Source organism: Apus apus, chromosome 2 (assembly GCF_020740795.1).
Source record: "Apus apus isolate bApuApu2 chromosome 2, bApuApu2.pri.cur, whole genome shotgun sequence".
Lineage (NCBI taxonomy): Eukaryota > Metazoa > Chordata > Aves > Apodiformes > Apodidae > Apus > Apus apus.
In genome coordinates, this window is record NC_067283.1 from 142215548 (window position 1) to 142287636 (window position 72089).

Genomic DNA, 72089 nt, shown 5'->3' on the forward strand with positions numbered 1-72089 from the left:
AGTAAAAATGTACAGCAATCTAACTGGGTTAGATTTGCAGAACTTTGCTCAAACTCTTTCTCTAGCTTAAATTATTGAAGGGTCATTAATCTCCAGGCCAGGGCCCTGGGTGATGGAGGTCAGTAACCAGCCTGACTTCTTTGAGCACTGCAGTGGCAATGCCAGGATTAGTGCAATCTGTTTCCACAACTTGAGCCCATGGTCCAGAGAAGATCAGCGTGCTGATCCACAAGAGCTGTGTTGGTGCCTCACTGCAAACACCTTCCCACAATCTGTCACTTATCTAAATTGCAGCAAGAAGATGGTGAAAATCAGATTTCTTTTACTGTGGAAACTAGGAATGGAAGTCAATAATTTGCTCAGCAAAGCATCTTCTTTCTTGGAGAACTCTTGCAGTGATCTTTTTTTTTCCCAAATCCAATATAGTTTAATCAATTACTTATTCAGTTGTGCCATATTTTCTGCCTGACATTTTTGACGAGTCAAAATAATTCTTAGTGTGATGTTTTTCCCTGAAAATGGTACAGGCTATTTTACACCTAGTCCTGCTTTCAGACCTAACACAGAGCCCTCTTCTTCCCACATTTTAGAGAAAGCATACCACACACACATGAAGAAAAAAAAAAAAAAGACTTTTCCATTAATTCTAGCACCTTTGCTGCTCTCTGTCTTGCCTCTCTGAAGTAGGAAGTAGGATTGATCCTCTCCTGCCCAGGATGCATAACGAGCTCATTCCTCCTGCATCTCCACTCAGCAAAGACACGACAGGTCAGTGTCATTCTGTTGTTAATCCACTGAACTAACAACTGAAACCTGGGAGGCTTTTTAGCCAATTATAAATGAACAAGTTATTAATGATTAAAGTTACTCAAGCATGACTTCATATTCCTTGCTTCAACCCCACTCCCTTTTGAACAGTATCATCATCAGACAAAAAAAGCCAAAACAACCAACCAAAAAAAGAAACAACACCAAAAAAACCCCCTGATATTGAAATGTTCTTGTACTCACAGACTTTGGCAGCAATTCAGCAAAAAATCTAATGCTTTCTGACTCTCTGTTATGTAGACATTGAATTGTTTTTAGAGCCACCTGGTACCTGACAAATGAACCTCACCTGAGACAAATCCAGAGCTTTCCCTTGTTATTTTCCAGCCTGCTGTCACTGACAAAGAGAAAATGAAATTCGTATCTTAAAAGGGGAATAAGCACACCAAGGTCAAGGGGTTTACATTGCATTTCTCACCTAAGTAATGTTATTGCTCTTCACTGAACTGCTCTAGATGCCTTCTGACAGTGATTAGATCAGCCCTAAGTCATCGGTCATTCCCAGTATGATGTGACCTGAGTGATGCTCTCCTAACCCTTGAGCATGCTATGCTGACCAGGAAGACACACCATCAGGGGCCTGGTGTTTTGCTAATCTCCTCAAAACATTTCATGTTTTTTCAGAGCTCACTAAGCTTGAACAGCTTCACAGTCATTGTTTGAGCACATGGTCTTATTTCATGGTGAATTAAATTCTAAGTTTTTCTAGCAGAAGGAGAGCAGCAATCGTATATGATCTTCCTGCAGCTATTCCAGGCATGTAATAGCTGCAATGCACTAGAAAGAAGCGGTCTTGATCAATGTGAGAGGAGTTTTAAGATACGTTACCTAAGTTACAAGGTTTGTCTGCAGACTCCCCAGGTAATCAAGGGAAAAGAGTATCCTGAGAGCAATTCATAGCAGGAACCTAAACTGGGCTAAATTTAGGATGTCCATCCTTCTCACCCTTCCCTCCTATGGGCAGCCCAGTTTCCCAGACTAACTCTGACTTGAACATCCCGCTGTCAGCATTTACTTCTTGAGCATAACTCACTGCAGTTTTTTTCTCACCGTTGTCCGTAACTCTGGGCAGGTGACAGGGCTTTATTATATTTTTCCTGAGGGTTCTGTGCTGTTGTGACTGAAAATATTATGTAAAGCAATCTACGGACAGAGAAATCACTTCCAACCAGCAGGCCAGTCAAAGATCCCATTCCCATCATTACTCAAGTGAGAGGGTGGGCATGAGTAGTACACATTTTCTTATTGCTTGTTTCTTGTTGTTGGGTCAGCAAAGATTTTCACAATATCCTCCCACAAATTGGAGGGAGCAATGGTGCTGATGTTTCATTTGTATTGCAGAAATAAAAATCTACACCAAGTATAAAGCATTTATATTGGTTTTTACCTGTGGCACATCAAAGCTGGCCAAGCTAAGCAAAACAGAACAGAACTGTGGGGAAGCATCTGCCATTTCCCCTTTATTCTGATGTGTCCCATAAGCAAATTTAATAAGTAGCTTCTGCAAAAGGTTGTTTGAAATAAGGCATTTTAATGAAATGTCATAGAAAGTGGTAGAAGCAATTTTTTATGCACAGATCTCTTTTGTTCTATTATGCATTGATGAGGGAATTTGCATGATCATTAGGGGATGACTGAAGTTTGGAATCTTTTTAATGAATATTACATTCCCATCTATTAATGGGAGGAATGACAGTAAATTCTTCTTGTTGCAAATTTCTGCCATCTGTGTAACTTTTCCCTAGAGGATTACTAGGAACTGAGTCAAAGAAGGCACCTAAATAGTGCAAAGGAAGGATTTTCAGCAGAGTACAAAGTAAGACCTGACCAGGTTTTCAGATAACCGGTATCTTCTCGCTTTGGCAGTTTTCTTCATTTTTTTCTTTGTTCTTTTTCTTTCTCATTGTTCTTTTTCATTCTGCAAATTGACCTATAATCCATAAAGTTCAACAGAGCTGTTTTCATGCTCTTTTTGTTTCTGCCTTTCTGAAATATCATCAAACATATAGACTTCTTCTATAATATTCACTGAAGCATATTTGAAAGAAAAGTTGGCATGGATAAGTAGCTTTAAAAAATCCAGTCAGTTCTGCAATAGTTTTCTACTGCTTAGGCTCTACAATTTTCCAATATTATTATACTTTAATTAAAGTAGTATCAGATGGACTCCTTGTCTAGTTTTCAACAGCACGGTTAAAGCTTCAACCTGAATTTCCTGTATATGAAGGAAACTCAAGTTTGTTTTGTAACTGAAGTATGTATTTTAAAAAGATCACAGATCTTGATTAGGAAGGGTCTGAGCAACAAGTATTTAATAATAGTATGTTTTAACTAGAACTGTTAAACTAGAACTAGAACTGTTAACTGTTCCATTCCCTTTAATGATTTTGAAACCTGAAAACAGTGTAATTTCTTATCAGAATGTTTCTGAAAGCAACTTGTAACTCAGGAGGTATGATTTGATCAAATCCAACATAATCCAGAGAAGGCCCACGAAGATGATTCAAGGGCTGGAGCACCTCTCCCATGAAGACAGGATGAGAGAACTGGGGCTGTTCAGATTGCAGAAGAGAAGGCTCTGGGGAGACTTTGTGGTTGCCTTCCAGTACTTGAAGGGGGCCTATAGGAAATCTGGGAAGGGTTTTTTTTACAAGGACATGGGGTGATAGGACAAGGAGGAATGGTTTCAAACTGAAAGAGAGGAGTTTTAGATTAGGTATTAGGAGGAGATTCTTTAGTGTGAGGGTGGTAAGACACTGGGACAGGTTGCCCAGGGAAGTTGTGGAAGCCCCATCCCTGGAAGTGTTCAAGGCCAGGCTGGGTGGGAATTTGAGCAAACTAAGCTAATAGGAGGTGTCCTTGCCCATGCAGGGGTTGGAACTAGATGATCTCTAAGGTCCCTTCCAATCTAAACTGTTCCATGATTCTATGATAATCAAATGGGCTTAATTTACATTTTTCTTGTTACACTAGTCTCTTCTTTCACTAGTCTTTCGTTACAGTCCTCTTTCTCTTTTTATTGAGAAACTATAGACACAATGAGACCTTTTTTTGCAAAGGAAGGGTAATGAGAAACGTACTCTTCATGACAATAGGGCAACATGTTAGTAAGTTGAACCACGAAGGCATTGAATGGCATATTTGTACTGACAATTAGTCTTTGGCTGAAAATGGAGTATTTGGAATACTAGGTGATTTTTGATAGAAACCATTAACATTTCCACAGAGAAAACTTTTTTGCTTGCAAAGTAATTTATTTAGAAAACAAATGGAATTGCTCTATTTTCAATTATTTTAACTGGCAGTTTAATTAATTCTTCAATTTATTTTCAAACTTCAGCCTCCAGCCATTTGATATTGTTGCTCAGGAATGACCTGTTTTTTCTTTAGAAATCTTGCTATTGTCTAGGATCTTTCTCTTACAGATACTTTTAACCATTCTGCAATTTTCTTGGGCTTTCAAAGGCTAAATAAGTTCCCCTCCTTTGGTTTTCTCTTTCCAGGTCACAAATCCTTCCTCTGGTTTTCCTCTAAATTCTTTTTAAATTTCAGAATTCCTATAAACTCTTTACCATGTACTTGTTTTAAGCTTACCTTTCCCTTTCAAGCATACTCCTAACACACTCTTTTTTCTAATGTCATTGTGCAGGTTCAAGAAGACAGGAATCCATCTGACTACTTACTTAAAATGGCTCACCACCCCCTCATGCCAGAAGCAGTTCTCCTCAGGTCTGATGTCAAAACTGCACTAAGCGTGTCGATCCCTTGGGCCTCTGAAAACTACTGAAGTTTCAAGTCCTTGTTATTGAAAGGATCAAAGCAAAGGAGGACCATGAAACAGGTTCACCAGGTCCCCATCAATATGTACAACAGAGGGCAGACAGTGTTCCTCAGACAACAAAAGAGCTCCACAATGTGCATGAAGTTTGCATCAGCCATGCCATGGCCAAGACACCTGTGAACATCATCTGAAAATGTGTTGCACACTCCTACACAACATGTTTTTCATCTCTTTGGCTCTTCTCCATCTCTGGAGATGGAAGTGAATGCAGTGAGTTTGGCATGACCTTGTTTTTCCTGATTCATGGAGCAACCATGGCTCCCACTGCAGACTTGCTACTTAGCAGAGCTAGAATGCTTTAAGTACACATTGCATAAATGTACCCATTAGCTCACCAATACTTTAAAGAGAAACATGCTTGCATGGGAGGCTCAGAGGAGAGAGGCCATTTCTTCTGGAAATTCATTCATACACCAAGACAGAAGACTGCTGAGATACTGGTTTCAATGTTCCTACCACAGAAACCTCCTGAGAAGAAAGAATGGGGAGACCTTTTCTTCAGCTTTCTCTCCACACCTGTTCAGCACAAGGTGTGGGAGAACAGGTGACCAGGACCTCTTCCTTCAGGTTCTGACTGATCTTGGGAAAGAAATTAAAAAGAAAGTTAAGTTTAGGAAATAGTTGCTGTCTTCTTTCTTTTTCTGATAGAGAAAGCTAAGGCCATGATTTCTGACTTGGGGCAAGACGACCTCAACAACCCATGTCAATGGAAAGCTGGTTGACTGCCATGTCCCAGGTCTGGTGGAGAAAAGAGCCTGGGTAAAGTCTGTAACTATAGCCAGGTTATAAATTGGCACTCCACTGTCTTTGGGGAGTTACTGAGATTTACAACAGAGCTCAGAAGAAGAAATCAATCTAAAGGTGAGAAGGTGATGCTGTTAAAGCAGTAAGAACGATACAGCAATTCAACAAATCCAGAGCATTTCCGTGTCTATCTGAACCATGACCCAGCAGAGGTTAAGTACTGAATTGTACTGCCAAAATGTTTATTATTCAGAGTAAGTATCTATCTTGCCACTTCCAGGAATCTCAGACATGTCTGTCTTCTATTTCCATGTTCGTATTTTATGGAAACCATTGAAGATAACAAAATATTTTTTTCACTGAACTATCTGAATCATACATAGCCATCAAAATGAATGAATTGTTTTTCAGAGATGTTAATTATCTCTCAGTTCCTATGGTAAAAGGAAGCCCATGGTTGTTTGGAATTTGAATAGTCATTTCCTGTTTTTATTCATCTTGCTCCAGTAGACCTGTAGTTACTAAGAATATGTGGGTTATTAGCTGGTAATTATTATGCCAATGGTATTGTGATAAAGGTGGTCTGGAAATCTGTTTTCCCACTTAGTGGCTCATTTAATTTAAAAATAAATAAATTAATAAGACTGTTTAAAAAAAACCTGTGACATTGATATTTTATCTAATCCCTGCTGTAACAGAAACAGTCGATATCCTCTCTTTGCATGAGCAGATCAAACTGCATTTTGCCACTCTTAATTCTCCAGTTCTGTGACTGGATTTCTTTAGCTACTTAAGCTTAACAGTAGTGCTTTCCACATGGAAAGATTTAGTATCCATAAAGATGCTTCTCATAATCTGGTGCTACAGGGGGAGTCCTTAGCTCCGTCTGAGAAGCATGTGATTCTTGTAGACTTCTTCATTGATTAAAGGTAACTCAGATTCAAAAATCCTTTGTATGCAGCAGAGGCATTCAGCTCAATACTGAGACACCTAAATTAAGGTGTCTAAACATAAGGGCTTGATTGAGGTGCCTAGTCCTTTTCAAGATGCCCTTGTAAATTTGTTGAGATGCATATATGGCCTTCAGCTGCAAGTCCAGAAGACCACACATCTCCTGTAGGTCCAGTGTTGTATCTGCCAGCTCTGTATAGGTATTTTAGGTCATCTCAAATGAAACTGGACACCTGTGTTTACTAATTGAATAGAACCCTAATTCCTATTAGACTGAGGGACAGAGAGAGAGTCAGTAGAGAGGTGTAGCACTCACCAGGTTGACAGCTGAGTGGCCCTAACCTCCAATGCAGATACTGACTATAGGAGCAGTGTGGGCACCAAGCTTACATATGTACATTTACTTGCAAACACACAATTTTAAGTGTCTTTATGGCAAACTGAGACTTACCCATGAAGTCTTTGCTATAACAAAGGATGAATTCAGAAATGGAAGGCAGAATATGTGAAAAAGAGAAAGCCTCTGTGTGTGTTCCTTTGCCAGGAACTCAACAACTGATACAAATACCAGCTGGTAGTATTGTCCCTGGGAGTGTTTCAGTGGATGTTATAACAGAAGTGACTGTGAAAGGGCAAATTTCTCTTTTTGCATTCTATTGTCAGAGATTAAACAATGCCCCTTCTATGGAAGACTTATGTCAGTGAGCAGCTGTAGGCCAGGAATTATTACTGTTTTGCTCAGACCTGTCCTGTTCTTTTATTAACACAATTGGCTTAAGCACCAATCACTGCATTAAAAATAATCTGAACTTGATTGTGCCCTTCTGTTTCAATCATGAATATCTACCATATGCTTGAGAGAAAGGGACAATATTGAATGGCAGAATATTTGAAATGCTTCCAAAATTTAACTTCCAGTTTCTCACACTATTAAAAAAAATTCTTTCCTGCTGCTCAGTGCAATTTGCACAAGGTGCTTAAAAGAAAACAACCTTGAATTGTCTCATGACACTAACTTCCATTATGATAAATCTCAAGGTGAGAGCAAATGGGAAGATATGAGCCTCTCTTACAACCATGTTTCCAAATGACCTTATAGTAAGAGCTGTTCTTTATAGTCCCTGCTGTACAAAATATACCAAATTTTATTGGCAGTATCACTCTGACAGATGCCACTACTGTCCTTGTTTAAACCAGCATTAAAACATTAAATATAACTTGAAAAACACCACTGTTATCAGAATTTGCATTTAATGATGTAAATAAATAAATAAATAAATAAACCCAGAAACTAAAAATGAAACCGGAATTTGCTAAAATAAAAAGTCTACATTAAAGGTGTGTTGTGTAGGATGCTGCATTCCAGAGACTAATCCAAATAGGTGTAAAATTGAACAGATTACAAAACAGAGAGAAGTGCTGTGCATGCCAAAACTCCACTTCTTTCTTAATCGCTCACTGAGTTTAACTTGTTTAATGTCTGCTTTTAGCACTGTTCTTTAGAAATGGAGATAACGATTTAGAAACATTTTTCCAAGCCAGTACCATACCAGTAACATGAAATATCACTAAATATCTTCTTCCTAAGGCTTCTGGTCCTGAAAACAGAAAACACACTCTTCCTTTTAAGAGCAGAAAATTGTGTCCTATCTGACCAGTCATCTTTGCATTTTTTCCATATAATTGGTACAAATTATTCTGTGGCCTAGAAGAAGAACACAAAATGTTCCGTGGTACATGGAGCCAGCCAAGGATTAGTCTGGATGCCTCAGATTCTTGCTTTCCTTTCAGCATTCACTCCTATAATAGCCCGAGTGAGCTATGTGGTGATGTGTTGGGTCATCCAAAAGCTTAATTATAGCTTTCCAAGTCATCATCCTGCAATCAGGACCTCCAGTATGGCCAATTGCAGCAGCAGCAAGACTGTGGGCAAGTAATGAGAAGCTGTGGAAATTTCTGTAGTGCTGCTACTGAGAAAGTTTCTTCTGTGAAAGATAAAAGCCTTCTAGAAATCACCAATTCAGTGACTGGAATAGGAATGGCTTTAGCTATCACAGACCAAATTCTTGCCTTATCTGATCTGATGGAGAAGTCAGTGGAGCTGTGCAGTATAACAGGACCCATGTCTGAATCTAATGAAATTGAGTCCCATTTTATGCTTGTCTCATTTATAATGCTATTATTAACATTGTATTCCAACAGTGAACATTATAAGAGTAGAGAAGTGTATAAGACTTGAGTAACATGTTTTTAGCACATTTAGTATTGACATGCTTACTCATTATGAATACAAACACACTAAGGGAATCGACCTGTCTGGTCACTCAGGAAAGTGTTTCAGAGTCTTTCTATTGTTGCTTTATAGAACATGAAAAATGTCTGAAATAGCAATTTTTGCAGGATGGTAAAAGTGTTGACTGCACAAGTCCAATTACTGTAATTCTGAAACATCTTGTTTTAAAATTGTCCTTATTTTGCAATCTCTTGAGGCAGCAAGTCCCATTTTTTACTCTTCATACATTTCAGTATCAGAATTAAAAGCCTACAATGAACTTGTATATTGTTTGTGCTCTGACACTTTTTATTTTCATTTGCTATGTTTCACAGATCATTGTCACTCATTTCAATTTATCTCAGATACCTGGGCATTTTTTACAGCTATGTACATCGGGTTCTTCCATACCTTAACAATTTTTTCCTTAGTAATTCTAACTACTCTGTCCTCCACCATCTCATGAGGTATTCAGTAGATTGGGACTGAAGTAGAATCAAGAAAGTTATACCAGAGCTTCACTCTTACCAAGAAATATTTCTCCTGGTACTGCACTAAAGACCCATACATAAACACGTCTAAGGCAATATGAGATGGAAAGCAACTGCTTGCATCAATAAGTCATTAACAGCAATTAGGACAAAATAAAATTGACATCTTGCTATTTCAGATGATGATAGAAGTATAATTGCAAAAACCATAAGAATGTAAAAGATATTGGAAATCCATACTCAGTGAACTAATGTAGGCAGCATGTGCACAAGCTATAAAAATCACTACAATTTGGTAAGCCTTTTTGAGCAACACAGCTCTGAAAGTAAAAAACAGGCAAATGGAGTGTGAAAATAGTGTACAAGTTAATAGCTGATAGATTACTTCTTTTCCCAAGTTCCTTTACTAGGTCTCAGTAGTCAGCAGCAGAGTATAAACACAGCCTGTTTCCTTTTTCACTGGTGTTACTGCACTGATGTCAAGTGATAACATTTTGTTAGTAAGAGTAAAATTTGGTCTATAACAAGAAATCAAGGCACAGAGGAAATGCCATTTGGTAAAATATGGCAAATAACAGACAGTGGTGTTGACACAGCTCACGAATGTAACCAGCTGGGAGTTGCAGGAGATAGGTCAGGCTGTCTACTCCAGCATAGCATAGTTCTAATAATCTCTACACTGAATTTGGGTCCCACCCTACCAGGAGTCACTTGCAGTAATTCAGGATGATTTAGATAGACAGCCATGCGTACATGAATCTCCTGCACAAATCCTGAGTGCATGAAGTGGCCAAAATCCTCCTTAAATCTGGAAATCTGGTTGCTATCCAGGGGGATCATTTCCCCTCTGAAAATCTGGTAACTGGGGAAAACAGATTGGCTTTTTTTTTTTCCTGCTATGTAAATATAAACACTGGTATTTTTGCACTGATTAAAATCTAGCAGTTTTATATGTGTAGAAAAGACACCGAATCTGGCATCCAAAATACACTGAAAATTCACAAAAATGACTGCTAATGAATATAAATAAGGAAGTCTAACATTTTAGTCTCTGTGTCTATTTAGTATCAAGTATTTCTGCTGTGACCACCCCTGATGGGTTGAAAGAAAGATGCCTGTGTGGCTGGAGGCACATTATTACCTTCAAGTGCTTTCATGCAGGTCATTAACCCATTTCTCTTCCCATCCTTATTGGAACTATAAGCATCTCTCCTCCACGCATTGTGGCTGTAGTGCTAAACAAGTCCTACACACTGAATTTTTTATTAATAGCATCACATGAGGCCTAAAGCACTTTAGAGTTAATGTGAGGTACAAACAGTGGTGCAGCAAAAAGAGGGATGTGTTTCAGTTCAAGCAGCCTATGTATCTCTGCTCTGATTTGGAGGACACTGAAATAGCTGGAATGAGTATAGTAATTTCCAGTGGGCTTTGGAGCTCTCTTCTGGTTGTGCCTGTGAAGTTCTGAGTGTGCAGCAGGGTAGCTTTTTGTGAGGGTCTTTGTGTTTATGGCTATAAACATAATCCTTCATTCATGTGCTGTGATGCTGAAAGCTGTAGAAATCCCTTAGGCTCATATGAAGAGTAAAGTTGTTCAGTGAAAAGGAGACCTTTTTCCCCCCCTTAAAATACTGCAAAAATGCATTCTTCCAATTTATTTAAAAACAGCCTCTCAGAAGCCAATGGATATTTATATTGATGGATTAGCAGCTTGAGTATGGGAACTTCATGATTTCCAATCATTTTTTCTCCTACAATGCTATCAGGTTCCTTTTATCTCAAAATGTTTTCCAGAGAAGACCAGTGCCATGTTTCTGCTTTTATTGCTGGAGAAACTGAAATCCTCAGACCTTCATCCCTGTCGGTTTTCGGTGGCCCTACTATACTTAAGTTTGAAAAGTTCTTAGCTGTACACCCTTGCCTCACTGCACTTCTCAGTGGGTGCATATGAAATAAATTCCTTTAGGTGTTTTATCTCTTCAGAAGAGCTGTCCTAGGTGACATGATACCTGTCCTCAAACACTTAGTAGGTTCATACTGCAGTGGAAGGGAATTGCATCGTTGTTTGTAAGTGAAAAATTAATTCCAGGAAAGTAATAGCTATTGTTTAGCTTGCTGTCTAACTAGGAAAAAATTATTATGAGCTATGGGATATTTTATGTCCAGAGCATTACTTTATCTTTGATTATCTGAATTTTCCTCAGTGTGGATCTCTTTCCTTCATTTAGGACTTCCACTCTGTGTCTAGACAAGAACTGGAAAAGTGGAGTGATCATGGACCTGAAAATATATTGTTACATCCTTGGAGTAACATACAGGGGGTGGAAGCTAGGGCAGGTATCCTGAGAGGATTACAGAGAGGTTGTTCAAGCAGCCAGGGATCAGGTTAGGAGAGCCAAATCCCTGCTAGAATTAAATCTTGCCAGGGATGTTAAGAACAATAAGAAAAGTTTCTTTAGGTATGTTGAGAAGAAAAGGACATCCAAGGAGTGTGTAGGCCCTCACCTGAACGAAATGGGCAAGGTAGCAACACCGGATATTGAGAAGACTGAGGTCCTCAATGAATTCTTTGCTTCAGTTTTCTCTGGCAAGTGCTCCAAACTCAACACAAAGGCCACAGAAGGTGAAAGCACTGGGAGAATGAATTACCCCCCAGTGTAGGTGTTGAGCAGGTTTGTGACCATCTAAAGAACCTGAAGGTGCATGATTCACCCATGGGTCCTGAGGGAGCTGGCAAATGAAATTGCTAAGCCTCTGTCCATCGTATTTGAGAGGTCATGGCAGTCTGGTGAGGTTCTCTGTGATTGGAAAATGGGGAACATAGCTCCTATTTTTAAAAAGGGGAAAAAAGAAGACCCAGGGAACTACAGGCCGGTCAGTCTCACCTCTGTGCCTGGCAAGATCATGGAGCACATCCTCCTGGAAAGCCTGCTAAGGCACATGGAAAATAAAGAGGTGATTGGTGACAGCCAACATGGCTTCACTAAGGGCAAGTCATGCCTGACCAATCTGGTGGCCTTCTACAACAAGACTACAGTGATGGTGGCAGAGCAACTCATGTCATCTACCTGGATTTGTGCAAGGTGTTTGACACTGTCCCACGTGACATCCTGGTCTCCAAACTGACAAGGCATGGATTTGACAGATGGAGCACTCGATGGATAAGAGATTGGCTGGATGGCTGCACCCAGAGAGTTGTGGTCAATGGCTCAATGTCCAAATGGAGGCAGGTGATGAGTGGTGTCCCTCAGGGGTCAGTATTGGGACCTGTGCTGTTTAACATCTTTGTTGGAGATGTGGACAGTGAGTTTGAGTGTATCCTCAGCAAGTTTTCTGATGATACCAAGCTGAGTGGTGTGGTTGACACCCTAGAGGGAAGGGATGCCATCCAGAGGGACCTTAACAGGCTGGAGAGGTGAGCCAGTGCCAACCTCATGAAGTTCAACAAGGCCAAGTACAGGGTCCTGCACCTGGGTAAGCACAACCCCAGGCACAAATATAGGCTGGGGGAAGAATGGCTGGAGAGCAGTCCTGAGGAGAACTTGGGAGTGATAGTAGATGAGAAGCTCAACATGAGCCACCAGTGTGTGCTGGAGCCCAGAGAGCCAGTTGTGTCCTGGCTGCATCAAAACACATGTAGCCAGCAGGGCCAGGGAGGGGATTCTGCCCCTCTACTCTGCTCTGGTGAGACCCCACCTGGAGTGCTGTGTACAGTTCTGGTGCCCTCAGCACAAGAAAGATTCAGACCTGTTGGAGAGGGTCCAGAGAAGGGCCACCAAGACGATCAAAGGGCTTGAGCACCTCTGCTATGAAGACAGGCTAAGAGAGTTGAGACTCTTCAGTCCGGAGAAGAGAAGGCTTCGGGGAGACCTTAGAGCACCTTCCAGTACTTGACAGGGGCCTACAGGAAAGCTGGGGAGGGGCTTTTCATCAGAGAAGATAGTGATAGGACAAGGGTTAATGGTTTTAAACTGAGAGGGGAGATTTAGGTTAGATATTGGGAAGAAAGTCTTCAATCTAAGGGTGGTGAGGAGCTGGAATGAGTTGCCCAGGGAGGTTGTTGATGCCCCATCCCTGGAGGTTTTTAAGGCCAGGTTGGATGAGATTTTGTGCAACCTGGTCTAGTGGTAGGGTTCCCTGGTCATGGCAGGGTTGTAGGAACTTGATGATCTTTAAAGTGTTAAATGTGTTGAAAAGCTGGCCACCCAAGGGACTCACCCAGGAAGTTCCTGCTACAGAACTGACCAACCTGAACTATTTGTGAATAGTGGAAACTTCTTCTTACAGATGCAGAAATAAGACATAGCACAGCCTTTTGTACAGTCAGGACAGTTAGATCATAGGCTCACAAAACAGTATGGGCTGGAAGGGACCTTGAAGAACATCTAGTTCCAACCCCCCTGCATAGGCATGGACACCTCCCACTAGAACAGGCTGCTCATAGACACTGGCCTTAGACACTTCCAGAGAGGAGGCATCCACAACTTCTCTGGGCTGCCTGTGCCAGTATCTCACCGCTCTCACAGTAAAAAAAAATATCTTCCTAATATCTAATCTGAATCTACTCTCTTTCAGCTTAAAATTGTTCTCCCTTGACCTTTCACCACATGCAGTTTTAAAAAGTCCCTCTTCAGCTTTCCTGGAGGTCCCCTTCAGATACTGGAACACTTCTACAAGGTCTCTCTGGAGGCTTCCCTTTTCTTTTTTTGTGAATAATTTGATACTATCAATAGAAATAGAACATGCTTGTGCTGGAGTTGTCATGAAGGATCACAGCCCAGCTGGATCATCACAAGTGAGTAGCAGTTTGGGGCATCTCACCAGATTCAGCTGAAGATGTTGATGCAAGGACCCTCACGACAGAGACTCCCACCACCATATGGACAGTAACCAATCACGATATTAGAGGAATTAGAGCATTACCTGGTGGAAAGAATCCCCAAATCTATTTATTTTTAACAAGTGCTCTGTTGTGAATGTCTGTGCAACAAGCATACTGGTTGTGTAATGCTTCTGGTGTACTGAGAGAACACGCATAGCAGCAACCCCTGACACACTCAACACAAAGAAAAGAGAAACATGACTCCACCTCCATTGGAACAGCTCTCCTTTTGTGTAGAAAGCAAGTAGAGTCTGTGTATTACTACAGAACCTCCTGCTTTGGACTCAAGCTCTTGTGCTAATGTGCTAGTATTTTATTATTTTACTGAAAGTGGGATGTCTTTACTGAAGGTCTTCTGCCATCTTATGGGCATTGTGTGGTGATTAGACAGTCTCCTGACAGGAATGATCAGATCTTTTAATGGATAATGAAACATCATCCTTCATATGAAGAACCCTTCACAGGTCCTTCATATCCCAGGAGTCTGTTGCAACTTTGAGTAAGACTTCCTGCAATCTCCTCTGCTGTCTTGCTCGGAACTAAGAGCTAGGAACTCATGGCATCTTTTATAGGGTGCATTTTAAGAAGCAATCCATGTCTGTTTTACACATTTCCCAAAACCCTTGATGACAGAGGTTTTGTGCCCTTGGTTATTTGTTACATCGATTAACTGTTCTTCTAACTAGACAGTTTTATTGCTCAGCTTTCTCTTTTGCTGCAAATTATCCCAATCCACTGTTTGTCCTTCTTGTGTTTCATCCCTCTGAACAATCTCTGAAATGTCACCTTTCTTTTGCCTTCCCACTGGTCTGCTAAGCTAAGTCAAACCATTTTATTTCAGTCATGCCCTACAAAAACTATTTACTAAGTGCCATTTTTCTTAACATCAAGCAGAGGGTCTTCATCTCTGTGGATATGTAACATCCAGATCAGGACATGACGCTTCTCATCAGGCTTCAGCAGTCCTGATCAGAGGAGAACTACTGTCCATTTTCCAGGACAAAACCTGCCTTTCTGCCAACAGCATGACATCAGTCATATCATGTTTAGATTGTGATTCCCTACAGCTATCTTTGCTGCTGTGCTGCTTCACAGTTCTTTTTCTTTTTTTGATTTCTTCCTCTTTCCAACTGTAGAACTTTTTGCACTTGTCTATGCTGTGCTTCATCTTCCCAACTTCAGATGGTTTCTCCAATGTACTGTTTCAAATTCTAACTCTCAAGTGTTTTCAGCCCCCCCTTTGTTCATTATTTTCCCATTTGAGGACCTTCCTGCTTTTCCTTTATCCAGGTTGTTAACGGGGATATTGAACAGTACACCTAATTGTGTGGGACATGGTCGGTTCTGAGCTATTGAAAATTGAATGCTATCTTGAAGCAATTTTTGCACTCACCTTTATAGTGTTTTAAGTCACTCAATTCATGCTTATTTCATAAACTTCATTAAAAAAAACAGAGCTACACAGCCTAGGCAGTCAAAATAAAATAGTGATTGTGAGGAACTGGACTGCCAAAGTATCTACTTAGTCAGATTTTCAGCAATAAAACATTAATCAAGCTTCTTCTACAAATCTCCCCAAATCTTTGGCAAAAGCTCCAGTTTCAGAGATGGAAAATCTATGGAAAAATAGATACTCATACTTTACTTACGAGATTTTGTGCCCCAAAAGCCATTAAGGTTATGTTTTGAGCTCTCCAGAATGTCTTTTACTTTTTATTTATTTTCATAAGATACACTAGAAATGAGAATCTCTCTGGGCACCACTGTAATAGAAATAGCTGCTATCCACACACTTGAGTGAATAGTTCAAGAAAGTTTGGCTCAGTAACATCTGTGACTCTGGCTACTGTTGAAGTTATTGCTGGCTTAGGTTACTAAATTTTTTAACTTCTTGATAAGTCATTTGAAACGTAAGCTTCCCAGACTATTTCAGTTTATTACTCTTTTTAAGTGAACTGATCTAAATTAGAATCTTCTGAGATCAATAGCTCATTTTTATCACAGAACATTCAAGCTGTACCATATAAATCAGATAAATCATCTTCCACTGCACTTGAAAGTTTTAAACTGCAAATCTTCAGTGTAAAACTACCGTAGTTTTGGTGCTAGGAAAATGATAAATTACGACTGTTTCTACCTACCAATGGCTCTTCCTGAGTAAATGCTATGTTCCAGCACAGCAATTGTTTTAATTGCAGATGTTTCCTCAGACTGTATGACATATTTCTCTCTCTTAAAGCATGCTGTTTACTTCTACACTGCAACCAGTATCTCCTCACTTGGGTGACACAGGTGCTGTTCAGCTTATTTACACTGTGACAAACACTGAATAACGTATGTGACTCCTTGTACAATCCAGAGCTAAAGGCATGAGTACATTCAAAGCGGAGGTTAAAATCACTGACGTGGCCTGTTCTAGTCAGTGTATGAATCACAGGATTAAGGAAAATTCATGTTGAAAGGGACCTCAGGGGGTCTCTAGCCCAACCTTCTGCTCAAAGCAGGGTCAGGTCTGAAGGCAGAGAGGTTGCTTGGGGTTGTAACCCATCAGGGTTTGAAATGCTTCAAGGATGGAAATGATCCAACCTCACTGGGCAACCTGCTTATGTTTCAAATGTCTTACCAAGGAGTTAAAAAAATAAGCAACCTAAGCCAGCAATAACTTTAACAGTAGCTGCACTGTCCTCATGGGGAAAAAAGATTTTTCTTATATGAAGCCTGAATTTATATTTTTTCATTTTATGCTCATTGTCACTCATCCTCCCACTAGGCAGAGCTATGGAGAGACTGGGTCCATCTCTCCATGACCAACTTGTGGGCACTGGGGGCTGCTGTTAGGTCTTCCCTCCAAGCTGCCTGTTCTCCAGGCTGAACCAGCCCAGCTCCCTCAGCCCCTTCTCACAGGGTAAGTGCTCCTCCCTGAGCATCTTGGTGGCCTTCAGCTGAACTTGCTCCCTTTGATTGATGCCTTCCTTTTGACATTTTGCCTTTCAAAGATGATTGCTTTTTGATTTTGATACTGCTACAGTTCACATATTAAGCCATTATATGCTGTCAGCTGACCAAGAACTGCCACAGAAAAAGTCATTTCAGGGATTTCGGAGGCAGATGACGTGACATTGTATAGAACCACTTGAAATTTTCTTCAGCAACATTTATTTTCTTAAAGAAAAATAACCTCACAACTATATTTTTATAGCAATGTTTAATTTTTTTCTCTCTTCTGCTTCTTTCATCAGTTCTTAAATACATAGGAGAAATAGTTCTCCTTCATTTTTCCTAATTCATGATACTTAAATAATGGATTTTTAATGACAGTATAATTCTCTTGAAAAAAATACACCTGGTGCATACCTAGTAGAAAAGATGACAGATCCCGTGGGTTTCAGGGCAGAGGATGCCCATTGTAGATAGGGACCCTGCAGAGACAGCAAGCAGGAATATGTGCTCACTATGGGGCAGGTTTCAATTAATCCAGTCTTGAAGCCTTGACCTAAGTCCTTTCCACGTGCGAAATGTGAGAGGCAAAGTTTCAGAAAAATAGCAGATACAAACCAATATTTCCCCATGTTCTTGTGTACAGGTGTTAATAAAAATCCTCAGGACTTTTTCCAGGACATAATCTATTATCCCAGTCAAAGTGTGGCTCCAGAAAGCATTTATACTCATAACTTCCAAAGTTTTTCACTGTTCTATCTCTGCTTCTGCCAGACTTGCAGCCATGTATTATCATGTTACAGCATCACCTTAGCAATTATAGGAAATGCAGGTATGTATCCATACTTGTGAGTTCAATGCTAAATCAATTGCAGATTGTATTCTTTAATGCACTGTAATTAATTAAGTCAAGGTTTCATTGTGCTCTGTCCTTCACCAGCATTATTCAGGATTTTAATTATTGCAGAGGCATAGGGAATATGTTTATTAATTTTTCAGATGACCTCCATCTGGAAAGGGCTACCTGGAGGAATAAAAAATAGGATTAGAACTCAGAATACTTTTGACAAATTGAATAAATTGAATAAATCATTAAACTAATTAAAATAAAAAACAAACAAACAAACAAAAGAATATTCAATTCAAGTGCAAGGCTTTTATACACAGGTAGTGATAAAAATCTCCTCAAACTTGCACTAGCCAATGTCAGCTAAGCACCAGTATAACAAAAGATTTGGCTGCTGGGGGAGGGCACGTAGTAAATCACAAGGTGAACCAAAGTCAGAAATGTTATGTAGTTTCCAAAGAAATATTTATTGCCATGAGATATATAAGCAGGATTTTGTCTATGCGACACAGAGAGGAAATCTTCCTTTTTTCAGAGCTGGCCCAGCCCCAGCTGGAGCAAGTGCGTGGCCACCACGGCTCAGAAGCGATGAAGCTGCTGGTGAGTGTCCAGGGGAGAATGGTCCAAAACCACAGCCCGAGGGAACTGGAGCCATTTGCTAGAAGGAAAAGAACAGAGAGGCACGACTGTGGCTTCTAAGACATAAAAGGTAGCTGTAGAGAGGGAAGGAATTAATTCTCTGTTATGAAATAATGGCTTGAATTACACTGAGGTTTAAGTTAGGCATTAGGAAAAGCTTTCTAATAGCAAGAGTAATTAAGCATAGAAATAGACTGCATGAGGAATATCCATTATTGGAGGCTTTTCAAGGAGGCTAGAAAAGTGTGTGCAAGCTGTATAGGAATAGGCAGTCCAGCCATGGGGCTGAAAACAGGAAGAGCTGTTCTGATTTTGCTGCTAGCAAGCGGAGAGGACTTCTGTTTTCTAAATGCAAATCTCTTGGCTGTGATATGCTGTTGTCTGTGTAGCATGAGCACACAAATGACCGGGAGCAAGTACTTAATTTACTGATGTGTGCAAACCCCAATAGAAGGCCTGTTTTTACAGATGGCAACTCAAAGTGTTAGGAACACATGGAGTAGGGCATCAAAACAAACCCTCTGATTCACCTCTTGGTATGAGGTTAGCCCTGATGCTCTGCAGGAGCTGGGGTCCAGCTGATGCTGCAATGTACTAGTGTTTGTATGCAGGAAAAAAGCATAACAGGAGAGTGCGAACAATCTTTGTAATAATCAGCCTGCTCTTACTTAGATATTTCCCTGGTAGTTTTTGCTTAGATGAAAGTTTTAATTGGTGTTTGAAAACTCTAGACAGTGGGGGAGTGAGGAGTGAGGAAGGAGGCTGGAGAAGCTTGTTTATAGTGGGAACACTAACTCGTATTTTATCAAGTCAGCTCATATATTGGTGTCCTTAAGATATCAACAAAACCCAGACACTTTAAAAAGAGTAAACTAGATCCAAATTTATTAACAGACTTTTAATATTAGATAAAGCAAGAGCCAGATTCTTTAAATGCCATATTAAATGCAAACTTATCAGTATTTATCAGCTTAATGCTACCTCTGGTATCATCAGGTAGCTCAGGGACTTGATTACAGTCATCATGACAATGCTATAATAAAAGATTATGAATAGCTTGTTGCTGACTTGGGAGCAATCTGGAAATCTCATATCATAAAACCAGCATTCAGTCTCTTTAACTTTATTATATTAAAAAAGTTATAAAAACTCACTGTGTAATTTTTACTGTGCTTGGTACACAAGAGAGCTATTATTTAACTCCTCATTTAATTTCCAGATGCTGTATATGCACCATATAAAAGGTATCCAGAGAACTCAGGCAGGAAACAGGCTTATGGCAGGCAGCTCAGAGGTATGCTGCTGTGGAAAATGCCATTAAAGTTACAGCTTATCTAGTGTGTTTTGCTTCTCTAAACTAAAAGCCTTTCAGCTATTTCCATAGGTTGAGCTTCAGGCTGCAAGGCTGATGTCCCTTCATCCTGGCTGGGGAGTCACGTGGGCACAGCCTGGGGATCATATATGTACATACATATGCACCTCTGAGGTGCTGGACCTGGGATCCCATGGTCCTGTCTGCCTTGAAGCACAGGCAGTGTGACCCGTTTGGATCCTTTACACGGTGCATCCCTCTATGCCCTAATACACTGCAAGTGGGGCAGTCTTCAAAGTCACAGCTCTGGACTCACACTGGATTTTCCAGTTTTTCTTTAGCTCAAAACCAGAGAGAAAATATGTGGCTGCAGAGGAAAATCTTACTCAGGTAATTTGCAGGAGACAAAAGCAGTGTGGCCTGCATTTCCCCAAGGAGCTTTAGACATGCCATCCCTGTGCCGTGCCAGGGTGTGCTGGGGTGGCTGGGGAGCCCTGCACCACGTACTCAGAAACTAGAAAGGGAGGAAACACAACCTGTCAACTTTTCCAAAGTTTCATCATTCTTGAACATTTGAATTGTGAGCTTCTCTTTCTTTTTTTCTCCCAGTAATATTACATGTTATTGAAAAATAAAAGTTTAGAGGTCCTGCAGGAAAGAAAAAGTGCTTGAGCAACAGCCTGTGGGTGAGAAGGACGTGAGCTCTGTTTAAACACCCCCTGCACTTCTGCAGGCTTGAGAAGCCCTGGTTGCTGGGAAGCCTTTATGCAGGATGTTCCTGCAAATGCTTTTACCCGGTTGCTCTGTCCTTTTCCTAATTCAAACTGCAATTATGGGGATGATAAAATGGAAAATAAATATATATGCAGTAGCTGAGAAAAAACAATTAGTTTCGCACGAATGAGAAATAATGTAGAACTCCTTGTGCCTTTAACAAACCAGCTCTCAATATAGATTGTAATGTATCTTCATGACCCAAATATACTTAGGAAGAGCATGACAACAAAATGTATGTTGGAAGTGTAATAAAGGAACTAATGCAGTAAAGTTACTATATTTTATTAGCAGAAGAAAACAATTTACATGATACCCAGGTAGTAACTTAGGAACCAAATGTCATAGCTGTCTCTTTTGCTGCCAAAATATGTGTACTCTCTTCCTAACAGTCTCTTTCCCCAAGGAAAAATAAATGTATCTAAGAAATACTTGTTAGCAATGCAATTACAGGCTTAATTCCCCAACCAAATTCAGACATCATAAAAACAAAAACAAGCAGAAGGTCTTTGCAATAGTAATGGAAAAGAGACAGAAAAACACCGAGTGCTCAGAGGAAGATAATAATATATTTTTATAACAAAAGCTGACACACTCTTTGACAATAACATTTGAGAAACCATTAGCATTTGTTTTTCAACTGTATTCTTTTTCTTTTAAGCTACAGCCTAGAATGAAAAAGTTGTTCTAAGGGTGAACTCCATGCTACTACTCCTGAGCTGGACCTCTGAGACACTCAGACACCGAAGTAGTTTGCCAGACTCAGAAAAGCAAAGTAGCTATATCAAAATAAAGTTTCTTGGCATTACTTATTTCTGAATGTCTGGTCCCTCTAAGGAACTTAATGAGAGCTGGGTTACTTGGACAACTTTAATTCAACCGTGAAGGCTGAGAAACTGGGAAGCTGATTCAGAACACTTTCAAAATATTTGCCCTAAGAAAATAAGATAAAATTTAAAGGTTAAATAAATATGATTAAAAAGGACAAAAAGTGCTAAGCCTTACTTTTCCTGTGACCATATAGATTAGACCTATATTCATAACACACCCTGGAGGAATAAAACCTTTGAGATACATGGCAGGAGCCATATGAAGTTTGAGGCTGTGCAAGGCTTATGTGTGCAGTGTCCTTCAAGGACTCCCAGGCTATGATCTAGATTCATCCTACATCTCTTCACGTGCCTACCAGTGTGTTCCCTGCCCAGCCTGGGCACCCTGAGCCCTCTCTCTATCCATAGGAACATCTTGACATCCTCCAGAAATGCCTGTCTTGGGAGGGGCTGTCTCATGCCATTGGCTTCACCAGGAAGTTAAGAAATATTCCAAGCTTGGACAATTCCCTGTGTGGGAAGTAGGTGACTGATACTCCTAACTTGAGGCTCCACCTTCCATAGAAGAATTCCCACTTAACTTCATAGAATAAAATAATCATAGAATCATTAAGGTTGGAAGGGACCTTAAAGATCATCAAGTTCCTACAACCCTGCCATAAGCAGGGAACTCCACCACTAGATCAGGTTGCACAAAAACTCTTCCAACCTGGCTTTAAAAACCTCCAGGGATGGGGCATCAACAACCTCCCTGGGCAACCCATTCCAGTTCCTTACCACCTTTATAGTGAATAATTTCTTCCCAATATCTAACCCAAATCTCCCCTCTCTCAGTTTAAAACCATTAACCCTTGTCCTATCACTATCTTCTCTGATGAAAAGCCCCTCTCCAGCTTTCCTGTAGGCCCCTTTCAAGTACTGGAAGGTGCTCTAAGGTCTCCCTGGAGCCTTCTCTTCTCCAGACTGAAGAGTCTCAACTCTCTCAGTCTGTCTTCATAGCAGAGGTGCTCCAGCCCTTTGATCATCTTGGTGGCCCTTCTCTGGACCCTCTCCAACAGGTCTGTATCTTTCTTGTGCTGAGGGCACCAGAACTGTGCACAGTATTCCAGGTGGGGTCTCACCAGAACAGAGTAGAGGGGCAGAATCCCCTCCCTGACCATCCTGGCCACACTTCTTTTGATGCAGCCCAGGATGCAGTTGGCTCTCTGGGCTCCAGCACACACTGGAGGCTCATGTTGAGCTTCTCATCTACTATCACTCGCAAGTTCTTCTCCTCAGGGCTGCTCTCCATCCCTTCCCTCTAGGGTGTCAACCACACCACTCAGCTTGGTATCATCAGAAAACTTGCTGAGGATACATTCAAACTCACTGTCCATGTCTTTAAGAAAGATGTTCAGCAGCACTGGTCCCAGTACTGACCCCTGAGGGACACCACTCTTCATTTGCCTCCATTTGGACATTGAGCCATTGACCACAACTCTCTGGGTGCAGCCATCCAGCCAATCTCTTATCCATCGAGTGCTCCATCTGTCAAATCCATGCCTTGTCAGTTTGGAGACCAGGATGTCACGTGGGACAGTGTCAAACACCTTGCACAAATCCAGGTAGATGACATGAGTTGCTCTGCCGCCATCACTGTAGCCTTGTTGTAGAAGGTCACCAGATTGGTCAGGCATGACTTGCCCTTAGTGAAGCCATGTTGGCTGTCATCAATCACCTCTTTATTTTCTTCTTTATTTTTAATTTTATAGCAACATAGACTTCTACTATTGAATGTAATGGTGTACACCACAAAATGGCACCATGCTATGTTTCTGCTAGATCCCCACACCTGAAGCAAACACAAATTTCTTTGACAAGGACCTGAAAAGTAAAAAGTCTTTTTATCCCAACTACTCTGTGTAATTTGAAATACCCATCTAAGATACTGCAGAGGGCTTTTATCCCTCAGTAGAGACATAGTGAGTGGCTATCAAAAGTCTCACATCTTTTGAAATATTGGTGCCAAACCTAAGATAAAAATATTGAAGTTTAAAAATTCAGTATGTGAAAATACCGAACATTAACATTCTTTTAATTATTTTTAAATTGGCTTTAAATCAGGGTAGATATTTTCTTTTTGAAAGGCACTTATAAAAGGTTACTGCATTACTAGTTTCACAACAACAGAGAAGTGCTTTTCCTCTCAATTTGTCTTGCCTCCAGTCTTGAATCCCAAAATGACAGATGGCTGGAGAGGATCCAGTCAAAGGCACTGGAGCTTCTTTGGGTGAAAAAGCATGTTCTTGCTCTATATGCAAAAAGTGTAACCATCAAGCCCCAGAAATCACACATGCCTGGATCCCTAGGTTTCAGGCAGCGCAGTACAGAGCTACTCAAGCTGATGTTGGAGAAATGTGGAGAAGAACTTTGCAGATGATCTCTAGGGTGGTTCATGCCTGGTAAAATTGACTGATTTTACTGGCATTTTCAATTAATAGATGCACTGAATTTTACTCTGTACATTTGAGCTGTCAGTATCTACTCCTATAATGACAGGATGAGAATTTTTATTTTTTCATTTTTAAAGTGTGGCTGATTAAAGTTGAAACGGGATCAAGGATATGCTTTTTTTACTGATGGAGATTTTGGATAATAATGATGAGAGGCTTTCACTTATGAAAGCCAGTGTGATGCCTCACACATCTGCCTGGGATGCAAATTTTGAGAAATGTCCTTGACTAAGGTCATTAGAACTGGCATGATTGGATATGTGACATTTTTAATGTAGACTCAGAAGCAAACTGCATTATTATTGAAAGCCAAAGATGAATTTATTGAGATGATGTCCTGGTTTCAGCTGGGATAGATAGTCTGAATAATTTCTCTGAAGCAGAAATTCCACAGACAGCTGCTGTCTCTTTCTTAATGAGTTTCAGAGTCTGTATAAAGAGGAAACCCAAGTCTTTGTGGAAGCCTCTGAAGAGATTTCTTTCTATCCTGCCTCACAGCCTGTCTCCTGAGAAGCACAACCATCAGCACTGACAACAATAAACACAAACAAAGGTCTAGATTAAATGCTGGAAATGATCTATGGCTTTGTTTGCTGGCACGCACCTGAGGCTCAAACCTCTTTTGCAAAATGGTGGAAACTCATCTAGCGCATTAACAAATATTACATGCTTCCAGTGATTTGAAACAGAAACAGGCTTTATCTGTAATCTTATGAGGTGGATTTTAAATCTTCCTTGATTTGGGGTTGCTTAAACCTGATACTTTGGCTTAGCACCTTAGGAAGTCTGAGATCCATTGTAAATCAGGTCTCAGGTTTATTTTTCAGGTCTGTGGCAGGATGCTGATGTGTTGTGATTTCTAAAGGAAAGATGAGTTGAGAAGCACACAGGGACACTGCAATGACAGTCGTATTTATGGGATGGAGAGCCAACAGAAGCCCTTGTTGGCTATGAACTACAAGCCTGTGTCAGGTTCCAGGGCACACAGCTGGAAAGGCTGCCTTCCTTGTCCTTTCTTCTTCCCTCTCGGTGGCAGAATAAAATTGCTACTTAATGGCATTTTTGTGGCGACAAGTAATGGGGTACTTCTGTTTTGTACGTTTTTTGCAAATGCCCTGGGTCTATGCTATTAATACTTGAACCTGAGTCTCTTCTTAGTCAGCCTCACCAGCCATCCACATTAGGTGTCAGGCCCCAGTAAGTAAGTGGCTGTAACTTTAAAAAAACATGAAAGAGCAACTATTTAATGTCCAGAAGATTCTAGGAAGTCCCAGGAAAGAGTCAGAAAACCAATCTCTTCCACCAAAGGGCCTTATAAGGGTGTGTAGGTGGGTATAAAACCTGGAAAAAGGTTATTGAGAAAAGGCCATTAGAGGAACAGAGGCAACAATGCATTATGGAAAAATTATGTGGAAAAATCATGTATTTCTGCCACTTGCTGGTGACTGCTCATAAATGTGTTTGAGATACCATCAGCTCCTTGGCTCACAGGCTCGAGGGAAGTGTTTGCACAGCTGACATGTAGGTGGCAATATGTGGATTTCTGATGGCATAAAACCAATATTTTGCATTTATATAATTCACAAATATGCTGCCTGCCCTCATGAGTCTCTGACCAGGTACATGTTCTGCAAGCTGGGGGAAGGGAGGGGAGATCCCAGCTCATCATATACACTTTAGGCTACTCATGGTAATAAAAGATGCAGAATTTAAATGCAGAACCCAGCATCTGCTCACTCTCTATTTCTAATCTCTGCTGTGAAGGCAGTGCAGGGGTAAGGCTCTCAGTCGTGGTCTGTTTCTGACGAGTATATGATAAAACACAAACAGCACCAGCACAAAATTGCCCATTAGCACCGAAGAGGGTGTTTGAGGCCAGGCTGGGACAGAGGTGAGGCTGGAGGTTTTCTCCCCTCCAGGGACTGTGGCTGTTGACAGAACTAACAAACAGAATAAAGCAGAAACAACAACCCACAGTCCTTCCTGGCGAAATGAAGATTTCAATAACCTGTGTTGCAAACGGCAATAATAAGCAGTGTCTTCTGTTTCGAACTGTTAGGAGCAAACGTGCCAGGGGTAGAAATAAGTCTTCAGAGCGATCGCTTAGATTAAAGAGGCTTGCGCCAAGCCAGGGAGAGGGGCCGAGCAAGCAGAAAGGCAAACAGTGGTTTGACTGTTTCCAGGCAAATCAGGCCATTTTAATCACCTTCCTCCTCGCTTTCAGAGCGCCTGCGCGTGTCAGTGTGTGCACGGCTGCATTTGACCCCAGCCAGAGGGAGGGCACGCACCCACTGCCTGCCCAGGGACCGTATCCTGGCATCGAATGTGGGGGAAGAAAGGGAAAAAAAAAGAGAGGGAGGCCCCAAAACCCCCAATCTGACATGCTCAGCAAGTTGCTGTTTGGCATGTTAGTGACGCCACCAGCCCTAGGAAAGCAGCTTTCTCCCCCAGTGGGTTTATTGAGAAGATTATTGAAACCTTTTCATTTAAAAATATTTGGCAGAGACTTCTGCATAAGTCGGGAGGACATTTCTGCCCACATCCGCTTCCAACAGAGAAGGGAGAGTTTAAGGGAGGAAAAACCCAAGCAAAACCCCACCGACTTTCCTCATGGCTGCCAAAAAGGGTCTTGAAAGAGCTTGTCTTGTGGGTGAGAGGGACACCAAGAAGTACTCCTTGACCCTAGCCAGGTAATACAACTCTCTTTCCTTCTACTACCATTGCTTTGTCTTTGAGAGCAATACGAGATCACTGATCTGTCGGCAGGCTGCTGGAGTCAAAGTACAGTGTGTACTGGGAACATCTTTCACTACTTTCAGAATGTTTTGTTTGATTTTTTTTCCCTTTCCAAACTTTCTTATTAAATGTTTGATGCATTTACTAGACAGCAGGCTGAGATGTCTGCATCTTTGATGGATTGAACCAATCTACTGTTGAAGCAAGTGTTTCCTGCTATATATTTTATAATCCTAGTAGATTTATTGTAGGATGCAAAACCTCATGGATTATGCTGCAATAAATTTGCCTTGTGAGTGAAAGGGATACCAACAAATACTCCTTGGCCCTAGACAGGTAACACAACTCTGTTTCCTTCACTGCCATTGCTATGCCTTTGAGAGCAATATGAGACCACTGATCTGCCGACAGGCTGCTGGAGTCAAAGCATGGGGAGTTTCACACTGCGTTCAGGGAACGTCTTTTGTTACTTTCAAAAAGTTTTGTTTGCTTTTTTTTCCCTTTCCAAACTTTCTTTTTAAATGTTTTTTACTAGATGTATTTACTAGGCAGCAGCCTGATACGTCTGCATCTGTGATGGATTGAACCAATCTACTGTTGAAGCAAGTGTCTCCTGCTATGTATTTTATAAGCTTAAGCAGATTTATTGTAGGATACAAAACCTCATGGATTATGCTGCAATTTTAGACTGAATTATAATAGTGCTATTGACACAATGTTTGATTCAAGGCTCCTTCATGCTTGAATGTCTAAATAATCTATTTGGTGTGAAAAGAATACTATGCTGTTAAAGACTTGATCCTGCAAAACTTTATTCATATGAATAGTCTACCAGGCTTGAAGCTGATGTCCCTCTTGTGTGCTGGAAGTCCTGTGAGTAAATGCTTGCCCAGGTGAGGAAAGCTGGAGCTTGGGTTAAAAAATGAGTATAAATGTCTATCACAAAATAGTTTTGCAGCTGAACTTATTTTCATTCTTCCTCTTGACTCAGACCAGCAAGTATTTTTAAAAGAAAATAGATGCTCAGTTACAGCTTAGCACCTCTTGACATTTCCATTATCTCATTGGTTTTCAGGTTATTTATTACTTGGCTCTCTTAAAATGTGTGGGACAGAAACTTGGCATAAAAACTGTCAGTTCAAATGGAAATCTGTATCTCCATGTTCTTATACTGGGTCACTGCCATCGTATTTTAGTCATTTGAGTGTTTGTGTTATTAAACATTATTACATGGCTCCATAAATATACATGACACTGTCCAAAATTACTTTTGTGGTAATATTTATATTTTAGAATTATCCCATATGATTCTGCAATTAATTTTACTTACTGAAGAACTCAGAGTTTTTTGGGTTTGCAGTTTTGCAGGCACAGTTTCAGTGGTTGAGGTCCTTTGGCCCCTTGCTGCCTCTGGACACAAGGACATCTCTGGACAAACCCTTTACACCACACAGGAAGAGGAGCCCTGAGACAGGGACAGTTGTTAGGCTGTCTTGTGAAGGAGCCCTTTTTCTCCCTGAATCACCAGGAACAGAGAATATCCTCAGAGAGAAGAGAGGTAGGATGCACACTGGGAGCAAGAATCCCCTCAGCCTCCTGGTGGGCTGATCATTGCAGATATGCCCAGCAGCCCAGTCCCAGGAGGGCTCCACAGCAAAGGTCTGGAGATGGCTGACTTATGGCAGTGGTAATACAGCTCACCAGGACGAGAAAGGCTTCTCTTCCAGGCACGTGGCACTTGTGCTGCCCATCCTCTCAGCTCTTCTTACTAGGGCAGCTTTTACTAACTGCACAGTGTAATGACTCCGTCCCTACAATAACCAGAAATGGGGCTGGGAGCTGGATCCTCCCTCCTGTTGAGAAGAGCTGCCAGCTGAGGGGAAGCCCTGGCCCTGCTCCCCTGGCAGCCCAGCACCCCAGGGTGCCATCCTGGGGGCTGAAGCCAGCCCCCCAGGAGCTGGCCTGGGCACTGGAGGACACAGCCCACTGGGCCTGGGCTTGCACAGACCAGCTGCCTCCACAGCTTCAGGTGTCTTAAGCTGATCAGTAGCAATAAGCTCATCTTAGCCTTTGGTATAAATTACCACATTTTTCCATTCCCTGTGTGTAGGCTTAATGAACAACTCTAATGCTTTCAACATAACTTATTTTGCACACAGATTGCTTATTTCTTTGCCATCCCCCAGACACTTTCTTTTTAATAAATACCGTTATTACAATACACAGGGAACAAAACTGGTTTTATCTTAACTCTGTGAGTAGGAATTTTGAACACAGGCCCCGTTCCCTGCACACAGGCTGGAGGGGGAGAGTGTTTTGTACTTGCCAAACCTGTCTGTAGTCACTAGCGGGTTTGGATGCATTGAGGTCTCCCATGCCAAACTTGAAATGTTTACAAGGTTATGGGCTTTAACTGAGCTCTCTGAAAATGAGGTCAGCTGTAGACTTATAGGATAATTCAGGTTGGAAGGGACCTCAGGAGGTCTCTGGTTTAACCTTCTCAAAGCAGGGTGAACCGAGGGATTAAACAAAAGTTGCTCGTGGCTTTATCTGGTCTAACCTTGAAAAAATTCTCACAGGATGGAGTCTGCATGACCTACCTGGGAAATCTCCTCCAAAACTGAATGCTCGGGCCCTCAACCACCCTAGTGGTCCTCTGCTAAATCTGTGACAATTTATTGATCTCATAGAATCACAGACTGGTTTGGGTTGGAAGGAACCTTGAAGATCTTATAGTTCCAACCTCTCTGCCATGGGCAGGGACATCTCCCACTAGATCAGGTTGATCAGAGCCCCATTCAACCTGCCCTTGAACACTTCCAGGGATGGAGTCTCCCAGCTTCTCTGGACAACCTGGACCTGTGTCTCACCACCCTAAGACTAAAGAATTTCTTCCTAATATTTAATCTAAAGCTTCCCTCTTTCAGTTTGAAATCATTCCCCCTCATCCTATAATTCCTAAAATCCATCAAAAGTCCCTCCCCAGATTTCCTGTAGTCCCTTCAGGTAGTGGAAAGCCTCTATAAAGTCTCCCCAGAGACTTCTCTTCTACAAATTAATCAACTCCAACTCTCTTTGGTGGTGTTGTCCTTTACATCTCCAGCCTGTAACAAAAAGTCCCCACGCTCAGTCCCACTGTCCAGCTGCTCTCCTGATTGCTGCATTCCCAACCAGAATCAACATGGATTGGCTATTTCAAACCTGTTAGCTCATATTAATGTAGCTTGCAGCACATGCAAACTGAGATAAAAACAATTTCATTAGTCTGTTGTGTGAACACATGATGTCCTAGCCCTGACTCGGGGTGTTGGAAAAATAACAGAGCCCCAGGAGAATTTGGGTTCCCGTTTCTGCAGGGTGATGGGCAGGGGGACATCCCACCTACCTGGAGCACCTAGGCATTGCCAGCCCACCCTGGGCATCCCACAGATCCAGTTTCCCAGAATAGCTTTGGGTCTTGGGCCCTGGTAAAATGCAAACCCCAAAGGGAGCTGGGCTGTGACGCACTGCTTGAGCCACTGCATTCATCCTTGCTGCATTTCATAAGGCTCCTGTCCATGTTCAGACCATGAGGACAGCAGACAGAGGCAGCAGCTGCAGTAAGTGCTTTGCCTTAACAACAAACTTTACTTATTTAAGATGGACAGGAGGGTTCCTGGAGCCCAGGAAGCCCATGGGAGAGGGGAGAGACCAGGAAGTGTTCAGCAGCTCTTTAGAGAGAGACTGATGTGGCTGGGGGAGTGTATAACAGAATCACATAATCTTATGGGTTGGAAGGGACCTTGAAAGATCATCTAGTCCAACCCCCCTGCCAGGCAGGGTCACCCAGAGGACATCACACAGGAGCTTGTCCAGGCAGGTTTTGAATGTCTTCAGTGAAGGAGACTCCACAGCCTCTCTGGGCAGCCTGTTCCAGTGCTCTGTCACTCTCACAGGAAAGAAGGTTTTTCTGATGTTTACGTGGAACCTCCTATGTTCCAGTTTGCACCCATTGCCCCTTGTCCTATCACTGGACATCACTGAAAAAAGCCTGGCTCTGTCTTCCAGACACTTGCCCTTAACATATTTGTAAACATTGATGAGGTGGCCCCTCAGTCTCCTCTTCTCCAAGCTAAAGAGACCCAGCTCCCTCAGCCTTTCCTCATAAGGGAGATGTTTCACTCCCTTCATCATTTTTGTGGCTCTGCACTGGACTTTTTCAAACAGTTCCCTGTCCCTCTTGAACTGAGGGGCCCAGAACTGGACACAATATTCCAGATGGGGCCTCACCAAGGCAGAATAGAGAGGGAGGAGAACCTCTCTTGACCTACTAACCACACCCTTTCTAATGCACCCCAGGATGCCTTTGGCCTTCTTGGCCACAAGGGCACATTGCTGGCTCATGGTCATCCTCCTGTCCACCAGGACCCCCAGGTCCCTTTCTCCTACACTGCTCTCCAGCAGGTCAGCCCCCAACCTGTACTGGTACCTGTACTGGGGTTGTTCTTCCCCAGATGCAAGACTCTACACTTGCCCTTGTTAAACTTAATCAAGTTTCTCCCTGCCCAACTCTCCAGCCTGTCTAGGTCTCACTGAATGGCAGCACAGCCTTCTGGTGTGTCAGCCAGTCCTCCCAGTTTAGTGTCATCAGCAAACTTGCTGAGGGCACACTCTATTCTCTCATCCAGGTGGTCGTTGAAAATATTGAATGGTACCAGTCCCAGTACTGACCCCTGAGGGACTCCACTAGTCACAGACCTCCAACTAGATTCTGTCCCACTGACCACAACTCTCTGACTTCTTCCTTTCAACCAGTTCACAATCCATTGATTATTGGATGAGGGGGGGAGCTTAGCAACGGAGGACAAGCAAAAGGCTGAGGTGATTAACACCTTCTTTGCCGCACTCTTTAACAAAAAGACTCGCTAACCTCAGAACAACTGGGTTTCTGAGCTGGTAGACAGGGATGGGGAGCACAATTCCGCTCCAGTAGCCCAGGAAGAGTAGTTAGGGACCTGCTGTGGCAGTTAGATCCCAACAAGTCCATCCTAGTGTGTTGAGGAAGCTGGTGCAAGAACTGGCTAAGCTGCTCTCAATCATTTATTACCAGTCCTGGCTGACCAGGGAGGTCCCAGAAGGAAGGAGGATCCAGGGAACTATAAGCCTGTCAGCCTGACCTCAGTGCCTGGCAAGATTATGGAACAGATCATCCTGAATGTAATCAAGAGGCATGTAGAAGACAACCGGGGGGTCAGGTCCAGCCAACATGGGTTTAGGAAAGGAAGGTTCTGCCTGACCAATTTCATCTCCTCCTATGACTGGGTGACCCACCTAGTGGATGAGAGGAAGGCTTTGGATGTAGTCTGCCTTGACTTCAGCAAGGCCTTTGACACAGTCTCCCACAGCATCCTCCTGGAGAAGCTAGCAATCCATGGCTTGGACAGCTACACCCTTCACTGGGTTAAAAACTGTTTGGATGACCGGGCCCAGAGAATGATGGTGAATGGCACTGTGTCCAGCTGGTGTCCAGTGACCAGTAGTGTTCCCCAGGGATCAGTACTGGGCCCAGTCCTATTCAACATCTTTATTGATGACCTGGATGTGGGGATTGAGTCCACCCTCAATAAGTTCGCAGATGACACCAAACTGGAGGGGAGTGTCAATCTGCCAGGGGGTAGGAAGAAGCTGCAGGAGGACCTGGATAGGCTGGATCGATGGGCCGAGGCCAATGGCATGAAATTCAACAAGACCAAGTGCAGGGTCCTGCACTTTGGCCACAATAACCCCAGGCAGCACTACAGACTGGGGGAAGAGTGGCTGGAGAGCAGCCCAGCAGAGAGGGACCTGGGGGTACTGGTTGACAACCTGTTGAACAAGACCCAGCAGTGTGCCCAGGTGGCCAGAAGAACAATGGCATCCTGGCTTGTATCGGGAATAGTGTGGCCACAGGAGTAGGGATGTAATTCTCCCCCTGTACACAGCACTGGTGAGGCCTCACCTCACGTACTCTGTCCAGTTCTGGGCCCCTCATTTCAAGAAGGATATTGAGGTGCTGAAGCAGGTCCAGAGGAGAGCAACAAGGCTGGTGAAGGGACTAGAGGGAAAATTTTATAGGGATAGGCTGAGGGAACTGGGGTTGTTTAGCCTGGAGAAGAGGAGACTCAGGGGGGACCTTCTCACTCTCTTCAACTGCCTGAAGGGAGGCTGTTGTCAGGTGGGGGCCGGGCTCTTCTCCCAGACAACTAGTGACAAGAAGATAGGGCATGCACCAGGGGAGGTTTAGGTTGGATATTAGGAAGCACTTCCTCATGGAGAGGGTGATGAGACATTGGAATAGACTTCCCTGGGAAGTGGTGGAGGCACTGTCCTTGGATGTGTTAAAGGAAAGGGTGGATGTGGCACTTAGTGCCGTGGTCTAGCTGATGTGGTGGTGTTAAGTCATAGGCTGGACTTGATGAATTAAAGGTCTTTTCCAGCCTTGGTGATTCTGTGATTCTGTTGGCCCCTTCCTCCAGTCTGCCTATGGCAGCCTTGCTCACTCTCCAATGTATGAGCTATACCTCCAAGCTGGCATCATCTGACAACTTGATCAGGGTGCACACCACCTCCTCCTCCAAAAAAGGACAAAGTTATTACACAGGACTGTTCCCAGGATAGGACACCGCTTCTCATCAGACTCCAGGAAGCATATAAACCATAATGGTAAGTGTCTGAAGCTGCACACTCAGAACCTTCTACCTTATGCAAAAATGTTGTCTGTAAGGCATATCAAGTGAGATTCATGTCATGTCTCTTTAACTTGGATGTGGATTAGGTATCTAAGATAGTTTTCTACGGACTTTTTACAGTCAATGGTGATGGTGGAAGAGGACAAATTCTTCAGATGATTAAACACTTGTTATGTTGCTTTTGATTTGTTATCACCTATCTAGTAATCTAGATAACCATATATCAAAGACTATAAATGCCTTGACCAAATTCTTCAAGTTTCCATGAAAGAATACAGGCCAGATGATTTTATGTCTTTCTGACCATAGATTGACAGAAATATTGACAGTAACATTGGTGACCCTGCTCTGGCGGGGGGGTTGGACTAGATGATCTTTCGAGGTCCCTTCCAACCCCTATGATTCTATGATTCTATGATTCTATGATTCTATGATTGATTCTATGATTGACCAGAAATACTCAGTATCTCACTTAAAAACCAGTGGGTTTACATTAGATTGTACCAGCTGTGCTGAGAACTAGATTTTGGCTTGATTCAGCATGGATATAGAATCATAAGATTGTAGAATCATTAAGGTTGGAGAAGATTTCTAAGATCATCAAGTTCCCACTGTCAACTGGATTTCTGATCATGTTCTTTTTATGTCAATACGGTGAGGTTTTGAATACCATCACACAAGTGTAACTCAGGTCTTACAGTCTCAAGATTTTTGTTTTTATTTTGTTTCTGAGAAGACAAGAGACAAGAAAAAAGGAAAAAAAGGAGGTAATGTGTCAAAACCTTAGGGCATGTTTTAATGTAAAAGTTTTTAACAGAGGTCATTAACCTGACCTATAGTTATTCCTGTCTATCAATGAAGCCTTAGGCTTGTAATTGATTCTTGTCTGGTAGGCTCATGCCAGCAAGCAAAAAGTTTGAAGTGGACCTAGGAGATTATTTCTTCAGGTAGAGGTTGATTTTCTACAACAAGAAAGTAGGGGTATGAAACCTCTTATGAGATCAATGAGTCCTTATCAAATAAAGGCTTTTCACCACTCTGTTCTTTGCAGAATCCAACGCTCAGGAAAACTTTCAGTTTTTATTGTGACTTTGGAAGGATTTTTACCCATTTGTTAAATCTCTTGAGGGGACTCTGCAGAACCCATCCCGTTGCTTTTGCCTTCATCTTAGGTGACCTGAGGACCCTGCAGAAAGGACTGTGTCTGCTCCGTACTGGCAATACACCATCTCCATTATGCCCACTTCAGTTATTGTCATTTCATTTTGGAAAGAAAATTAAAACTGAGATAGTAAGAGTCATAAAACAGAAACTAAATAACTAGGACACCAGCTCAGGATATTGATTGTTCAGGGGTTTAGCAATGCTACGTAAAATCATGAATGATGTGATGAAGGTAAACAGGGAATCATAATTAATTATTCCTAACAGTACAAGAACTAATTAAAATATCAGGCAGATGACTTATGAGTAACAAAGTATGCATTATTTCTACATGAATAGTAATTAAACTGTGGAACTCGCCACTTTCAAGTCAGGCAGGTTCCTGGAAGAAAGATCTGTAAAGTGTTATTAGATACAAGCTCTGCTTTAGTCACCTCCCAGCCTCCAGATTTGTGCAACTGTGGAGCAGCAGCCCTCTGGACTTGTTGCCTTCTTGTGCTTTGCCCTTATGTATCCCCTCATGCTCATAACAGAGTTTGGGTACTCGGCTGTTTGGATACTCAGATACTTTATACCATGGGTATAACTCAGAGTAGATATTGCTGTACTGTTCTGCAGAAGGAAATTTATTCACAGTACATTTATGCATACGTGATCAGGCTCTCAAAATGAAACTAAAAGAAACAACCAAAGGAAAAATTCCCATCTAGTAGACATCTAAATGTACACAAATATATAAATATTTGCCTTTGTTTTGTGCCCACGATAAGGAAAAGAAGAATCTGTACAGCCAGACTATAAACAGATCTCAGATGAAATCGGAGCAGTGCCAGTATAAGAGAAGTGACTGTAGCTTTGATAAATTTTTCTCTGAAGGCAGTTTCATTATCCTTTCAGGCAGCAAAAATTACAGTTTTCCCTTGTGAAGGAGATGATGTCCTGTGGGAAGTGCAGTGATTCCACATGTTGCTCTTCTGACTGGGGTTCTCATAATGGTTTAGGAGGATAGCAATTATTCCCATCAGCCTGCAGATCAAGGCACCCAGCAGATCTAGGGAAAACAAACAAAAGGAAGTTGTAATCAAAAGCTCTTGCTAATGATTTGTATGGAATCTGCAATATGTATTAATATTTTCTCCTTCCTCCCTTCTGGGCATGAATCAGTAGGAGCCTTTCTATGACATTCCCCCAACTATCTTTTTTACAAAGAGAATTTGAAATGGAGATGATTATTTTTTAATCTGGGACTCTGCTTGCCGTGTACTGGTGTGGAAATCGGATGCTCAAAGGCTACATCTTGCTCTAACAGACTCAGAAGGGGTTTGTGGTTTGACAGAGCTGATCCCTGCACTTTAAGCTTTTGATTCACACATTTATAAAACCGTCTCTTAGATTCTTTTAATTAGTAGCAGGTTGCTCTTGGAGGAAAAAAAATAATGGTTACGTACAGGAGCTGGCAGGAGTCTTCCTAACTCATTGGGCCTGATGCAGCTCTGCAAGTTCAAAGGGAGCAGAGAATGCTCACCACCTCTGACAACCGGGCCACTTTTATTTAGAGACACTTTAGACAGAAAGATGTGACATTTGTGGGTTTACGCTGTCTCTGTTTGCTTTTGCATCTGTTCAACAAGATCTGTGGATGGTGCTTTCCGACTCCTCAGTGGTACTCTGAGTTTTTGTTAGCTGATGGAGAGACTCAAAGATGAAAAAACCAGGAGGATCACAAAGCGACCTATTTTGTTAACAGCAAGGAAAGGATTTGGTGGCTCAGAAATCTGCAGGAGTAATTTTGGCATCCCTGCCCTCACAGGTTTCTGAGCTGATCATGACTCATGTTGTTAAGATGATTTTAATGTTCAATGCCAGCGGATGAAAACTGAGTTAAAGGGAAATTAATTTTACATGCAAACTATAGAAAAGCTTTGGAAGTTAACTCCAGAGAGGGATCATGAGAAGGAAAAACTCATATGCCCTGATCTCCAGGGGACAGTGAGAGAGCTACAGTATTTTATTCATCCATCTGGAAGGAATCAATTTGTGGTATCTTCTGAGGCAAATACATCAGGACAATATTGTACAAAAGTGACACAGTGCACATGAGGAGTCTGATGAATGTCAAACTAAAGGACTGGAGAAGGACTGCCTAGTGGGGACCTCAGCTGCCAGATGGGCAGCTCATTCCCCAGGCAGCCCAGCTCCCATTTATTTGTTGTTGAGGGGAAAATAAAGGAAAACTCTGAGGAAAGGATTAAGAAAACTCTCTGTCCTCAGGCATCAGGCACCAAATCTGACCAGCTGCTCTTTCACACAAGATCCTCATGTAACAGAGAGACCTGGTTGTCTCTGCTGAGCAGAGACCACGTGCTAACCTGACTAGGAAACAAGCTGACTCAGGGGCACATGTTGCTTCCTTGGAACATCTCAATAATATTTACAAAACCAAATCCAAGCTGATTATCTACGGTTGCAGGGCTGGGCTGCCAAGGGGGGTTAGGTCTTCTCCTTTCATCACCTTCAGCACTTCTGTGGTGCTGATGAACACAACAAGGGGCTGAGGCATCTGCAGCTCTGCAGCTGCTTTTGCCCCTGGCCCATTGGTGGGGTGCAGGCTGTGGGGCACCTGGCAGGACTTTGAACCTGCTGAGCTGCCACAGCCCCCTCTGACTGCCCACAAAGGCAGCTGGAAAGAGTTCATGACTTCAGTGCAATTTTTTTTCTTGACACCAGCTGCTGCAGATTGGCAGCCAACAGCATGATTTCTTTCCAGTGAGATTTTAGGCATCTTCACACTTCCATAAACAGTGCAGAAATGCTACAGAACGTCACCAAGATCCATGTACCTCCCAAAGCACAGGTCTTCCAGCAACCAAAGAAATAACCTTTTCTGGTCTCAAAGGGAAGTCCTTAGTCAGAATGGGGAAAAGAGGCTGTTATTTTGGGGGCAGCCAAGCCCAGCTCCATGTCATACCCTCAGCCTCATTTCAGACTCAAAGAGCCATGGAGTTTGCTGCATTCACAGACAGGTGTGCTGACTATGGCCCTGCACACACAGACCTCAAATAGCTGCAACACATGGTTTTATGGACATCGTGCATGTGCATCTGGGCAGAATTCACCTTTTGATGCCACAGGGCTCTCCCACGAGACTCAGTACATGACAGGGGATATTTTACCAATGGGGGTAACACATTAGGAGCAGCTGTGGCAACCAATGTTATATCTGAATAGATATAACACAATAGTTTTCACTAGAACTTCCTGGGATGTGGTTTAGTGGATTTTTTTGACCAATTTGCCTCTTCTCAGTTGAGAGATAAGAAAGAGGGAATGTCCTTGCTTAGCAAACCACCCTGGGGCCTCCTAGAATAAAGTGGGTAGTCACTGAGCTGCTCTAGTGAAAGCACCAGGTGTTGTGGTCGTTCAGGAGGTCCTACTGTCACAGTGCAATGTGCTCAGCCCTGGAACTTTCTAACTCCATCCCATATTCCCTGTGAAGAGAAGGAAGGCACTGAGGTTTTGTGGCAGATCAGATTTGGCTGGGAAATCACCTTGTGATGTCACCTGAGTGATGCTCAACCAACAACTTCTGCTGAACTTCTCTACCTTCTATGAATTTAGTGGAACAAAGAGGTCAGCATATTATGGAGAACTGGTTTCCTGGATTTTTTAAGTGTCTTTGAAAGTTTTTGGCTAAAATTTTTCATGCTTGGACCCTGCTAGAAGATTGATAGTTTTTGTACAGATGCGAAAATTTGAGATAAAAAAAATCTGCATGCAAAAAGACAAGAGAAATTATTTTTAGTCAATTATATTTGAGAAAAAGCAGATTATTATTTTTTAATAGTCTTCCTGACAAAGTTGTTGGGAATAAAGACCTGACATTTTCTGTAAAATTGTCTCCATGCTATGTTGAATTTGGTTACTATTTGCATGAAGTACGGCTTTTTTAATATCATATGATGTGCATTAAATACACAGCCTAAGAAAGTCACCCTGTGCTTCATAAACTGCTCAATGATGTGGAAGAGTCCAAAGAGCTGGGAAACACAAGGAGAGCAGTCATTTCATGTGCAGCTCTCTCCCGCAGAGCCCTGCTTGTGCTAGGAAACCTCTTCTGTGACCTGCTCCACTGTTCCCAATGCGGCTTTAATACTTCGAAAGCATTAATTACATAGTTTCTGAGGCTGCAGGGCTGGATGCCCAAATAATCAGGGTTTTTCTTTTTTAACATTCTGTTTCTTTCCATCCCAAAGGATGAGCTGGCAGCAGAAGAATTTAAATGAAGAGAGGCAGCAGCAGGAGGAAGCAGATACTGAAGCTAATCCAGCATATCATCACTGTCACAGCTACTCACAGACCTATGAGAACAGAAAAAGGGAGCAGCATCAAGCCAGGAGGAAGCTCTGTATAGCATCAGTAATTTGCATTTTCTTCATGATTGCTGAGATTACAGGGAAGTATATTTGCTCAGAGAGAGCTCAGTTTGGTGCCCAGCACAGCCGTATTCATGCCCTTTTGCACCTACTCTGACTGCAGGGACCTGTGATGCACAGAGGTGAACCTACTTGGGACAAAATAACTTTCCTTTCTCCTTAATCTTTAAAAGAATTGTGGGGTTTTAAGGTGAAACTACTAAAATATTTTCATGTATTTGTTTAAGGATTGCATCTGTGTAGGAGTACAAGGATAAGATGGTCTACATTCTTCTCCTAGGTCTTTAAATTTGGCTAAAAGTGGCTAGCATGTCTTAGCATCATGTCACAAAAGGTTTCTAATAAATTTGGTTACTTTTTTGTGGGTTTTTTAGTTGTTGTTTGTTTGTTTAAGATTAAAAAATTGAACATGCTTATCCAGGCCAATGAGACCTCAGCACTGAAGAAGGCTGCTATCAGCTGGATCTGATACTAAATGCAGCAGTCTTTACAATATCGAGGAAAACCCAGGGCCAGATTCACCACCTGCTTTTCTTCAATTGACCCAATGTATTTATACTAGGGTACATTTATCTTTTAAATTGGCTTGCTGGTGTGTCTCTGGATCAGTGGAAGATTATTCCCCTGTCTAATTAGCTTTCTCTTCTGGACCCATCCTACAATGCCAAAAATAAGTATTTGACTCACTCCTGGAGCATTAGCTTTCATTTTGTCCCACTGATCTGCTCTCTGTGTGGCTCCTGTGATATTTATATGCACCTAATAATTATTGGATCTTTAATTTCCCCTTCTCTGCAGTGAGGTGAGGTAAGGCATGAGGGTCCCACAGACTTTTGCCACATGTGCCACAGGGGATGTAGCAAAAATCAGCAAGGAAGGACTCTGAAACCCATGTTTTCCCAGCTTCAGCATCTTTGGAGGCCAAGGAAATGAAAGAGAAAGGCTTTGTCTTCCCCGTAGGTAAGAAGTGGAGGCAGTGAAAGAGCCACCTCATTTCTGCCTTCTTCCCTGGCTGCCAAACCCAGTAGGGAATTCTCCAACTCTTCCCTCCCAGACGCTTCACCCCTGTGAAGCCCCATTGTCTGTAGGTCACATGCATTTTCCCCATGAAAAGCAGTGCATGCCACTCATCTCCATGCAGTAATTTCCAGTGCCAGAAGTAATGCATTATTAACAAAACCATATAATCAGCAGGCTTAAGTCTGGTGAATGTGGCAATGCTAGAGGATAATTGGAAGGACAGATGATATGTTAACTAAATGTTTCATTTTGCTTAATGAATCATACAGCTTTTTTGCTGTGACAGCTTAAGTAACAGGCTTGAATACCATTTTGCTTCAGACCATTAAACTCTGAGAAACCAGTTATTAACTGCAGTTACCGACAGCAGTCTATGGAGATTTTTGTAATTATGAACTATACATTTAATTTTTTTTTATCATTAGGCTAGGCAGTCTGTGCCTGGTGATTGACCATTGAGTGACTGACAGTTTCTGCTGCTTTGTGGTATACAAAACTATAAACATCCATTGTGGGTAGTGGGAAGTCCTAAAGGCCACTTATTGGGAGTGTTGATACGTAGCAATAAAAGCCCATAACAGGCTTTTATCTTGAAAGTAAAGAACATATTCTCCTTCTTCTCCTCTTAGAGAGCAAACAGTTTCTGTGGTCTTTATTATGCTAGACAGAAGAAACAAAGCTGCATCACTCTCAAAGAGGTTGAAAAGTTGTGCTTCCTTGAATCCCGAGATCTCTCCTGTGATATTTTTGCTCAAGTCATCTGTGCTGGACCTTACTGCCCTCATAAAATGGGCATGGTTGTCTGAGACTGATAAACCAACTATCTCCAAAAAACAATTATCTTCTGCTCTTCTAATGCAGATCCATTACAAGCTCCATAGATTTGGAGATATCAGTCAAACCAATGATACAGCCCTAATATAAAAGTGCTTTCCAAGGATTTTTTGTAGCTAAGGACCAAATGTGGATTTCAAAGCACTTTATTTCCATTTGAGCACCAGAAAGAGAGACAAACCCAGCATGTATCATCATGTCAAAAAGGAATATAAAGACTTGACCAGGTTTCTTAGATAAGGAGACTGAGAACTCAGAAACTCATGCAAGTCATTAGCTATGTCAACAACACATAAAACAATTATTTGCCAAAATTTTGCAAAGACTACAAAATAGAAGGAAGCTTTTGTATTGCTGTGCCACAGAACATGGAAATACAGTCTCTAAAATGCAATAGGGTTTTGCAGGCAGCTTGTGCTCTACATATTTGTTTGCTGAAAGGTAGCTGATGCTTTGGCTGTTAACATCTGTGCAGTGCCAGACAAGCCTGCTTCCCTCTGCTGTGCAAAATTGCCTCCCTCTTGGGAAACAGCTACCCTGCAAACAGGGAAAGCCTAGGAGCTGTGTCACGACCAAAAAGTATATGTGCAATTTACACCTGCTGGTGTTCTGGGAAATCCCAGTTCTGTTGAATTTTTCATTTTACTGCAAGGAATGAGATGCCCCCAAATTCTGCAGCCGTGCTTGCTCCCTTCTGGGAAATAACTTTCAGGCAGCTGTAAATAGGATGAATAGGGAGATAACCAAGGGGGGAAAAAAAGCCTTCTATGTGTAATATATGTTCTCTGGTGGTGACAAACCTTACACTATTAGATACTTTAATCTAAAATCTGCATATAGGTGGAAATCAGTCAGTCAGTCCATCCTGCTGTCATGAAGACTTTCCATCTCTAAGGAAATGAGATTTATCTGCATGTCCCTCTGGCAGTGGTGCCTAAGGTTTGAAAGAGGCATTTTACAATGTTTTTCAGGATTCATTGATTCTCATATGAGTTGTGGTCAGGAGAAAAGGTGAGCTGAAATTAACTGAATGACTGAAAAAGGATGAAAATATATTGCTAGAAGCAGAAACTAGATGTTTTGGCTCCATTACTTCACATTTCCATTTTTCTATATTTTCACTCTGCTGCAAAGATTCCCCTGCTGTAGTAAGTTGGCAGGACAGCTTTCTGCCTGGGATCCTTTTCTTCTCTTGCAATCACTGGCAGCTGGGGTAGTTTAGAGCAATATTTTAGTTTCTTTAGATTTGCACTTAACTTCTAACATGGTTAGAAGAATTTGGCAAAGTAATATTCAGCTTGCTGAGTAAAAGAAATGTGATTTCAGATAGCCTAAAATGACTTCTTTTTTTTACTTTTCTTTTTTTTCTTTTTCAGAATTCACATGAAACCAAAACCTCCCAGCATAAAATGCCATCCAGTCACATTTTCCAGCTCCACAATCTAAACTAAATCATGCATTACCAATGTAAAATGATAGATTAGTCCTGCAAACAGAACATTTTTCACTATGCCCTCACAAATATGATCAGTTGTTATCACAGCTCTGCTACTGGGACCTTTCTTTTTACTCCTGTTTTAGTGTTGCCTGTGACAAATAAATAGTTGGGCATCCAGCCATCCTAATTCAGGAATAATGTACCTATTTTCCTATAACAAATAGGAAACAAATCCTATAAGCTACATCTTTGAGTTTTTGTACATGTCTAAAAATATCAGTGATCTGTGAAGAGATAGTGGGAGGATACTGGAAATATGAACCCTACTACTGCTTTTCACCAAGAAATGTGATACTAAAATAGTCACAGTAAAACAGTCCAACAGTAATAAAACCACAGCACCAATGTGCCACAACTCTTACTGTCCTTAGGACTTTCTCTAGGGCAGATTGCCATAAGTCTTTCTATTACTGACTTTCACTGCACGAATGGGGCACAAAACTGTCTTTGAAGAGTTTTGTGTCATGTCTGTAATGACTGAAAGTTGAACATCCCCTTTGATTCACAGCAAAGAAGGTCTCAGGTTTGATCTGGTTGACTCAAACTTGTGACCAGAGCCATGATACAGCTGCGTGTTTCACACAGGTGGGCAGATCGCTGGGAGCCTGGCGGTGATCACCGACGCTGCACACATCCTGGTGGACCTGGCAAGCTTCCTCATCAGTCTCTTCTCACTGTGGCTTGCCTCCAAACCTCCCACCAAGCAGTTCACTTTTGGGTGGCACCGAGCAGGTAGCTAAAGTGTCACAATATGAACAAATGTGGAGAGGGAAATCCTCAGAACCGGGCAGTGGGAAATGTGCTGATGTCCAGCATAGGCCTGCAGATATTTAGATACAGAGCACTAATGTTCTCAAAGCCCCCAGGTCACATGACAAACAGAGCAAACCAGTGATCATCAAAGAAGTAAAAAGCACAGTCATTTCTGGTCTAAAAATGTGTCTTGAAGTTCATTACTTTATATAGTTTTGGGCAGGTGCCAGCTTTGGCTGAGATACCAGCAACTTCTCTCAGTTACTTGGGTGTGAGGAAGATGAGTTCTCAATTTACTATGAAACAGCAGTTTCTATAAAAGCAACAATACCGATAAAAATGACAGGGTTTCTCCATCAATAGGATGATAACATATATATATTACGTATATGATGCTATATCAATTCTGACGTTATCTTTGTAGAAAAGTGAGCTTTTTTAACATTTACCACTTTCTAAATCCTCTCCCTGTGTATCTCTTTATCACTGCTGGTTTTTATCAGAAGCGAGCACTGGTAGGTTTTGAAAGTTCTCTGTCCTCAGCCAAAATCAGGATATTTACAGATGACACCTAATACCAAAAGCCTTACAATCAAACATACATTCTCTTAAAAAAGATAAGACACTTACAAAATCCTAACTATCAGAAAAATTTTCTGGCTGTATGATTCAATTCAAGATTTAGACACCTAAATATCAATGTCTACATGTAAGTGAGCACATATAAGAGTAGGTGCAAGCTTCTAATAGGTTCAGCAGAAATTTAGACTCCGTTCAGCTGCCTAAACATCGAGGTCTGGTGCTAGGGTGTCTGGGACTTATGCATGGGAATGGCAGCTGTGGCACAAGACCCACAGGAAGCTACACAGGATGCCAAACACAAGACCACGGCATCTCAAATACCATCAGACACTCATAATTAAGAAACTGGGATGCATTTCCAGTCAGTCAGTGGGGAAGGGAGCTGTGTGAATCACCATTAATTTGATGCCCATTGTCCACAATGGGAGCTTAGACACTTAGTCCACACCTACATGTAGACATTCTAATTTACTTACCTCAGCCTGGAAATGAATCCCATTATGAGTGTCTCAGGGCTCAGTGTAGTTGCTCATATGTGATTAGTGCTATTCAAAATGGCCAATGTGTTCCACAAAGTCTTCAACCTCCACCCTAGAAGGCTGTGGGTGACCTATACATCTTGCGTCAAGTCACACGTGGCAGTGTCAAAGGATCTCAAATGGCTATACACACCTATGCACCTGGAATGAGTGAGGGCTCAGATGATAAATGCTTCAAAGATGTTCAGTATGAAGGTCCCAAAGCAGCTTCTGACTCAGGCTGTCTGCAAGCTAAGGTTGCCCGTAGCTGTAGAATGTGCCAGAGAAGACAGATGCCATACTTGTCCTGTCTTTATATTGCTCCTTATGTATATTCTGCTGACACTGCTGGAAACAGACTGTTGGATGAGGGGGGGGTGTAGTATGACTGAAGTATGACTGGCATTATGTTGCCAACACACAGCTGAATTTTGCAGCCTTAGCAAACTACTACTTCCCCTCGCTTGATCCAGAATTAGTTTTTGGGTTTATGATCTCTTAGCCTGGGAGGAAACAAAAGTAAAACTTCTCTCTTGCTGATGAGGAGATGTAGACAAGACATTGTATGTAAGTCTGTGTTAGATATTTTAGGTTTTTGTCATGTCTATGCAGAACTTCAGAACCCATACTTTATGGCCTTTTTATACTGGTAGCAAAGAGAGCCCTGCATCAAATGCCAGTGGCTATTAAACTGCATTCCATTATATTTATCCTGTTTCTTGCTTATTTTTCCAGATATATTTCCTGTTTGATTTGTAGGTGGATGCCCTAATAGAGTAGCTGAGGGCAGTCAGGTGGGTGGCAGAGTCACTCTGTGCAAACCACTAAGGTCTTGTAGCTGCAGCTCATTTTTCACTTTTTTTCTCAGACTGACAGGTAGGGTGTGTCATGCAAAGACTGTATATGACAGGGCTCAGGTTTAGCAGGAGCCATTTGAATGCCTTCTGTCTTCTAAGCCTGAATCAGGCAGCAGAATCAGTCAAGGCAGTGGTTCAACACAATCCTTTGGGTGTGCAGCTGCTTTCAGTAACACGGTGAGAAGCACAATATTGAATGTGACTGATAGTATGAGCCAGACCTACTTCCAGGTCAGAAAGCTCTCTTCAATTTATCTCTGGTATGATCCAGAGTTTTCCAAGGAGTCTCAAACTGCTGTTTGCTGCATTCTTGTTAGTGCCAGTAGTGGTGAAGAAATTTGATGGAGAACATATTGAGTCAAGCATTTAGTACTACTGAACTGGTCTGCAAGCTTAGCCAAGCTTTTGCTAACACACTGCACTGAAAAGTGATACATATTTTCACCTGTGTAGGTAAAGATGACCCCTAACACATTCAGTTGTGGAGTATATACACACACACGTAGACTTTCGTTCAGGTGTTCACAAAAGCTGTTGGCTCCTTTCATGCCAACAACAGCAGAGACATCAGCACCTTCAGCTGGGCCAAGTTTGCAGGGTTTCAACTTTAACTTGCAGAAAATATAAACCACCAGGTATGCTTTATGTTATCTTCTCTCCATTCAGCTTTAAGTAAAATCAGATAATCTTGTCAGTGCATTTTCGTTCATTGTCAGTTCTAGACAAATGTTTATTTAATAAGTATCTGAAGCTTGGACTGCTGTAAAAGGTGTGACACTGATCAAAATATATTCCAACTCATAAGATGAGTTTCAGCTGCTTTCATGAACTGACAGTGGAGGTCTGTGCAAGTCCTTTGCTCTTTCTGGCTATCCACTGCCTTTCACTTTACTGTGAAATTTTATTTTCCTTGGTGTGTTCATAAAACCCACATTTACCCATTCAAGTCACGTGGCAATTACTAGTCCCAGGCCCTATTAAGAACATGTTGCACGTTCATATGAACATCCCTCAACCTTGCCTATGGCAGTGCAGCAAATGGTGGCCTTGGGGATTTTATTTATTTGAGCCCAACTCAGAGCCAATAGACACAAAATTATATTTTGCTGCTCCAGGGAAAAAATAGCTTCTTTTGTTCTTATCACTGCTAGTGGGACAAAAAATATTTGTGGCATTGAAAGGATGAGCACCAGGAGAGAGAAAGGAGAGGTTTTGCTCTCAGGACCTTGTCAAGGGCTGCCACTGTCTTTCTGGAGTGTGAATTGGCAAGAGGTGTACAGAAGCAAGGGAGGCTGTTGGAGGCAAATTACACCTGCCATGTGGGTTTGGATGAGCTGTGCCTCTCTCCTTCCCTCCAACCTCTGCTACTGTGACCAAAGTAATCTTGTTGGGGAAGGATGGCTGGTTCCTGGGGTTCTCACACCCTATTGGAAGGGCCAGGCAAATACGTAAGATTTGAAAGAATTGTTCTTTTATCCTTCCTTACCTTTACAGCTCCTTTTGCTGCTCCCAGAACTCCTCAAACAATATTTTTCATCTCTCCAAATTCTCCAAATGCCTCATTAACTCAACAATGGAAAGGGGAGAGAAGTAAGAGCATGTAGAACAGGGTTAGGCTACCACATGGGTAGAGCAGCCCTGGGCAGCCACTGGATTTGCTATGACCAGAAAGGATTTTGGCCCATTGTTTGAGAGCACCAAGGCTGCCAACACACGAGAAGTAACTCTTTTGGCTATGAAGCTCACAAACCTGGAACCGTTACCATCAATGTATTAAAATTTCTTACATTTCTGTTATGACTCCTGTTCACATCAGATTGTTTTATTTCGTAGAAATTGTGGCTGCGTTGATGTCTATGATGATAATTTGGATGGTGACTGGTGTGTTGATATATCTGGCTAGCATGAGGCTGCTACACCCTGATTATGATATCAATGCTACAGTGATGCTCATTTCCTCTGCTTGTGCTGTGCTTGCCAATATCCTGTAAGTTACTTTTTACTCTCTCCAAATAACTTTTGAACCTTGAATCTGCTGCTATAGTTTGATAAAAAGTGATAGAGATGTACTGGTCTCAAAAATATTGTTTATGAGTTTCATGAGAATATGGAAAAGGGTAGAGAAGAAAGGTGCAGTTTCTCATTGAAGGCTGCAATTGCTCTCTTTCTTCTGTTAGCTGCCACACTAGGAAGGGAAGTTATGAATGCACAAACTCCAGGAAAAGATTAATCTCCATCTCACTTTTTATTTGATATCAGAACAGAATCACAGAACCACAGAATCAAAGAATCTTAGGGGTTGGAAGGGACCTTGAAAGATCATCTAGTCCAACCCTCCTGCCAGGCAGGGTCACCCAGAGGACATCACACAGGAGCTTGTCCAGGCAGGTTTTGAATGTCTTCAGTGAAGGAGACTCCACAGCCTCTCTGGGCAGCCTGTTCCAGTGCTCTGTCACTCTCACAGGAAAGAAAGTTTTTCTGATGTTTACGTGGAACCTCCTATGTTCCAGTTTGCACCAATTGCCCCTTGTCCTATCACTGGACATCACTGAAAAAAAGCCTGGCTCTGTCCTCCAGACACTTGCCCTTAACATATTTGTAAACATTGATGAGGTGGCCCCTCAGTCTCCTCCAAGCTAAAGAGACCCAGCTCCCTCAGCTTTTCCTCATAAGGGAGATGTTTCACTCCATCATTTTTGTGGCTCTGCACTGGACTCTTTCAAACAGTTCCCTGTCCCTCTTGAACTGAGGGGCCCAGAACTGGACACAATATTCCAGATGCGGACTCACCAAGGCAGAATAGAGGGGGAGGAGAACTTTCCTTGACCTACTAACTACACCCTTTCTAATGCACCCCAGGATGCCATTTGCCTTCTTGGCCACAAGGGCACATTGCTGGCTCATGGTCATCCTCCTGGCCACCAGGACCCCCAGGTCCCTTTCTCCTACACTGCTCTCCAGCAGGTCAGCCCCCAACCTGTACTGGTACCTGTACTGGGGTTGTTCTTCCCCAGATGCAAGACTCTACACTTGCCCTTGTTGAATTTCACCAAGTTTCTCCCCGCCCAACTCTTCAGCCTGTCTAGGTCTCACTGAATGGCAACACAGCCTTCTGGTGTGTCAGCCACTCCTCCCAGTTTAGTGTCATCAGCAAACTTGCTGAGGGCACATTCTGTTCCCTCAGCCAGGTCGTTGATGAAACTATTGAACAGCACTGGTCCCAGTACCGACCCCTGAGGGACTCCACTAGTCACAGACCTCCAACTAGATTCTGTCCCACTGACCACAACTCTCTGACTTCTTCCTTCCAACCAGTTTATGATCCAACATTCAAGAACTCTATAGAAACATTCAAGAACTCTACAGAAAATGAGGCCTCATTAATTCCTCTGTTCACAGACATTCTTGTTTGCGTGGAAAACACTGAAAAACTAGGAATTGCCTGCTTAGCCACTATGTATTTTTACTTAATATGTCTGATTTTATTGGTCAGCGTTCAGAGTGCGAGCGACAATGACATGTGTGGCTTCACTGCTTTCAGAGATGCAATAACCCCACTCATATTTGCAGCTTTACCTCTCTTGCAGACTAAGCCTGATCCTGCACCAGACCAGCCATGGGCACAGCCATGGGGCTCAGGCCAGGGAACACGTGTCAGCCCCTCTGGAAAAGCCGGCTCCGAGCAACGCCAGCGTGCGGGCAGCCTTCGTGCATGCCATTGGAGACCTACTCCAGAGTATTAGTGTGCTAATAAGCTCACTTATCATCTTCTTTAAGGTTAGTTTCATTAGTTCACTTGCCTTCCTTACAATTAAGGATAACATTTACTTTCATAGCATTGTGACACCAGGTACTATGCAAATAATTGCTGTGTGTTAATGACATACATTATAATTTAGTCAAAGAGAGTTATTCTTGGGAACTGAGATGACTGTTAAGAATGTAGTGCTTGCTTCTTTGGGTTTCATCTGCAAGGAGGATATTTCTGTGTCTTTCCTTTTCCTTTTCCATTCACCTTCATGCCCTGTGCTGAGGCTCCCTAGCTGGCAAAGGAGGTGAACATTGATTCTGTATTAGATTAATGGAATATAATATTATTTGAGATCAGCTAATTAAAAATGGCAATAATCAACAATAAGGAAATTAACAAAGTGATGTGTTCATATTTTTCTAGCCAGAATACAAAATAGCTGACCCAATCTGCACATTTGTGTTTTCCATCTTTGTTTTGGCAACCACCATCACCATCTTACGGGATATTTTGACTGTGTTAATGGAAGGTAAGACCTCATTCCAGAATCAATACTGTTATATTTTGATTTCTTCTCTCCCTTTCTCCATAACTCTTATATTTGCTGACAAAAGTATAATAGCACACTTCTGCATAAGTTTCTGATATTCTCAAAACTCTTATCATACTTTAATCTTAATTAAATTTTAAGCACAGTAGTTTTCTATCATAATGTATTCTTAAAATTAAATTGCTTTTCTTTGTTGTATGTGTAGCATTGCTATTTATCACCCCTTTGGCATATAAGATGTCTACTCATTCTGTTCATTGTGTAATTCCTTCACCCATGTGAAATACAAGACTTTGCAAAAAAACAACAACAAACAAACAAACAAAAAACACCAAATAGAAGAAAAAGTCTGTTCTTTGAACTGTGGCTGTGAAATAGGCTGAGTGCAAGAAGAAGAAGTTTTTAAGTGTTTTAGTTACACCAGTCCAGAAAAGCAAACTGATGGAGCTTTCCAGTCATGTTCAGGTGCAAGGGAATAGACAATTCTCAATACATCAGCAGCCACACGAACCAGGTTTGGCAGTATTTAATCCTGCCAGCAATGGGCCAGAACATTTGATTTGCAAGGCCAAATTACTTGAGCAGTCATAGATGCATGTTTTTGCCCTCCTTACACTGAATAATATAATGCAACCTCTTTCTCAATAAGGATTAAAAGGAAAAGTAGCTCTAAGAGTGTAGATTTTGAATGGAAATGAGTTACTCAATGTGACAGTCTGCATGGCTGTTTACTTCTCTCTTTCACTTTGGACATACTTCTGTTTCAAGAAAAATATTCTTACATTGTTTTACAGTAAAGCTTAATTCTAGGGTTGGTTGGCTTTCCGTGGTTGTGAGACACAGATATATTTGTGTAGAAGTGTGCCCAGACAGAGTGCAGCTACTGGCTCTATCTTGGCTGCCAAAAATCAAAGACCTCTTGATTAATGGGAAAAAAATCAAACTAACAGGAAGGCTTGGCTGCCCCTCACACTTAGAGGTCTCTTTCTCTGAGCAGTGATTCCCAGCATGGGCTGACAGTGCTTGGTTTGCCTATGTAGCAAGCCCTTTATTGTCCTTTTGGGTGGGTCTCCGAAGCCGCTGTCCTGCCTCCTAAGTAGCCTCCTAAGAATTTTCTGAAGAGAAATTTGATGCTGAAGTTGGTATTGGAGGTGGCTCTTACCCCATGCATAGAACATCCAACATGTCCTGGGGTGTCAACGCAGCAGTAGAGAAGTCCACACCTGTGACCAACTGTGTCATACAGTCACTGATCGTCTATGGTTTTCTCTAAAAAGCATGTGCGTGTTGGCATCATGTTATGCCAAGTTAATACTCTGTATTGTTCTTGTAATAAACAGACAGGACAAATCATACAATACTGAGGTCATTAGTTATTACAAATAATTATCAGTTACAGTATGAAAGACACAGTTAATCAATATTGTTATTGTATTGAATAGTTTGGGTTGGAAGGGACCTTAAAGATAACACCCTGTCATGGGCAGGGACACCTCCCACTAGGTCAGGTTGGTCCAAGCCCCATCCAACCTGTCTTTGAACACTTCCAGGGAGAGGGAATCCACAGCTCCTCTGGGCAACCTGTTCCACTGTCTTATCACCCTCTCACTAAATAATTTTTTCCTAATATCTAACCTAAATCTTCCCTCTTTCAGTCTGAAATGGTTCTGCCTCTTTTCACCAGTACAATCCCTGATGGTCTCCTCTAGGTCCCCTTTAGTGTCAGAAGGCTGCTGCAACGTCTCTCCTGACCCTTCTCTTCTCTAGTCTTAGCAACCCCATCATGACCTTTTGTAAGAAGGCTCATCTAAGTAAACACGTACTGATCCACTCCTTAACCAGACCAGGGATCTCATCTCATCTAAGATTGCTGAGTCAAACCATAAAATCATAGAATGGTTAAGGTTGGAAACAATTCTTATCTTTATGTTTGTCTTTACCTCTCTGCTAAACAAATGCTTCTCTATTGTGTAAGTGTATCGAGGACAGAATCTTTCAGAGGTGCTCAAATGATGCCATAAATTCTACTCTCACAAAAGCTGCTGGTGCAAAACTGTTACATGATCTGGCTAAACATCTCACTTCCCTGTGTAAACCAGACACTCACAGTATTCTCTAAGGCATGCACGAATCCCATTCATCCATGGAGAAGTATAAAACAAGATACAGGATTCTATTTCACAGTAAACTCTGAAACAGACAGGCTTTCCAAAGAATGAAATATAAACATTATACATCTACCTGAATAAATCTTCATGATGCATTTTCCATTACTGATAATAATTTTTCTCTCCAAAATATGTTTTTACCCTAACTTCTCTTCCTAAGGAACAGCAAAAGGACTTGCTTATGATGCAGTGAAAGCAAGGATTTTATCAGTTGAGAAAGTGGAGTCTGTTCACAACCTTCAGCTTTGGTCTCTGACAATGAATCAAACTATTCTATCTGCTCATGTTGCCACAGGTCAGTACATTTTTGTAAACACGGAGTAAGTATTCAGTTACTGCCTAGTAAAGGTCAGTTTCTCCTGACTGGGATACAACTGACTGCGTATCTGTTGCTTGTTAAAACAAATGTCATTGATTTATTGGAAAAATACAAACAACAAAAAAGCTTTTAAATCCTCCTTCCAGAAATGTTGCCAAAACAACAGGGATCTCTACTTAGCGCAAAACTACAACACTGCAGAAGTAACACTTAATCTTTAAAAATGTTTTTACTAAGTGAACCATGGAATGGCTTGGGTTGGAAGGGACCTTAAAGTTCATCTAGCTCCAACCCCCTGCTATGTGCAGGGACACCTCCCGCTAGACCAGATTGCTCAAAGCCCTTATCCATGTTGACAAATTGTCCACTACTCAGATCAAATTTCTTGTTTGTCAGTTTTCTTTGTACATGTTAAGGTTTATTTAAGAAAAAAATTCCACTGTTCGGCCAAGAACAGGTTCAGAGGCAAAGTCCTTCACAGAGTCCTCACTTCCCAAAAAGAGTGAGTCTATCAGCCACCCAAATCGCTTGGCATTGTTGCAACTCTCTGACTGGATGAACTAAGCTTTATTAAGTATTTCTGCTTTCCTACAATCTTCTGCCAAACTGAATTTCTTTGGTAATTAAACTTAGCTCAGCTCTTGCCAAAATTGCATATTCCAACCACATTTGATTGAAAAAACTTTTGCTGACATAGAAGTTCCTGAAAGGAGGATAGAAAGGACAAGAAACACTTCTCAGACTTCTTTTTAGAAGTTGCCAGGTTGTTTGTGAGCAGTTTCTGTCAGTAAAAACTTACTTTTCTTTAAATATTATATTTATGGAATTGGATTATTTTCTGCTTGCTATCTATAGCAGACACAGCAGACAGCCAGAAGATTTTGAAAGATATTACCCATGCCTTGTTTGAGTACTACTGCTTCCACTCCATCACTATTCAGATTGAATCAACAGAGGATCAGAAACAAGACTGCATCTTTTGCCAAGACCCCAGGGATTAAAGGCAACAGTACACTACGAAAATAATTATCACCCCTCTTACAGGTCAATGGAGACTATATGTGCTAGTTGCATGTAATTGATTAACAACAAATGGTAATTAACTGAACTAAAAAGCCCTGTCACAGAGCAGTGCATGTACCTTTGTTTGTTGGTAACATCAGGAGAGAACATCTATTAGGCCCATCCATCAGCCAAATTACCTGTCCATCCTCTGTTACTTCAAATTACAAGAGAAAGTATCTAAATTATTCTTGATTAGAGTGGCAGACTGGCACTACAGCAACATTTAAGAGTGCCTGTTTGCAATTACAGGTAACAAAACACAAATCAACCTTCAAATTACCAGCAGACCAATTATCACAAAATGTAAGGTAATGTAAGTTTGGTGTTAGCAAAGCCCAACACTTACTCAGGATAAAGGAGAAAACTGAAATTAGCAGGAGGAATGAAGAGATCTGGAAAAGGAAGTGATAATGAGTGCTTTCCCTGCCTTATGGCAAACTCTCCTTGTCCTGCATATTAAGAGACATCATAGAATCATAGAATGCCAGGTTGGAAGGGACCTCCAGGATCATCTGATCCAAAGTTTCTAGGTACTACAATGGTTTATATGAGATGGGTCAGCACCCTGGTGTCAGATATGCACGATATTCTGAAGTATGGATCACAAGAGGACTCATTCCATTCACATTTGACAAATAGTGCTTAGGTTTTTTAGCTAGCCCCATCTGTCTTTCAGATAGCCTTCAGCACAATTCCAGTGGACAGTTTGGAGAGGGTCCAGAGAAGGGCCAGAAGGATGATCAGAGGGCTGGAGGATCTGCCATATCAGGAGAGGCTGAGACAAGTGGGTTTGTTCAGCCTTGAGAACAGAAGGTTTAGGAGAGACCTCATTACCATGTTCCATTACTTAAAGGAAGATGGTGACTCCCTCTTTACAAAGAGTCACATGGACAAGACAAGGGGTAATGGGCACAAGTTGCTCCTGGGGAGATTCTGATTGGGCACAAGAGGTAAATTTTTCACCATGAAGACAGTCAAACATTGGAATAGTCTCCCAAGGGAAGGTGGTAGATTCCCCCATGTTGGGCAGTTTTAAGTCTCAGCTTGACAGGCTGCTGAGCCATCTCATATAAACTAAAGTAGTACCTAGAAAGGTTGGACCAGATGATCCTGGAGGTCCCTTCCAACCTGGCATTCTACGATTCTATGAATTCTTCTCTGCCAGAAAATACTGTGCAGTGTTCTCTACTATCAAGACAATATTGTTGCACTGCATCATGACAAGTTGTGATAAAACATTTGTGGTGGATTTTTGGGTGTCTGTGTCACAAGTTATTGCTGGGTCATGACAATAAAACAGGCTCTTAGAAAAGGAAAAAAATAAGACAAGAAAAAGCTGGGGGCCATCACATCTAGCATCCTACATTTTATGGCCTGTGGGGTGTGTTACTCCGCAAGGTTACATCCCTGAAGTTATAGCAGATAATAAAAAAACCCTTTGACATACCACACAGCCATTCACTGTCCAGGAAAGAGACATGTATCTCCTTCAGGCAGCTAATTCCCAGATATCCTAACAGAACTTGTTAAATCTTCCTGTGGCTGTAGTGACCAAGAAATGATGGCATTTACTATTTTGGGTGGAAGAAGAAGAGAAATGAGCAAGACTACAACCCTGGACTTCAGGAATGCAACATTTAACCTCTTCAAAGATCTACTTGCTGGAATACCATGGATGTCCATGAAAGCTGGGCAACTTTTAAACAGCACTTGCTCCAAGCTCAAAACCGGTGCATCCCTATGAGGAAGAAATCAAGCAGAGAAGGCAGGACACCTGCATGGATGAATAAGGGTCTTCTGGAAAAAAATTAAAGGAAAGAAGGAAATTTACAGAATGTGGAAAACAGATCTGGCCACTTGGGAGAAATACAAGAATGTTGTAAGAGAATGCAGGGATGCAACGAGGAGAGCTAAGGCCCACATGGAACTAAAGCTGGCAAGGAGCAGCAAGGACAACAAGAAAAGTTTTTTCCAGTATATCAATAAAAAGAGGAAGAACAAGGGCAATGTAGGCCTGCTGACTAATGAGGCCAATGCCCTTGTGACTGATGACACAGGGAAGACGGAGTTATTGAGAAGAATGCCTTCTTTGCTTCAGTCTTCACTGCAAACTTATTCTGTGATTCCTCTTCCGTGTACCTGGCAATAGCTACTTCATAACTGGGAACAAAGTCAGGTCTTTGTGCAGTGCTTCTGTTTCTGAATTAAAACTTATTAAGTGAATTAAACATTCACCTGTTAGGAAAAACAAGGGTTGCACTTCCAAACACATGCTCAACTGCATCTTTGAATACAACTCCAGTTCTGCCCTTGGCCATAATAGCGCAGCCTCATTTTCTATGCAGCTAGATGTAATGTTTTCCCACTCCACATTCCTCACTCCCACAGCTGTAAGGCTCATTATATTAACAAGTTTGATAGAACTGAATAAAGTATGAGACACTGAGCGGTATTGAGTTTCGAGGCTGACAGTTGGAAAGAGCATTGTGTTATTAAGGCATAAAAAGACCTTGCTTTTTAGGGAATTCACTTTTATTTGCAATAGGTTCACATTAGTTTTCCACTATACCATCCTAAGGAGATTAGAATTTATTATTATGGGATTTTGGCTATGGATAATACATAACTATGTGATGATAGATTGATATATTAAAATGGTATTTGTTACCTGGTAGGGGGAACAAGAAATTATTCTGCTTTGTAGAGGCATCCCGTAAGATCTTAGTCAGGTAAACCTCCCACTGAAATCAGATAAGGAATTAAAACACAACACCCGCTAGGAATTGCATGGATACCTCATTATTTACTGGCTTGAAAGAACTGAGAACATAACAGTGGTGTTCAGTACAGTGATAACAACAGTTCTGATGCTTTATAGGTGAAACTCCAGAAGATAAGACACAGATAAATCAAAGCACAGTAAGAAAACCTAAATAAAGAAATTAACTCTTATTTTGGCCAGTTTCTCTGCTGGTGTAATTCAGCATAGTTGCTTCCTACCAAAGGCAACTTATCTGTGCTTGTAAGTAATTGAGCATCCTTTCCAATAGTTAGGGATGACAAGTTACTAGTGTGGCCTTCATATGAAAAATAAATAAATAAATAAACCACATTCAAATGTTTTGAATAAGATGAAGACACAAATCTGGATATAAGAGGGAATTTTGGGGAACACCTTTATGGCCAACAACACTGTAAAAGATAACGAGTGAGTGGCAGAAGCATCGACATAGGACGCAGATTCCATGCTGAGATTTAGGCTGAGGTGGAGATGAGGACAAGAAGTTTAAGAGCAAGAGTTGATAAAGTGATGTGGTCCACCAAGATGCTGCTACCCTAAGCAGCAGAGCTGTGGAAAAGCTGGATGGTAGCAGCACAAGAGGGGCTAGAAAAAAAGAAGCAGCAGCTGACACCAGGACTGATGAGGCTGTTGTCCGAATGAATTGAAAGGATGGAGAAGTGTTTCATTACATTTTGGACATTTTAGAAAAAGGAGCAGTATATTATAGAGAGATAAGGAAAAGGAATTAATCCAAAGTGATGATCCTTAATGAAAGGAAGTGGGAGAAAGTTATAAACAGGGTTTAAGAGTGATGTGAGGTAGCAGCTGCCATCATGGGAGTCACAATGGTCCATCAGACCCTCAGAATGGTGGCCTAGGTATGTGAGTAGAAAAGGTCAGGGCAGAAATGAAGAGGAAGAGAAGTTTGTTGTTGTTACCAGCCATAGACCTTGCATTTCAGGAAAAGCTAAAGACAGTGCAATCATCTCTGCTTTCTGTTGTGGAATTTATTCTAACAGATCACTGTAGCAAAAGTAGCACAATGGCTTATGAAAACCAAAGGAGATTTTACCAAAATATGATGGATTAAAGATTAATTTAGAGCAAATTTTTACCTGTACCTATGAATATTGTTATAAGGAGCTGAATCTTTAATGCTTCCACTATGTACATGAATGTAAAAGGTATATTTGTTCTTTCTCCCTGTCTAGTCGGATCCTCAGGGATATTACCTTGGTACAAGGTTGTTTTCAGATTACTGTCTGACTGGCTGGAGAGGATTTCTGAACAAATGCTACCACCATATACAGTGGCCAGCACTGAGAAATTCAGAGACAATTTCTAGACTTCTCTGCTTTTATTAGCTTTTGATTGTCGGCAGAATGACTATAAGAAAATTGAAAAAAAACCCACAAACTGCTATCTCTAAATCATTCTTGGAACTACAATGAAACACAAAAGTATTTGTCATTGAAGGGGTCTGTTTTCCAAGTCTGACTGCCTTTTGGTGGAGTTCAGTTCACACAGGCAATACATGGCTTTACTAGCTAGCACTGAAATTTTGTGTACATAAGTACATTCATCTTCCCTGAAATTTTAATGTAGTCATTTCTGCAGTTTGTAAATAATATAGTTGTGCCTTCCCCAAAAAACATTCTCTCTTTTTCATTTTCCACAACCAAAATCTAGCATACTGAGCAGAGCCTGAGGATAAGGAGATTGTATAAGCTCAAGACTTTTTGAAGTAGAAATCATGAAATGGGCAAATGCAAAGCTGAACTTTTCTCATTCAGCACGGCTAAGGGGCCTAAGTGCCAGTATTATGCTTAGATGGCGATCAAAAAATGACAGGAATATTTATAATTATTAAAACTGGAGATAGTTAAGGCACAAATCTGTCCTTAGCATCAATGGAATAGTTCCTTACTGTAACTATAGTCGTAGACAACATCCTGTGTTCTCCTATCTGAAATGTGAAGTGATTATAACAATTGAATATGCAATCAAAGATTATGTGCCCACTTCATGTGAGAAATCATGACAATAATTTGTCAACTCAACAGAGGAAGGCCAAACAAGATGTCCCACTCCTGTCCGTGGCAGCAAATTGTGGCCTAAGCAGCAAGGACTGCGTAAGTCTTCAGTATCATTGTTACCAATGTCAAGAGGTTGTATCCAGCAATTTTGGTCCTGAGCATTTTCTCCTCTGTTGTAAAAGCTGTCATGCTCCAACACACCTTCTGAGTGCCCCTCTCAACCACAGCAGATGTGGTCTCCTTCCTTTTTCATCCCCTTTGACTACTGCCCCATCGAGGCATCCTCTGTGTTTCCTCACTTGTCTTTTTCAGCTGTGCCTCAACTGGCCACGTATTCAAATTTCAATGTCAGTATGATATTTATCACATATCTTTTCTGGTTACAGTACTCCACATTCCTCTTCCAACTGTGCTGTTGGATAAAAGCTCCTCAAAAAGAAACTCCTTTTTACTCTGTGTTTCTTGGAAACATGATATAATGAACAGTCTTTTTTCATTTGACTCTATTGTAATCTCAATGACAAGAGGGGCTTAATAAAAATAAAGAACAACAGCCATGCCAGGGACCACATATTGGCCCATATCAAGCACCACTATATACTTACTTTGTATTGAAGTTATTTAGAACTTTCACAGCCAAAAAATTATCTGAGCTGGCTCCAGCTTAAGGTACTCTTTCATGTTCTTAAGCTTGCTGATAATCTCTTTCAGCTAAGAAAATGAAATCCTTTGCCACCCGAGTACACACTGTTTAAGCAAGAAAGGAATTAGAGACATCCCGTTGCTTGACTGTCTCTTTTGACTTCTTTCTGCTTGGACTTTATACCAGACAGTGAGTGCCTAGCAAGAAAACACTGCAGCAGAAGCAGCTTTGGATAGTAGCCCAGCGAGAATAGTGGCTGGAAAGCAAGTACATTCAGAATTTTCCATCCTGGGTTTTATGTTGATGAGAAACAAGTCCGATTTTCAAAAAATCTTGGGGTTTGAGTTTTAATTAAAAACAACAACTACAACAAAAAACATAAGCAAAAACACACACACAAAAAACCAAAACAACAAAACCAAAAACAAAAAAACCACAACAACCAGAATCAAAAGAAATAAACAAAGAGCATTAGAAGAGTTGCAGTGTGAAACATCCCTGGTGGCATGAGAGACATTTAACCCCACGTTAATAGCAGGGCTCTGCAGTTTTTGTCTCCCAAGCTGCACTGCCACATGCTTTGCCATGAAGTACCGTCTCTCCTTTCCTCACACCACAGAAACTGCCATGACACACATGAAAGGTGCCCTGCTGTGACACACACCAAATGACTCCTCGCATTCTATAGCTACAAGCTTCTCACCTATGGGGACTCCTGAATTGCACGGGCAGAACCATTATCCAGGCTCTAGTGCAGCACTGACTTCTTTTCCTGCTGCGTGGTTATATCCTGTACTAATTTTCTTCTTGGAGACTGAAGCTGACTGGAACAGTTTGTGTAGCTTCTATCTAAATGAGAAAGAGCAGGAATTCATTAATCATGGCACAACCTGCTAATCCACATAGAGGCACAAGGCACTCAGGGCTAGTTCCTGGTCTAGGCAGTAACTGTGATGTGAAAATTCTTGGAACTGGTGCACTTCCCAGCAGCAGTGTGCAATCTGGGTCTTTAACTTTGGGCTCCTGCCCTGCTTTCTCATTTGCTGACAGGCAAATATTAGAAGTGCTTTGAAGGATGTACTGTGCTTTGAAGGACATGGTGCACTTTGAAGGTGCCCGGAGAAACTGCTGATAAGCTTATGAAGACATTGTATCCAATCTTTCTCTGCCACAGAGATGGTTTTTGCAAAAGCTGATCCTTTGTAGGAAGCAAGAAAAAATGATAAGGACATAAATGGGAAATCTTGTGGGCTCCAATGCTATCAGTGTCAAGCATCTGGGAAATGGCTGGGAATGATCTGCAGAGCTGTGCTCTGCCTGCAAAGGGTTGTACTCCCCCTCAATATGCATGAGCAGCAGTAATAATTCCACAGGAGTGCCAACGGGAGAAGAGTGTGGATGTGAAATTAAATTTAACAACTCCGTCTGCCCTTTAAACTACACTTATAGAATTAAATGCAGAATCAGGGATCATAAAAAAAATGTTCTCTTAAAAAGAATAGAGTTTCGACTTTCTCTGAGCACTTTCTTCACTGTGAGTGTTTTTAAGAATTGATCAGGCACACTCATTTCTACTGTGCATTAGCAGAAAATAGTTGGCCATCCATTAGTTCCCTACAGGGTTTCAATTGCAAAGATATGACTGAAAACTGGTATTAACTGTGACAGGGAGGCTTAAGAACCACATAGGCTTCAATATCGTATAGAAGAGGTAAGTCAATAAGGTTTTTCAACAGCAGTTTAATGTTATTAATTTGTATTCTCCTAGCTTGTAGAGTTTGTAGCAGACCCAGCTCAGGTTCCTATGGAAAGGAATGGTCTCAGCCCCAGCAGGCTCTGCTCTACTTGGTTAGACCAGGGACAGGAGAAGGAGCATGATGGGGAAAATCAAAATGAGATTTCTGCCATCACATCTGAGGTCCATGATGGAGGCTGTTAAACAAACCATCTTTCTCTGTGTGTGCTTTGATGCACTGCCCAGAAACAGACACAATCATATACCTGTTAGCACTTACCCGTATGGACTGGGTTGCATGAAGCAGTTACTTTAATAATATGGGAAAGAAGAAAGGAAAATTAGAGAGGGCTCATCCTTAACAATACAAACAAACAAAAAATAATAAAAAAATACACCAAACACAAGATTAAAGAAAAAAAAAGACAAACAAACAATCCAAAAGCTTATTTTAAAGCTTCTATTAGAAGTGTGTATTGGACCACATCACCTTAATTTGCCTTTAAATTTTGTAGTTTATTTTTTAGTGAAGTGTCCACTAAAGCAGACTGGCTTTGAGGACAACCAAAGGTGTGCCTTGTTGCCTGGGGAGAGAAGGCAGTCTTATCAGAGAAGAGATTTCCATGAGCCTTGTGTTACTTCTCCTGCATAATGTCCAAGTAAGGGAGAGAGCCTGTGTATGACAGAATCACAGAATATTTGGGGTTGGAAGTGGCTTCCAAATATCATCAAGTCCAATCCCCCTGCCAGAGCAGGACCAAATAAACAAACAAAACAAAACAAAAACCACAAAAAAACCCAAACCAACTAACAAAAAAAAACAACACCCCAAAACCAACAAAAATGAACAAACAAAAAAACCCCAAACAAACAAAGAAAACACAACACACAAAAAAACCAAAACTTGGGCAGATCACTCAGAAAGGAATCCAGACAGGTCTTAAAAATCTGCAGAGGAGGAGACTCCACAACCTCTCTGAGGAGCCTGTTTTAGTGCTCTGTGACCCTCACAGTAAAGAAGTTCTTCCTCATGTTGAGGTGGAACTTCCTGTGCTCAAGTTTGAGTCCATTGCCCCTTGTCCTGTCACAGGGCACATGTGAAAAGAGGTTGTCCCTGCCTTCTTGATGCCCAGCCTTCATATATTTATAGACATTAATTAGATCCCCCCTCAGTCTTCTCCTTTCTAGACTGAAGAGCGCCAGGTCTCTCAGCCTTTCCTCATAAGGCAGGTGTTCCAGTCCCTTCATCATCCTCGTAGCCTCCGTTGGACTCTCTCAAGTAGATCCCATAGTTAGTCAAGGAGACAGACAGGAACAAACACACTACTTGTCTTCATCCAAACAATAGAAAAAACATTTTATATTTGTTATGGATAAGTCCCTTCCCTTCTCTACAAAAAAACCCCAAACATGTTGAGGACTTACCCAGGCAGGCACATATTCTGAGCCTGGGCTGCAAGTATGAGTCACTTTTTTGACTAGAAACAAGAAAAATGAAGTTTTCTTTTTTATGATCTACTAAATGGTGAGAGGAGACACCCTGTCATGGAACAATAAATTCAAGCCTTAATCCTGAGGCTGGAAAAAGATTTTATCTTTCCTTGTGTAATTCTTCAAGAAACTTTTAAATTTCCCCAGAGTACTTTAAGCCTCAGCTAACACAGTGTTATTCAATACAGTATTTGCCTGTAGAATACTGTATTTTGTTTCACCTTTTGACTTCTCTAATTCCAGTTCCTCTGAAACACAGAAATACCTTTTAATAAGGCCTGGGTTACTGTGATGGAGGTGACCCCCTACTGAGCACCTCAGCATAAAAGCCCATGTTCCTAGCAAGGGAGAGCAGCATGAAGAGGAAATATTGCCACCATTTTAGGGCAAGGACATGGAGGAAATTAGTCCTGGCTTTCCACACCCTATCTGTGCAAACCTCATGCATGGGATCTGCTTTTCTTGTGTTGCTGTATCCCTGAGGAACTAATCTGTAGCTGGTCATTAGCCAGGGACTTAGACACTCAGCTGTCTTGTGCCCCAAATCCCAGGGGTGTTGTTTTTCCTTTATAGTGGTTATACAGTTGGGAATTCCTGAGACTGAGGCAGCTTTCTTTCCTCCTTTGCTGCCTCTGTCCTTTTGTGCTGACCCTACTTGTAAACAACTTGGACATCAGCTGTGGACTGAGATATTGGTCTCTTAGAAAGCCACCAGTGGGACACAGTAAGGGTTTCCTCTTGTTCAGCTGTCATTTATGGCCAACCCCAGGGATCAAACACTGGCTGCAGAGCCACTGCACTACATCTCATTTACACCTTTCCCTTCTCCAAAACAATTACCTGGGTTAACTGTGTGATGAAACACTGAAGAAAACATTTTTTTAAAACTCAGTGGAATTATTAACTACTAAAAAAGGAGTCAAGCACGAGAAAGCTTCTTTGATTATTTTTCAATTTATATAACAAAACATTATTGAGGGGAGAGAATATAATCAATACAGAGTAACATTATAGCTAGCTGTGCAGCAATTTACTGCTAGAAATGGATTAAGATGACAGGAAAAGTCAATCCAGTCTTAAATTAAAGGTGAGGAAAGTCAATGAAAAGTCAAAGCTGGTTAGGAGTCCATCAAGTACTAGAGCCTAAAGCTCTTGGAAGTACAAAGGGCCTCAGTAACCTCAACTTATCCCTGTAGCTCTGTGTTTTACATGCTCATTCAAAAGATTAACTGGCTATATGTTTGTTCTCAGCTTGCACCATTAAGCCATTTGAATTCATTGGGTTATTTCAAAGCTTTGTAACAGAGGAAGTCTGCTCTTTGATCTTTTTCTGTTTAGGGAATAAAAGAGTGGATTTTTCCCTCTGGGTTTTATTTTTATTTTAGAAAAGTCTTTTTCCCTGAAAAAATTTACGAACTAAATTCACTGGAGAATAAACAGGATTATGACATTGCTAATACCAGAGTAGGCATCTTTGCTTAAATAAGGACGAGATATTTTTTACTTGCAGTTTTAGCTTAAGTTGTAGCTTTGTTTTGTTGTATTAAAACCAAAACCAAAAAAATGTTCTCTGCATTCCGGCAGCACCTCTGCGCTTACATCTCTAAGGGTTTAGAAACACTGATGAACCGAGAAAGCATAACCTAATATTACTCTCCTTTCTTAAACAAAAACCACCCTGTGTCTCTGAACTCTGTCATACTTCTCAAAAATATGGGCATTTAACAGCCCTGGTGTGCTGTGGAAAGGGTCTGCTGATGAGTCTTTAAATTCTCATAGTCTTACTAGAATGTAGGGCTGACCAGAAAAGACTGAAAATGTCATGGACAATTTATGATGTATCATAGAACCATAGAACGGTTTGGCTTGGAATAGACCTTAAAGGTCATCTAGTTCCAGCACTCCTGCGTGGGCAGGAGCACTTCCCACTAGGTCAGGTTGCTCAAGGCCCCATCCAACCTGGCCTTGAACACTTCCAGGAATGGGGCTTCCACAACTTCCCTGGGCAACCTGTTCCAGTGATTCACCATCCTCAAAGGAAATAATTTCTTCCAAAGTTCTCATCTAAGTCTCCCCTCTCTCAGCTTAAAACCATTATTTCTTGTCCTCTCACTACAAGCCCTTGTAAAAAGTCTCTCCAGAGCTTTCCTATACCCCCTTCAGGTACTGGAAGGCTGCTATGAAGTCTCCCCGGAGCCTTCACTTCTCCAGGCTGAACAGCCCCAACTGTCTCAGCCTGTCCTTGTAGGAGAGGTGCTCCACCCTTGGATCATCTTCGTGGCCCTTCTCCGGATTTTCTCCATGAGCTCCGTGTCATTCTGATGTTGGGGGCTCCAGAACTGGACACGGTACTCCAGGTGTGGTCTCACAAGAGCTGAGTAAAGGGGGAGAATCATCTCCCTTGACCCGCTGGTCACGCTTCTTTTGATGCAGCCTAGGACATAGATGGTTTTCTGTGCTGCAAACACACATTACTGGCTTATATTGAGTTTCTCTTGCACTGTCACCCCTAAGTTCTTCTTCTCTGGACTGTTTTTGAAGCAGTTGTGCTGGCAGGGATAACACTTTGCAGGTCAGATTCTTTCCTGTCGGCCTGCAATCCTCCTGCAGGCCCAGCGCATATGTTACTGGCTCTGTCCACAATGTGGTGGGTGTGGGATGAGTGAGAATCCCCTTCCCCAACATCACGAATTTAAAGTCCACCTGAATAAATTGGCCAGCCTCTGGCCAAAGACTCTCTCCCCTTTCTCTGACAAATGAACCCCAACAGCTCCCAAGAGATCAGGTTTTTCAACGTGAGTCCTGTGGTCTATGTAGACAAAACCCTCCCTCCGGCACCACTCCTGTAACCATTTGTTAACTTTTCTAACTCTGTCAGCCCTTTCCAGCCTTTTCTCTTTGAACTAAAGGAATGATGAGAACATGACCTGTGCTCCTAACACCTTCACCACCGCTCTCAATGCTCTGTAGTCTTCTTTACTGATAGTCTTCAGGTTACTCCTATCTGTATCATTGGTGCCCACTTGAAACAGTAGGAGAGGATAATAGCCAATGGGCTATATAAGTTTGTGTAATCTTCCTGTTACATCTTTGATTCGAGCCCCCAGTAAGCTGCAGACCTCTCTAGCAAGTGGGTCCAGTATGCAAATGGGTCCCTCAGTAGCTGCTGAGATGTTATCATGGTTTGACTCAGAATTGACAACAATGCTCTTAATCCCCTCCCCCTCTCACCCAGGTACGGAAGGAGAGAGAGAATGAGAGAGAGACTTTGCTGGGTTGAAAACTAAACTACACAGCTTTAATTAAACACTAATGATATAAGAAAATATATACAATTATATACAAATGTGTTCAGGTATGTGCAAACCCCTATTCCCTCCCCCCACTCCCAGCAACTCCCAGAGCATCTCCTGAGCTGGGAACAGTCCCAAAAAATCCCAGAGCTGCTGGAGGAAGCACAGAGTGATGAGGGTCAGGAGAGCTCGAGCCTGGGGGTCAATGGTGCTGGATGGATGGGAGTCCTCCCCGAACTCCAGCCATGGACAGAAGAGAAGCGAAGAAGAAGAAACAGGAAGGAAGTTGTCTTCTGTGATCTCTGACCTTCCTCTGAGCTTATGTAGATATACGGAATGGAATATCTCTGGCCAGTTTTGCTGTCTGTCTAATTCAGCCTCCTACGGGGGGTCACAGATCTCCCTGTAGTGTCTGAGCCGGCAGAGTGAAGGTGTGACCTTGGAGTCCCAGCAATAACAAAAACAATTCAGCATTTGTTACCAGTCCTAACTGAAACACTTTGCTAGTTAAAAGAAAGTTACTGAAGGAAAAAAAAAAAAAAATCAGTAAAAGGAAAAGTAGCTTCATTCTGGCTCAAATCAGGACAGATGTCAAGGTTTCTTAGACCTTGATCAGTTTGTAATAGGAACTAGCTCTATTTTTTGTAATAATGAAGAGAAACCATACTGATGAGCAGCTTTGTGTTCTAGATCTTTGGTTACTTGAAGTGGTGCTTTTGTACCTTCACTTTTGATGATGCTGAGGCTTCAAGTTATGTGTCAAGCTGCCTGTCCCCCTGCCTCAGTGGGTGCAAGAGATGAAAGTTCCTTCTAGTTCTGTTACACACCTAGGAGATGCTAAAAGCAAGGGAAAGCTCTGCCTGATATCTCAGATACTGGCAATTGCAGATTTCCCAGGTAATTTCTGACTGAACCCTGAAAGGCAATTTTAGTTGCCTAAGGGAAGAAGTAGAAGCTAGAGAGGAAGGATATGCCAGTCTTAATGGGATGTTGCTCCACCAAACACAGTTTTGTGCTGATTTTTAAAGTTTATGGGTTTTTAAATAGTCAGGCCTACACTTCTGCTAATATTCTTTGCATTTAACTTTGCCTTCATCATAAAACTAAAATGGAACGAGTTTTAAGTCCACAAATCCATCACATACACATGCTGTTCTAATCTTATTCACACACCAAAGGAATTTGTTTCTCTAGCTAAATCCCCAGCACAACATTACACAGATAACTTGACAGCTTATGTAACAAACACAATCTGGGCTGGCAAATGTGCATGAGGAGTGTGGAGAAAAAGAAGAAAATAAGAAGTAGGTTCATAGAGGAGAGAAAAGAGTGCTGTGAATTATTCTGCTGTGTAAATATTTCCTTCAGCTGCAAGCATGCCAATGTGGAATGAGATGAAGTAGCAAGATTAATCTGAAAAGAAGAGTAAGTGCCTAGTTCTTAAAGGGAAACCCAGGTTTCTCAAGTCTTATCTGCTCCTGTTTACCTCACTGATATATTCCCCTCAGACTTCAGAAGTAGGCTTGGTAGCAGCATAGTTTTTATAGTTTTATATTTTATTTTATTTTATTATGATTGCACCAAATGGTCTTCATCTGTTTCTCTGCTCCTCCTAGGGGCCTGAGTCAGCACCTGCAGCTGAAACACACAAAATTTCCTAAAACCTCCAAAGACATTATCCTTTCACTTCAAAAAAACAGCAATAACCTTAAGGAGCATGACACAGAAACAAAGCTTTTATGCTCCAAATGCTGGATTAAGCCATCACCAATGGTTCTGTCACTCAGTCCCTTGCTTCTGCCTGAGTGTGGTCTGGGTATTGCTCAGAACTCTGAAGTTCAAGCAGGTCATGATGGTATCCACTGTAGCAGAAGCTGGGAGCAAGGCTTGCTTCTTCCTTTCTGATTTCCTCTCTGATGACACTTCAGAAAGATAGTATTTCAAAGTGTGGAAATCACAGGCCATTGAATCAACCAATGAAAACATCTTGTTGACCTGACCCATAAACTCAGAATGATTTGAGTTGGAAGGGCCTTGTGGAGGTTACCTAGTTCAATCTACTGCCCGATGCAGAACTAGATAGAGTATGCTGTTCAACTCTGGCTGAGGGTTAGATCTCTCCAAGAATAGATGTTCACAGACTCTCCAGACAACTTATTCCAATATTTGACCACTGTCACAGTACAAGTTTTATTTATATCAAAGAAGAATTTCCCAAATTTCATATTGGATCTGCTGTTCTCTGATCCTGTCCTTGCTCACTGCTGAGAAGAGCCTGTCTCTGTCTTCTCTGCACCCTCCCAGTAGGCAGCTGCAGACAGCAGTAAGATCTCCCTGAGTCATCCCTTCTCCTGGCTGAAAAAGCCCATCCCTCACCTTGCTTTCCTATGTTGCATGCTCCAGCCCCTGACCATCTTGGTGGCCTGTCCATTGGCTCTCTCCACTCAATGCCTTACTGGGGAGTGTGAAATCATAATCACAAAAAAGTCCTTGACCAAATGAATCAGCCATCAAGGAACAACGAAATTTCAGCAGAAACTGTACCAAACCAACTGTACTGTGGGGATCTGTACCAAAATTTTCTTTAGTCTTATATCAGGACATACCCATCTTGGTGCCAGGATCATTACAGGTTAAGATAAATGTTTGTCACCTTAGAGTAGAAGCTTTTGAAACACCAACCTTACCTGTGAATTCTCATTGAAGCTGAAATTAGGGCCTTAATGTAAAGTTTAATATAAAGATGAATGTAACCCACTTCAGTTCACTGAAGTTGTTTCTCAAATCCTCTGATGTGAATCAGCCCTCCTCCCTTGGGACACAACATGCACACAGAGCTTCATTATCTCCATCCTTCCAAGGTTTAACCTATCCTCAGATGAGGGCAGAGTCTTTTCCAGTCACCAATTTATTGAGGGGACCAGAAGGTGCTTGATGCAGCATGCATGCTGTGCCTGCTTTTGTAAGGCAAAGGCTGATTTTGAAGGATATCTGTTCAGAAGATGCAGCTTTGACTTTTTTTCACTAATAACATTAGCAGTTTCACCAATTCACAGCTTACATGCAAGCAGCAAGGTCACTGTTACGAGTTAGAGCTTCAGAAACACAAAAGGATGTAGGGATTGCCTCTCTGAGATTCCCAGCACTGGTTGGAGCTGACCAAACATTTAGATCACCATTGGCAAACAGTGCTTACTAGTTCACATTTGGCTTTCATGACCTTTTCTTTTACAGCTCATTCTGTAAATTTGAACAGTTTCAACATGCCCTCTGTCCCCTCTATTTAAAAACCCCTCTCTGTGCAAATATTTTTTTCTTTAATTTTAAGGGTGCTTTTGAAGACTCCCCCTGAGGCACTGTAGACCAGAGCAGTGCCTCAGGGCAGCTCTAAGTTCTCTGTTTCTCTTTATGAATCCAGCAAAATGGGGTTTTGATTCTAAGTTAAAAACTTAGGCTGCCAGTAAGAAAAAATTATCTATCATGGTTCCTACTTAAAAATGAAGTATACTTGAGAAAACTTCAAAGAACGATGCCCATTCCTCAACCAATATCTTTTTTTATCTATGTTTTATTTTAAGATAGTTTGTTTCTCCAATAGAAAATATGGTTTCATCTGAGATAACACAGACAGAAGTGGTTCTTGTTTTTCTTTTTTATAGTTTGCCAGATATACTCAGTAATTCCAGTGTTGCTTTCTGCACTGATCCCATGTCCAGTGGGAATTTTCTGTGTACTTGTATTCAAAGGCTGGCTGGTGGATTCCGTATGACTTTTGCTTTTTTTTTCTTTTTTCCCTTTCTTATTTTCTGGCACTAAGAGAAAGGCAACTTCAGTTCAAAGGGTGGTAATTTTAATTGCTAGCACCTCAGGTAGCATGAGAGCTGACCCAGTGGGTAACCAGAGCAGTTTGGCATTTGTGAAGGAGAGGAGATGGCAATTCATAGGATTAGAGCAACATGTTTCCTGCTGTATTGGGTGTTTTCTGGGCTTTCAAATGCAGGGCACTTAACATGATATTATTTCCTTTATCACTGCATCTAATTATCACTGATAGGCAATGGCATATGACAAATCTAGGGCTTTGCTGTGGTTTGTACCATGAAGCTGTCATGTGGTGGGGGTTTAGGACCCTGGCGCCATGGAGAAAATTTGCTGATTTTGCCCAACTGACTCTTGGAACATGTTCATTGGGGCAGGAAAAAGAAGAAAACCATATGAGCCACTAGTCAACTATGGGAAAAGAAAGGGAGAGAAGGGCTTAGCTGCGACCTTTCCTCAGTCTCTTCTATGCCCTGTGGTATACTGACACTAAACAAGCCCTGTGCCAGATGAACAGGATCGTGAAGACCACTTTGTGTAAAGGGGAGACAGCTGAGCCCACAACAGCTGTAAATGGCCACGAGCCACACCACAGCACTGAGTGCATCCCAGTGACTGCATGTAACACACCACAATTTTACAAAGGTTTATTGAGAATATTGTCAACAGCAAACCTTTGGGCATCTGGAGTGTTCTGGAAGGTGATTTAATCTTCACTGTGAACAAAACATAACTGAGTTGCTGACTGCCTTGCTTAACTGCTGTTCATGTAAGCAGATATTCATGCATGCCGTTGACCAGGCTGAATTATGTAAATCATTATCAATATATAATTTGAATAAAAGAAAAATCAACAAATTCTTTATCCAGGATCTTCTTTCCCTTCCACCTGTCTTGTTACACTGCTGAAGTGAGTTAGATCAAAGCAGAAACTGACTTAATGCTTGGGAGAGGAGAAGGAACTCTGCACACAAGACAGAGTGCACAAAGGTCTTCAGATCTACCTGGATACAACCTGACTGTTTTGGGAACAGTGTCAGCCCAGTCACCATCTATAACTGTGTCTAAACATTAAAATAAAAGAAAATTAACTTCGGAACAAACTTTTGGCAAAATGCAGTTTAATCAACTCCATCTTAGCTCAAGGCACAGGTAGAGCCCTGAGGTGAAAAACAGTTTGAATGCCACATGAACACTGACAAGTTCATTCTCACCTTTAAGGAGTTATTGTCCCTACTGCAGCTTACAAAGGAGTGAGAGGAAGAGAGAATAAGTGGTTTGCCCAAGGTCACTGTCAAAGTCTATGACATGAATAGGAACTATATCCTGATGGATGGAAACCAAGTTCTGCATTTGAACTGAGTGATGACCCTTTCTTCATTTTATGGACAGGTAGTTAGAGGGCTTACCGATGTGAAAATAGTTTAATAATCCTGGAAAACATGCCACAAATCCATATCTGTTGTGTATAAATTCCTCTCAGATATCTGTGCACATCCCAGTCTGTCCTCCATTTCTTTTGCTGGCTCAGCAAAGTGTCACATAAAATTAGACTGAGAACTTAACACATTAAGCATTTATTGATCTCAGTAAGTTACAGTCAAATATGACCAACGTCTTAATGAAGAGAAATAGAAGGTCATTGACAATGCTCATACAGTGACTGCAATGTAATTCCAAATATTAGCTATTTATTAGAAACTAATAAAAAAGTATTAAAGTATTTAACTCTTACAATACCAAATATCTAGAGTCAAGATCCAAGACTATCCTAAGTTTGTCTGATCTACTTGTAATACCTCCCAAATAACTAGCATGTTCTCTGTTATCCTTAGAAAATTCCTCACCAAAAGTCACTTACTTCTAACTAAAGTAATTTCAGTTCTAAACTAGCAACATTAAACAGACAGTAGTTACTGCTTTGTCCTTTCCTTGGACAGGATATCAAACAGGACACTAAAATTAGCTCTACCAAATGAAGATTTTTTTTTAATTATTATTTTTTTTAATTGGAAAACCTTTCTTTACTTTGGTTCCCCAGGAAGCCTACCCTTACCCTTTCTGCACACATTAGCAGAGAAGAAAAGTCTCAGGGTCTGCAGGTGAAATCTTTACTTTCCTCAAGGTGATGGCAAAATATCAATCAATTTAAGGATATAGTTTCCCTCTTGGCACTTAGTGAGAAACCAAAGAAAAGTAGCCTGTAACAAAGACCTCTGCCTTACAAGTCCCCATCTCTAACACCTGCATTTGCATGGACATCTACTGAAGCCACAGGTTTTTGCCAGCTGCTTTGTGTGACCGAGAGTGAGAAGTATCCCTTGCTAGAAACACGGAAACTTGTTCTTGATTTAATCTAGCAAAAACTTTGGACCTAGGAGTGACATGATACCTACTGAATTACAGACTCTTGAAGAGAGAAAGCCTGGGGGTAAGGCAGGACAATCCCTCTTCAGCCCCTGAGTCTTAATAGAACAGCAGACTAATTTCTCTTTTACAAATGCTCAGTTTAATGCAGAGGAGATGACCTAAAGGGCATCCTGATGACATCCAGTTTTGTGTTTCTACTGCAGAAAGCTTGATGCATGCGTTTGAGCACCTCAGAAAACCTGTTGGTGAAGAACTGGATGAGAGGGAGGTAACACCAGGGTAATAAAGAATTTGGAGAAGAGTAAAAAATACAGGAAAAAATAATTTTTTTATATACAGTCACAATTACAGTCAATCTTTTGCAATGATTCCTGGCACTGGGAATTCAGGTCTTGATCCTCAGAGCCAAGGGTTTCAGCAAGAATTAGGAACCTTGTTGACTTTTGAAGAGCTTATTCTCCCCTGGCAGATCCAAAAAGGATTTTTTCTTGGAGGCCTTCACCATATGCTGCAAAGTTTCCTTAAATAGGGATCCTCAGGACATTCATAATAAAGGGATATGCAAAGTGCCTTGCTGTCCTTCAGGCTTCCTCTTGGCAACCCTTGCCCTGTCCGTTAACATTTGCCATAGCATCATCAAACCTTGTGGCTCTTCTTGACTGGATGCCCCAGATAAACCCTTTCAGATTTCCATTGACCTCAGCCCTAGAGAAAGCAAATGAATTATGAACACTTTATCATTCCTGCTGACAGTGGAGATGTCAGAACAAATAAAAGATAACTCCACAGCAGACAGGTCATTTAAACTTTAATAAACCCTTTGTCTCAATCCTGCCCTTTGACTGACCCCCGTCTGCAGCAGCCGGGCAGAGGGGAGATCAGCCAGTTGTCACTGCTGGCATATGGATGGACCTTGGCATTTCACCAGGCTCTGCCATGCAGAGTTACTGCTCAGATAAAACTGCCAGTGGGGTGCAGCAGCAGGACTCCATGATGGCCACAGTCATGCAGACAGACATCCAAAAAGAATGAAACAAATAAATGTAAAAATTAGAGATAGATAGATGAGTGGGAAGTGAGCTGAATTGCCCTCCTCCACACCAGCTCATCACTGCATGTCACTTC

The 72089-nt window shown here is 41.7% G+C and overlaps 1 protein-coding gene across 1 annotated transcript; it reads left to right on the forward strand.

Annotated features, from left to right (window-relative positions):
* Window positions 1-26374: 26374 nt before the first annotated feature.
* On the forward strand, window positions 26375-53252 carry SLC30A8 (solute carrier family 30 member 8). Its single transcript, XM_051609802.1, has 8 exons — window positions 26375-26530; window positions 38701-38904; window positions 42801-42964; window positions 46776-46929; window positions 48530-48719; window positions 49117-49222; window positions 51572-51706; window positions 52586-53252. Exons 1-8 carry the CDS (start codon window positions 26451-26453, stop codon window positions 52729-52731), a joined length of 1179 nt encoding a protein of 392 aa, XP_051465762.1. The 5' UTR covers window positions 26375-26450; the 3' UTR covers window positions 52732-53252.
* The last annotated feature ends 18837 nt before the right edge of the window (window positions 53253-72089 follow it).

Excerpts from the sequence above, each read along its gene's own strand:
- SLC30A8 (XM_051609802.1), top strand. The coding sequence starts at position 26,451 with ATGGCTGCCAAAAAGGGTCTTGAAAGAGCTTGTCTTGTGGGTGAGAGG. Across the intron at positions 42,965-46,775 it reads TTTTGGGTGGCACCGAGCAG|AAATTGTGGCTGCGTTGATG; the intron begins GTAGCTAAAGTG and ends TTTATTTCGTAG. Across the intron at positions 48,720-49,116 it reads CACTTATCATCTTCTTTAAG|CCAGAATACAAAATAGCTGA; the intron begins GTTAGTTTCATT and ends ATATTTTTCTAG.